The 72089-nt window shown below is 45.7% G+C and overlaps 1 long non-coding RNA gene across 1 annotated transcript; it reads left to right on the plus strand.

The window, feature by feature from the left end:
• Positions 1–2619: 2619 nt before the first annotated feature.
• Positions 2620–24249, plus strand: LOC109281532 (uncharacterized). Its single transcript, XR_002088204.2, has 3 exons — positions 2620–2822; positions 21668–21801; positions 24145–24249. It is a non-coding gene; the product is annotated as an uncharacterized LOC109281532 (long non-coding RNA).
• The last annotated feature ends 47840 nt before the right edge of the window (positions 24250–72089 follow it).

Consider the following 72089-nt stretch of genomic DNA (forward strand, 5'->3'; position numbering starts at 1 on the left):
TGCCTGAACATGCTACGTGGAACAGTCTAACAATGACATGTATAAACACAGACATTTCCTTTAGCATTTCTAAAAGCCATATGATTTTACATTTCTAAACATAATATTTATTGGTTTCTCCTTAATTTTCCTCTGCTTCAGATTTTACATGGAAGTGTTTATTATTTATAGTTAGCTATGCTGACTCCATAGTGGGCTTGTCTACATGTGACACTATAGCACTGTAGCAATATGCTCCCTTGTTGTAGTGTGTTGCTATGATGACGTAGCATCTAAAAATAACTGTGTGCCACCAGCACGGCACCATATAGGCCATTACTTTCAAAAAGAAATACTAAACGATGGCACAATAACAATGACGCTGTAAGGGCACGTGTAGATGCACCTACTGAGTGATAAAAAGAGAAGCATTAGTATATAACGTGATGTTAGTATATACAGACATGATAATATCACATGCATGAGACTGACATGTATGTGTGATATAAAGAGGAATTGACAACTGGAGTTGCACACCAAGGGGCACTTCTTTGGGATCTAATCACTTCTAAACAGGGAGGGGTTAAAATTTATACCCTGCTCCTTTGTGCATTTTTGTGGGCTTGTTTAGAATCCAACCATGACATGTATTTAATATCTAACATAGCAATGAAAAATAAATCTTTAAAATGTACTATGTTAAAAATGACAGACTAATTATCTGAAGGGAAGAATGGCTGTATCGCTCACTGCACAAAAAACCTAAGAGGGCTTACAAAACATTAGCCCTCTCCCTTCCTGTGAAGCTCCATGCCTGCACACCACTCATTCTCTAAACCTTTTCTTATTTTTTATCCCTTTCAGGAGTTCCACAAATATACCCTATGATTTATTCTATGCTGTAAGTACTCATGAAATCCTCCACAATTGAACTATAAGATACTTCTTGCATGTGGCACTAAAGGCACAGCAAGCAACATGCAGGCTGTAGCAGTACTTCAAATTCCCAGGTGCCAAGTAAGGGCCTGACATTTATAAAAAAAATATACAATTTTTTGCTGTTGTCTATCTTTACATATATGTCTTCAAGAAGGCAGATTACTTGGCCAACAATAGTCTGCCATCTGATTTAATCTTGGAACATCATTCAGTGATTGTGATATTAAATGTTACATTTACACAGCAGAGATTACTTAAGGTGATTATATTAAGCAGTTTGTGACAATGCCCACAATGAGAATAAACAGAGGGTTTTTTGCATTAAGATATAAGTGAGCATTTGATGATGAATACTGTCATAATGTACAGACTGTAAAAGAAAGATGCTATTCAGGTTTGATTTATGTATGCATTCAAAAAACTTTTCATTAAACAAAGATTTCAAATTAAATGATTTTTACAAATTACCCAAATTGAATAAATTTAAAACATTTCTTTTTTTTTTTAACTCTGTCACAAAATAAACAAGTACCAGAACTCCAACTCAGAATTTTGAAAAATTGACACAATATACTGTATTCTACTTTTTTCATCTGGTTTTCTTTGAAACAATGAACTACAAAAACATAAATATACTAGCAAACTATAAAAATACTATATTTTCTGTAGGTGAGTGTGAGAAAAATATCAGTAGTGAATAAAGGAACTAGAAACTAAACATCTTCATGTGCCAGCACATGAGCTTAGAAGACAAAGTGCCTTATTATCCATTTAATATCTGTTAATTTATTCACCAAAGCTCAGAGGATACATGTTCTGTTTCCCTTCAGATTTCAAGGTAGACATTTTGCAAATAGAGTGCCTAGGGTTGTGAATACATTTTCTAAATAAATGCATGAGCATGTACAATATATAAACTATACGAGTTCATATTTGGTCAGCTAATGTTCTTACACCTGTTCATTCAGGATTTAGACCAAAGCACTTGTGAAACTAATGAATGACATCTGAATAATGCTGGATAAAAATAGTTTGAACTGTTCTTGTAACAGTATCAAAAGAAGATGACCTAATAGATGACGGCATGTCATTGGATAAATTGTCTAAAGTGGATGTTTCCTCATGTTTTAGTCTTATTCAGTATGTGTGTAATAGGTGACCTCTATGATAGAGCACTGATCACAGCCAGTGACACTCACCAGTTGCCTTAGTCCCACACTGAGTTTATTTTTTGTATCTATGATACTTAAACACTGGCCTTGTAACTATTGCAATATTTTTAATCACAGATCAGTTTGGAAGGTACATTCAATGCAAATGAAGTTATATTTAGACCTGTGGATTATGTACATTTAATTTAAAATAGATGACAACTTTTAATCTACCTTACATTTTTTCCTGCATTCTTCCTCAGCTATGTGTGTAATTATAGATAAATACTGTTCTTTATTGTACCTTCTGTCAACTTGAAAGATTTAATAGTGAAAGTGAACACATAATGAGAATACTATTTCCTTTTAGCCTAGTAATAAAGACATGTAATTTATCTTAGTTCTGCTCTGCTTCCTAAGATGTAGCTAGCTTGCAGTCAGCTAAGCATAGCTTGATCTGTGTACATGAGAAATGTAAGCATACCAGGAAACTCACAAAGTGCAGCTCTGGCCAGGGGCCTTGCTGGAAGTACTCATTCAGTAGGGCTGTGCAAAGCTTCAGTAGCTGATTTGATTCGGAGGAGATTCAGCCCAATTCAGGGACCGAATCTCCGAATCTGAATCAAATCGGGAGACCAATTAAAAGCTCCAAATCTATTTGAAGCATTCAACTTGATTTAGAAAAAGATTCGGAAAAGATTTGGTGATTCGGCCACAGACTAAACAGGCAGCTGATACAGCTGCCTCCAGCTGGTAAGTCTGTTGGGGCTGGTGGAGGGGGAGGGGAAGGAGCATGGGGGAGGGAGGGATTGGGGCTGGGACTGGGAAAAGCTGCCCAGCTGCCGGGGGGGCGCATTACTCAAGGAGGGAAGAGCACGGGATGCAGGTGTGGCAGTGCTCAGAGTGGGGGTTCTGTCCTGCTGCTGCTTGCCCAGCTGGAGTAGGGGGGGCAGAATGTAAGTGTGGCTCACTCTGGGCAGTAGGGGGCAAGTGGCAGCACGGCATAGCCCCCACTCCCAGTACTGCCACGCCTGCATCCCAGGCCTGCCAGAGCACCAGAGGATGATTGCAATGGTAAATGCTGACAATAGTTATATGGGAAGAAAAGATGTGCCCTCCTTGAGGGTGAGTCAACTAAACTGCGTTAAGTCAGGGCACCAAAAGCACCAGCTGTTATGTGTTTGATCAGCTTTGGAAGGCCCTCATTCAGCTTAGAGCAATTGTTCAAAGCACAGGAATTAATGAGGCAACTGATGTAGGGTGTCTCATTTTGCAGAAACCCATGATGTTCAATGTGGATTCAGAACTTATATTTGGTCTCAACTTACTGCGTGTGAAATTTAGCAACCTTGGCTTGAACCTAAGAAGTTGCCTTTAAACAGATAAATTTGCACCAGTTTTATTTAGATAGCTTGTTCAGCTACTACTGACCTTTGTATGGAAACAGATTCTAGAGTGATTTATTTCAGGTCAAATTATACCAAGTCCTAAACAACTTAGGTTAAACCAAAAAAACAAAAACCAACAAAAAAATGAAAGGTCTTATTTAATGCATATACATTGAGCTAGGGCATATTGTAATTGGAAGGTTGTATTTAACAGTCAGTGGGCACGTCTATTCATGCAAATGCTGTGGGGTGGGTTTACTCTAAAGTAAACTACTCTAGAGTAAACCCACCCCAGGCAGGTGTCTACAGATGTGGGGATGCAGGAGAAGATTTGCTGCTCATGGCAGCAGTCTGCTCCCGCCCCTTCTGGCCCTACACTGGCTCCCTGCAGCAGCAGCCAGGGCCTCCTGCCCCACATTTCTGTTGCTCAGACCCTGTACTGCCACCCAGACCCCAACAGGGATGCCAGCGACATGCACCTGGATGCCACCTCTAGGGCCATCCATGTGCTCCTTGGCCTCCAGCTTCACCACCTGTAGGCATACCCAGCCAGCCAGGACTAGTAGCTGTATGTCATCCAGACCACCTGGGATGACAAGAAATGGCTGGAGTTCTTTTGCATGACCTGGGCCACCTTCCAGGCCCTCCTTGAGGAGCTCAGACTGCAGCTGGAGCAGCAGGCCACTACCATGGAAATGTCCTTCCCCACAGACACCTGACTGGCCTTCACCCTGCTCAAGCTGGCCATGCCCACCCACCTGTGATATATCAGCCACCTCTTCAACATGGGCAAGGTCACCACCAGGAAGGCCATCCTGGAGGTGTGTGACTCCCTCTAAGACATGCTGGGGCACACTCTGCTCCAGGTACATGGCCCCTTGGAGGTGGTGGTGGGGTTCCATGTCCTACATCCCTAACACCTGCCCACCCCACGCTGTCCACCCCTACTAACGCTGGCAGGGCTTCTACTCCATCATGCTCCAGGCCATCGTCAGTCAACACGGTGCCTTCATGAACATGAGCACCGGCTGGGCAGGAAGTATCCATGTCATCCACATCTTCCACAACTCCACCCTGCCAGCTCTCATGGAGAGCGGACATTTATGCTGGGGCTTCCAGACCCTCAGCTGGATGTGGCAGTGGTCCCACTCCTCCTCATTGGAGACCATGCCTATCCACTCCTCCCCTGGCTCAAGCAGCCCTACACTGGCCAGCTGGACCCCTGACAGGAACACTTCAACTGGTGCCTGAGCTGGACCCGTGTGCTTGTGGAATGCACCTTCGGCTACCTGAAGGGACACTGGTGTGCCCTCACCATCCAACTTGAGGTTGCCGAGGCCAACATCCCCTGGGTCATTGCCGCAGCCTGCATGCTGCATGACATCTTTGAGTCCCAGGGGGAGCTGTTTTGTGAGACCTGGATGGAGGAGGCATAGCAGGAGGAGGACGCCTGGCACTAGGAGCAGCAGATACAGTGGCAGTGATAGCAGTGGGCCCTCCCCTCTGAGGCCCCAAGAGGGCCGCTCACCCACCAGTGGGGGCCAGGGCACCAGGTGTGAGAGGCACTGGCCAACCACCTCCTCCTGCACTCCCCTCAGTAGCCTTCCTGGACAGCCACCTGCAGGCCCCCACCCCATCGCACTCAAAGTGGACAATTTTCAGAAAAGCACACCCCCAGCATCACACTCAATGTGGACAATTTTCAGAAAACCACTTTATTCCCCTCCACAAACATAGACCCCTTTCCTCTCCCTCACAGAGTCCATTCCCCCTCCCTTCTCTGCACCAGACTCTGTCCCCACTCCCCACAGAAGCCCTCCACCACCCACCCCACCTACCATCATTAAAGCACCCTCTTCCCCATGCAGTCTATTTATAGTGCATGCTCTGTGTGCGCCCTTCCAGAATGGGGGGCCATAGAGTGGGGGCACCTAAGGGGTGGAGCTCAGTCAGGCACCCAGCACCCGGGCCTCTGGTTGCACCCCTGCAGGTATGCATGCCACAATGAGGCTGACAGGAGGGGGGCTCACCTGGGGGCAACGGCAGGCACTGCTCTGCCCGTGTGGTCAACTCCACCTTCTGCAGCCAGCAGGCCAGGCCAGCAGGGCCCACACATGATCCTGCCCCTGCTGCAGGCAGCTCCTGCTCCCAGGCTGCATGGAGCCAGGATGAGTGGTGGAGCGAGATGGTGGGGGGGCTGAGTGGCAGGGGCCCTGGGCAAGGCAGAGCCACCTGGCTGGTGGAAGTGCCACTGCACCTCAACCCAGGCCCACAGGGGGACCTGCTGCTGGATGGTGAACAGCTGCCAACAGGCAGAAGGAGCAAGGGCTGGGGGCAGGGCAGCAGGTGGCACAAAGGTGACTGCCAGGACCAGGAAGGTGTCTAGCACCTCGTGATCCTCCTCCATGGCCTCCACTGTGCTGGCCATCAGGACAGCCTGACACTTCACAGCATCAACATGCCTCTGCTCCAGAGCCAGGAGCCTGGCCCAGAGCTCCTGGTTTGCCCAGTCCCTCACTTCCTCATGCCAGTCCCTCATCTCCTCACAAGCAGTGTCATACATGTGCCAGGCCCGTGAGTTTGCCAGGTGCTCCTCAGCCATGATAACCTGCCAGTCCAGCAGCCGGGTCCAGTCCTGTGCTCTGTGCTGCCAGATCCGGCACATCTGCAGAGCCCCAGCCAAGGCTGAAAGTGACCCTGATGGTACATCCCAGCTGCCAACTGGACCCTCTCCCCAATGTGCAGCTACAGGCCCTACCAAGCCAGAAGAGCTAGTTTGTGAGAGTTTGCAAAATTTCTGAGATATGATGCTCTGTACAAGAAACCTGAGCACTGCCTGGCCTTGAATTAGGGGTTGTGTGTGCATGGGTACCCAGGGACCATGGTAAGTTGGCCAGTCAGGCCCTAGCAAAAGCATCCACAAGTCGAGCCCCTCATCCCCATTCTCTCTACAGTGGCAGGTGGGCTGCTGGATGCTGGCCTCAGGCCCTTTCCCAGGTTGGGACAGGCCTAGCTCCTGGCACCTACTGCTCTGGCTCCAGAGCCACTCCCCCTACCTTCTCCTCCTGCAGGTCAGCCTGTCTCTTGTGCTGCCAGCAAGCCCACAGCACCTGGGTGAGGGGGGCAAGGCAATCCCAGCCAACTAGTATGCAGAGCTGCTGATACCCCCACCCTTCCACCAGAGGGCCTTACTAGAGAGGTGCCCCAGGGCCAGCCCTCTCCCCACATCAGCACATCATCCTGAGTGTGCCCTGAAAGTGTCCTGGGCACACTGTGAGGAGCTGTTTGTGCAGACCAATGGGTGCCCAATCCACTATGCCCTACTGCTGCTGATTGCCATGGTGCCCTGGGCACACCTGTGAACCTGGCACAGGACCCTGAGTTTCAAAGGGCAAGCCCACCCTGCCCTGCAATCTCTGCCACCACCTGGAGGGCTAGCTGTGGCAGCGCTACATGTCCCTGCTCCCCAGAGCTGAGGAGGACAATGCCACTGGCATTGATGTATTCCTCAGCATGTGAGAGGCCCATGCTCACCTAGCTGTGGGGGCATAGTTTGCTCAATAAAGTTTTGTATTTTTTCCTGTCTCCCTGCATGCTGTGGTGGAGGGGGAGCTCCGGGAACCAAGTGGACCATGTGTAGGCCAGGCAAGAAGTGGGGGCAGGGGTAGGGGATAGGGCAGTGTCAGTGTCACCCCCCAGTGTGAGGCTTACCAAGTGAGCATGGTAGGCATGCCCAGTGGCCTGAGTTGATCCCTGCTGGCAGCAAGGACATGCACCTCCTGGCAATGTCCTGGGGAACAGGGACTGCCTAGACAAGGGCCACCTCCAGGGAGCAACTGGAGCTGCTGGCAGCCAATGGTGCCATGGCCAGCCTGGCTTCCTGGATGGGGCTGAGCATGCAGAACTGGTGGGGTAGGCACTGGCCCAGGTTCTCAGACCTGCTGGAGGAGGCCAGGGGCAGGGATTGTGACAGGACAGGCTCCCGGAAGGCCAAAGAGCCCTCCCCAGTAACATGACGCAGGGGTAGCAGTGGATGTAGTCTTTCTGGACTTTAGGAAGGCCTTCGACACTGTCTCTCACCCCATTCTCATTAAAAAACTAGGGGACTGTGGCATCGACAGCTACACAGACAAGTGGGTCACTAACTTGCTGGAGGGCCTGATCATTTTTGACCTGGAGGGATGTGGGCAGTGGGGTTCTGCAGGGCTCAGTCCTCCAGCCTGCATTGTTCAACATCTTCATCAGCAACTTGGACAAGGGGGTAAAAAGCACCCTGTTCAAATTTGCAGACAACACAAAGTTGTGGGGGGAAGTGGGCACGCTAGAAGGGAGGAATAGGCTGCAAACGGACCTAGACAGGTTACAGGGGTGGGCAGATGAGAACAGGATGGGTTTCAACACTGACAAGTGCAAGGTACTGCACCTGGGGAGGAAGAACCAGCAGCATACCTACAGGTTGGGGCTGTAGGTAGGTGGGTGTAGATGATGATGTGGCTGACTGGGTACAAATTTGCTCCTGGTCAGTGTCTACATGTGTGTTACTAATCATGAGTAAATTTGCTATTTGAATATACAGGTAGCAAATTTACTTGCAATTAGAGCAAATCACTGTGCAGTAAGTGTCTGCATCTATAGACAATAATGTTTACAGTGCAGTAATTTGCTCTAATCACGAGTGAAGCATCTCATGTAGATGCGTCCAGTGGGCATGTCTACATGTGCAAATGCTGCTGGGTGCGTTTACTGAAGAATAATTTACCCTGAAGTAAACCCACCCTGGGCAGGCATCTACACATGCACACATTTGTGAACAGATTTGCTCACAATGAGAGCAGCCCAGAGATGGCTACTCCCACCCTGCTCTGCCCCCCTGCAGCAGCCAGGGGGAGCTTTAGGCTCCCCCAGATTGCTAAAGAGGCAGCTGTCTCCTGGCATGGGCAAGGAGATTGCTCCAGTGGCACAGCCTGGGCGGGGACAATGTCTCCCTGTCCCAGCAGCACAGATCTCCTAGCCCTTGTTCCCTGATCAGGGGCAGGGGGCTTGGAAAGAGCTGCAGGGGAGGGACAGGTCCCAGCCCCCGTGCCCCCATCTGGCGGTGGGGCAGCTAGCAATGAGCCCCTAGCTGGGCAGGGAGTCCCCACCCAGCTGGGGGCTCACTGCTAGCTGGCCCACTGGTGAATGGGGGCAGGTGGTTGGAACCTGCAACTCCAAGGCTTGGACCTGCCCCAAATTAGGAAGTCTGCACATGGAGAGCTGGCTGGGAACTGCTCAAAAACAGGACAGTCCCCAGCCAGCTCCAGGCTGCACATGCAGACTTCCCAGAGCAGCCCAGGGCTGGCCAGGAACTGTCCCAGTCTGGGGCAGGTCCCAGCCACTCCAGGCTGGGTGGGAAACTATTAATTGCAGAGCCAGGGCCAGGAACTCCCTGCTGCCAGGGCAGGGGGACATTGTCCCAGTCCGAGCTCTGGTGGTGGAGCCCACCCCTGCAGCAGGCAGTTCCCAAGGGCAGGGAGCAATCTCCCACCCCCTGCTGCCCAGCTGACCAGAAGCAAATTTGCTCCTTTTTGACTATCTACATGTGCCTTACTGAGCAGTAATTACTTGGCAGTTAATTTGCTACTTACATTTTCAGGCAGCAAATTAACTGCCGAGTAGAGCAAATTACTGCACAGTAAGGGTCTGCATGTGTAGACGGTGATGCTTACTATGCAGTAATTTGCTCTACTACACAGTAAAGCATCCCCTATAGATGCGCCCAGTGTCTGGAGAATTGATTCCTTTCCTGGTCTTAAAACAGTCCTTCCTGGTCATGAACTTTCATAGTCCACCTCTATGGTATTCTCTATTACAAGCATTCTGGGTTTCTACCATGATTTTATATTTTGATTGTTCAAAACAGGCCAATTGTTACATTGTTGCCCTGCTGAATTGTTAACATTTTTCCTGTTGTCTGCACTACCAGTTATTTAGTAAATCAAGCAAAGTTTTATAGCTGAAAATATTTGTATGAAGTCTCCCTGTTGTGACTAAAGTAATATTGTTGATGTCTGCAAGCAAATCCTGGACAGATCTGCATGGAGACACTTTTCCTCTGCTCCAATAGGCCAGTCATAGACAATAAATTAATTAATTGTTCTGTGCAAATACAAGTCTGATATTTCAGGTAACCAAGTGTAGTAGTTTTCTACCCCATTACCACATAAGCTGCATGAACACTGGCAAAGGGATTCCCAGACAGGGCAAGACAAGACATTTGAATAGAGCATGGTAATAGGAGAGGAAGAGAAAAATCTCTTTGAATAATCTTTAGATTTGGTAGGTGAGTTGAAAGCTACAGTAGTATAAGAGTGAAGCTGTAGTTGGTATGGTCCAGACATTGGGAGAGGCAAGGATTTCTTAGGGTGATATCCATGAATGACTGGTGCCTCCCGAGACTGGGGGGGCACCATGGTGGTGAGCAGTGACCAGGGACCTCTTGCAGCCACCAGCGGTGGTGTCGGTGGTGACAAGTGGTGAGCAGAGATAGTGGTGTTGGCCCATATCATATTGGCACTGATAAAAAGAAAATTGACATTATCAGCAATCAGCTTTTTTTTTTAGCTGAGGTGGCCAATAACATCAGCGATAAATGCTGCGTGCATGTGTGCAGCCACAGTACGCACATGGCTAGCATGGCAGCTTGGACAGCAGCATCTGGCTGGTAAGTCTGTTGGGAGGGAAGGGGTGGGGGGCGGGCAGATGGATGCCCCTGTGGTGAGGGAGGGAGTGGGGCTGGGGTAGGGACAGGGGCAGGTACTGCCCAGCTAGGGTAAGGTGGGGCATGGGATGAACCCATGAGCAGCTCAACCAGGGGGGTTCAGGGAGGGGCGGCGGGTAGCTCCTGCTGCTGCACACCCCCACCAGGGGAGGCACAGGGGCATGTGCCCACTGGACCTGTGCGCAGGGCAAGAGCAAGCTGCTGTTGCAGGGTGGGGCCAGAGGCAGCATCGGGCTCTTCCTGGTAGAAGGCTGGGCTGGGGCTGTGCTGAGGGCAGGCAGCAGAGGCACTGAGAGGGGGAGGCTATGGGGGGGGCTGCAGCAAATTCTAGGGTGACTGTAGGCCCCCTCTGTAACCCCCAGTGCACCACCACCCACTGCCCAGTCCAGCCCCCACTGAGAAGAGCCCAGTGCCACCCCTGCCACCAGCCCCAGCCTGCAGCAGCAGTCTACCCTCACCCCACACACAGATCCAGGAGACACCCCCCATGCCTCCCCCAGGGGGGCACGCAGCAGCAGGAGCCACCCCTTGCCCCTCCCCATGCCTCCCGGATGATCCGCTTACAGCTCTGTATCATCCCCTGCCCCACCCTGGCTGGGCAGCACCTGCCCCTGCCCCACTTCCTCCCTCACTGCGGGGGACTTGATCTGCCCCCCCACAGCCCTTCCCCTAATAGGACTTAGCAGCCCAATGCTGTTCTCCAAGCTGCCTGACTGCATATCAGCAATTAGATCAGTATCGGCTGAGATGGCTCATTAATAAATGGCCATTGGTATCAACCCAAAAAATCTTTAGCTGTGCACCCCTACCATAAACCCAATATCAATGTTTAATCCGTGGTTCTTTTTTTTTTTTAGTTACAGTCATGCAACTAAAAAATGAGTACCAGTCATTAGAATAAATAAAGAGTAATAGCACTTTGCATAGTAGCATTTTCTTCATACATGGGCTTCCCAGAACTTTCTGAATATGGATAATCACTGTTCTGGCCACTTCACAATACAGTAATTGAGGAAGTAAAAGGTTAAGATACTTAAGTCATACAGCAAGTCAGTGACAGTCAAAAATGCAACACAGGTCTTTCAACTTGATTTCCAGCCCTATGCTCAAACCAGGGAGACAAAGCTACTTGTCCTGGTAGTATTATTACACTTGTTTCACAAAGAAGGTTAAGTAATTTGCATAAGGCTCTAAGGCAGGGATCGGCAACCCCTGGCATGCATGCTGAGCATGCAAAGCCATTTTGCTTGGCACACCATGTCCAGCCCCAGCTATGCCTAGCTGCTGCTCCCAGCAGGGCTTGCAGCATCCCAGCTGCCTGATGGGAGCAGCCCAGGCTCCCAGCTGGCAGCAGCTACCCAGAGCCAGGATGGCTGCAGCCGGGAGGCTGCAAACAGCTGCGCCAGACTCTGGAGCCCTGGCATCAGCTCTGTACCAGCAAGTGCACACAGTGGAAGCAGTTGGAGGGGAGCCTGAGGCAGCGCAGCCCCGGTCTCTACCCTGCTCCCGTCAGAGCTGGTGACTGGGCTCCATAGCCCAGCACAGCTGTTTGTAGCCAGCCTGGGCTCTGGGCAGCTGCAGCAAGCAGTGGGCAGGCGGCAAACAGCTGCGTCGGGCTCCACAGCTCTGGCATCAGCTCCATACTGGTGGTGACTGTGCGCACACCTCAGGGCAGGCTGTGCTGCCCTGCTGTCCACTCTGACGTGCGCGCATAGTTGCCGCCAGCATGGACCTGATACCGGAGCTGTGCGCGCACCTCGGGTTGGGCTGTGCTGCCCTGCTGTCTGCTCTGAGGTGCATGTGCAGTTGCTACCAACATGGAGCTGATGCTGGAGCTATGGAGCCCAGTGCAGCTGTTTGCAGCCTCCCGGCTGCAGCTGGCCCTGGCTCTGGGTAGCTGCTCCCAGCCAGGAGCCCGGGCTGCTCCCAGCAGGCAGCTGGGACACTGCAAGCCCTGCTGGGAGCAGCCCGGGCTCCAGCAGCTACCTAGAGCTCGGGTAGCTGCTGACAGCCACAGAGCCTGAGATGGGGTGGCGGGAGCAGGGGCACAAGCAGTGCATCCTGCCATGTACCCCCTGCCCTCATTTTGTTTTTCTGACATTCCACCACTTTGGCACCTTCCAAGGTAGGCAGTGTGGTGTTTTTTGGCACTCCGGCCAAAAAACATTGCCCACCCCTGCTCTAAGGCAAATCAGCAGCAGGCACTGAAATAAAACAAGTCCTGATTCCCAGCCACCTACTCTAGTGTACCTATACACCAGTACGGAGGCTGCTCAGATGCACTGTAATTACTATGCCCCAGCTAGCCTCCATGTCTCATGTATTAGTGTCCCCAAGTTTCAAAATGGTGGTGGGCATTATATGAGCTTTAGATAAAGTGCCTCTGTCACCATTTTGAAGCATGGTGACACTGATACATGAGACACTCTGGGCGCTTTAATTAGAGCCACTCTCAGAGCAGCTCTAATTAAAGCACTGCCCCCCACCCCGCCATCCCCAGACCATATGTATAGACACCCCTAATGACTACAACAAAACCAACTTGTAGGTCTAGTGTTGTTGCCCTGTGGGGTCAGACCAACTCTCAGGCTCTCAATATTGCACTGTTAGACAGGAGGGTGTGACAATTGCACATATACAAATACACAGTTCAGTTAGGTGCATACACACATACTACCAACTCAGGCACATACACATCCAAACCAGCCTAGGCACATGCATACCTATCACCAATTCAAGCACATACACACCAAAAATTAGACAACAACCAGTTATCAATACCCACACACTCCGTACACATACATGGATCACTAATGCGTATATCATGCACACAATGACACACGTGTGTGTGTGTGTGTGTGTGTGTGTGTGTGTTCATTCACCAGTTCTCACACATACCACCCACCTACACATACATACAGGTGAATTCCTAAGTTGGATGGTACGGTATGTATGCGTGTGCTTGGGGTACTTGGGATACCTGAGGGTCAAGGTGAGAGAGAAAGTGTAAGGAGTGAAAGTTGCTAGAACCAGGATTAGAACCGGTAGATTAGAGAAAAGCTGGGCTAAGGAACTGAGGTTTGGGGTTAAGGTTAAGTGGTCCCAGGGTTACTTGAGGTCACTGATGTAAGGGAAAAAAAGCCTGGTGGCAAGGAGGAGACAGCCAGGAAAGAAACTGAGGCTGAAAGCTGAGAGCTTGGGGCTGGAAACTGAGGCAGACAGCTGTGAGTTTGGGGGGCAGATAAGTGGTGGCAAGGAGGAAAGAGACTGAAAACAGACAAAAACCCAACTCAGGGTTTTAAAATAACAGGTTTATTGAACAGACAACACACTACACAGCCCCATGAAGTTATTGGTTCCCACAAATACACAAGCACTCACAATGGCAGCAGGAGAAAGACTCAGTGGAAGGGTTGGAGTCCAGACAGGGAAGAGAAACAGCATCCAAGTCCTTGGTTGAAGAGAGGGTGGGGGTGATAGCTACCTATCCAGGCTGGAAAGGGGTCTTAGTCCAGCAGGTGTTGTCCAGAGGGGGGTTGCCAGCAGGGCCTGTGGGTGGATAGGTGGTGTGGCATGGTGCTGGTCCAGATGGAGAGGGTGTCCCAAGGAGTCAGTCTTCACTACCCCTTTTATGAGGCAGACTACCTCTGATCTCCTATGGGGAGGGCCTGTCCAGGCAATGCCAGTCCTGTTCCAGAGGGTTCCAGGTGTTCTTACTGAGCATGTGCAGCCTTGGCACAATGGTGGGTTGCCTCATCTTTTGTTTCTTGAAAGCTGAGCATGGTTCCAATGGCTGGGTCTTTGGTCCTGGTATTGGTTTTGATGGTTTGGTCATTCAGAGGGAGCTATTTTTAGACCTACTGCCATTGTCTCTCAAGCACCCTCATTCATCCCCATTCATTCAGGAACCAAGTTACATAGAAGGGGTAGGTATGAGTCATAGGTTACACAACAGGGCATGGGGACAAGATGGAGAGTTGACAAACAAAATAGAAACTTGACGTGACTTCTGCTAACTTACATATGTAGGCCTAAATCATATAGTATCAGTAAAACAGTAATATAGAACAGTAAAAATCAATATAAACATAATAATTATACAATATAAAGAAGGAGAAAAAACAAAACAAATACAACTTGCTACCAAAGTAAAATGCTGAAGCTTATCCTATGTCTTAGCTCGCTTATATTTATCTACAGGGAATAGAGAGGGAGACAAAAAGTCAGAAGTATTTGGGGAAGGGGAGGGAATGCATTTTAAAATTAAAAAAAGAAAAACTGGGGGTTTTGCTACAGTGTCCATCATACTAGTACAGCAATCCATCTCCTTTATGACAATACCTTTAACAACAAGACTTCCTACAAAACAGACTGGTCTTTATCCTTTAGGAATGAAAAGTAAAACACAGATTCCTTCTTTTAAAGTATGAGCTTCCAAAATTTGGGGGGGGGTTTATCCTCCAAAAAAATCTTCTTACAAATTGCAAAATGACTACATTTCTGGAATTTCAATGCCAAGGAATTAAAACAATGATCAGGCTGTGTTTGTATGTGTCTGTATCAAATTGACTATTGAGCAAACTTTACTTACACGAGGACTGCCACTGGTCTGAAAGACACCAGAAGAGTGGTGTTTCTACCTAGGAAACAAGGAGCAGTTCTGCATAGTGGTTGGGTATTTCCTTCTCTTTTAGCTCTATAATCAGAGGAGCATGATCCTTTCTGTACTGTATTTAACAGCTGCAGCGTTTCATATAAAAAACCTTATCATCAGTCTCATTGGCATTTTTAATGTTTTTAAAGACATTAACAGAGAATTGAGGTTCAAAATGACTGACATTTCTTGGATTCGGGTGATCTCTTGTTTTGATTTTGAAGTGTAGAAGATGTACTGGGTGCATTACCTAGTAATGCATCTGAATGTTTGCAACTAATATAGTGTATGGAAGTATTAAGTTTCCAACAGGTTGGACATTCTGCCAGTAAAACTCATCTGTCAGGCTGTCAGCACCTTACTCTCTTTCTCTAGTGACCTATGTGGAAAATGTTCCTGCAAACAGCTGTTCAGATTGTGGGCAGACAACAGGTTGTGTTATATCCACTTTCAGCAGCCTATAAAAGTTCTGTGGATTTGTAGTTTCATCTCCAGGCCCTTGCATAATGTCATTATTTGTGTTTTGAAGCAGATCAAGGTACATTCCATAGCTTAGCCTTGCAGAGTCCATTCCTGTGACCTTCCATTTCCATTGCCACAATTTAAAAAGGCTGATAGATCACTGGATGTTTCTATTCAAAGTACAAAAAGCTGATGCATGGATCTTGTAGATGATTCTCTTTATTGCACTGAAGTTCTTCCACTTTCTTTCCAGAAGGCTTTAGCAACTGATGTGATAGATTCAAAGCAGGCAACAAAATATCTCAGGAATGGTTAAGGAAGGCTGATAAAGACTGGTATTTTGCCAAATTAAAGCACTATCAGTTGTATACACCAATCTCTTTTCCAGGAGTACTATAGATACAAATTTTCAAAAGAACCTGAGTAACTTAGGGAGATTTAAGGCTCATCCATATAAAAGCAACAGTGTACCAAGGAGGACAGAATTTAGCACATTCTGCCCATCCACATATGCTGACATGCTGTAGAGCAGGGAGGGGCAAAATGGCGAATCCAGCCTGTGACCAGCAGTCCCTGCCCACATCACTCTGGCTGGTCTCCATGGAGACCCCAGGAGTAGTGGGGACATGGCAGAGCAGGGCTAGGGTCTCCATGGAGACCAGCCCAAGCAGCATTGGCATGGCACACAGCTAGGTGTGGAGCTGTTCTGGGGCTGGGGTTGGGATTTTGTGGTGGTGACAGCATGGGCTGGAGCTGGGACAGCCATGATCTGCTGCCTGCATGCCCCTGGGGGAGCGGATCACAGCTCTGCCCCAGCTCTGGCCCATGCTATCACTGCTGCAAGATCCCAGCCCAAGCCCCAAAGAATCTCCCTGCCCAGCTGCATGCCCTGCCAGTGGTGCTCAGCTGGTCTCCATGGAGAATCTAGGAGTGAAGGGCCATGACAGCCCCATGCTGTGGCTCCACCACCCCTGGGATCTCCATGGAGACCAGCCGGAGTGACGCAGGCAGGAGCTACTGGGAAATGAAGTTCACTGTGGGCCCAATCTGGCCCGCAGGCCAGACTTCACCCACCCCTGCCCTACAGCCAGAAGTTTGCCATTGAAGTTATTCCCTGTTTGTCCCCAAGACCCATTGTCATGCCTTTGGTCTCTGGTGGGACAGAGAGCAGGTGCTGGGGACAAGCTTTAAGCACCCTCCGTGGTGAACTTCAAGCTGTGAAGCATGTCAGTAAACTCAAGCAGGGGCATGGGGAAGACCTGCTCAGTCATGTCCTCTCCAAAACAGGCAGCTGCAGCAGTATCAATAAGTTCTAAGCTCTTTGACACTCATGAATATTTTACCTACATTTCTTTCAACACAGTCTGATTTGACTTAATAAATAAAACTATTACATAAGTGCTTTGTAATAATTGTTTACAATAATTATTATTGTAATAATTATTATTACAATACCTAGACCTTACATAGTGATTTCCACAAATAAAAAACTCAAAAGACATTTACAAAAGGAGGTATCATCCACAGTTTATGGAGGAATAGACGAGTGATAAAGTCTTTGGTAACAATTGATCTTGAGATTAGATTACACTATGTGCAAATATTTTCCAGCTATTGCAAATCTTCATTGATATTTGTCCTTTAAAATGTGACATACAAAGTAAATAAAGAGAGGTAGTTAGCTATGTTAGCCTGAAGTCAGGGTAGAGGAGGGTAGAAGAGATGGCAAGATAGAAGAGCACCTTACAAATTGAATCAGAGATGCATAACCTTCTGCGAGCAACCACTCACTTCATTAGATGCTCTAAAAGTTAATAAAATTAAGATTTGTATAATTTTTGCTGCTTTTTCTCAAAGACCACCTTACAGGCTTTTTAAAAACAGATGTGAATTTTTGAGTTAAAAACAGAAACATCTTGTTCACTGTCAAGCCATCTGCTCTTGATTCCCATCACTGGTCCTGAAAACAGTACCTTAGACCAGCAGTTCCCAAACTCTGACAGATTTTGCACCACCAATTTAAAACAATACAACCTTAAGTACCACCAGCAAATTTTTGTCATATAAAGTAATTATAATAAATCTGTTAACACAAATCACTGACAGGTTGTCTCCGTACCACTGATGGTATCCATACCACACACAGATCGGGAACCGTTGCCTTAAACATTACAGACTGTTGTTCGTAAGACTCCTGTAACGTTGAGTGCACCAGTTCTCCTCACTTTATAGACAGACTGTCAAGGCATAACAAGATCATGACTGCCAAATAGGGTTGAGGATCCATAGCCCAGGAAGGGAGAGAACAAGCAGGGCCAGGGGGCCTGTAGCCCAGGAGGGGAAGAGTCTGTTGAAGGTAATGAGGCCTGAGCCCAGGATGGGTAGAGAATGCAGGCCTGAGCTAAACAGACAGAGACCTGAGCTCCAGAGGGGTGGAAAGTGCAGGCTGGAGCCCAAGACAGGTTGAGGATTGTTCAAGGTAGCGAGGCCCAAACCCAGGAGGGGCCAGGATAGTCAAAGGCACTGGGGCCAGAGGCTCCAACAGTGGCAAAGACTGTTCCACATTTAGAGGCCCATATTGTCTGGAGTGGACACATGGGCTTAAGATCCATGGACCCATAGGTGGCCAGACTGGACAATGGGGCTTAATGCCCAATGACAAGCAGTGATTGGTAACATGTGCAAGGCTTAGATGTGGCTAAAAGGGGAGATGAGGAAGCCATGTAATTAGCCCTTAAGGTGATTGAGTAGTGACACCCATGTTCATGAGTGTGCGATCTGACTTGGGGAGTCCTGGGGCAGCCTCCCTTTTTCTAAACATATAATTACATCAGGGTGTGGCAGATGAGTTGAAGGAGAGATTGCCCAAAGCAAATAAAGGTGACAAGAGCTATGGGAGGCTCCAGGGGCATCACCCCTGGGGCGAGATCCCGTTACAGCCATTTTGATGATGAAAATTTAGGATAGTTTGAATATGAATTCTATGCCTGGACAAAAGTTAAGACTTGGAAAAAGCTTATAGTAATCCTGATTTCCCTGGATTCTGAAGAGATTGATTTTTTTTTTCTTCAAATTTACATTCTTAGATGGTATTATACACTGAAACTTCATACATGCCTACAACTTTGATTTCACTTTATCTCAAGTCTTTTTGTTTGTTTTGGGGCTGTGAGGAGGGAAGTTTAACATAGTACTACTTAGACTGTGTTTTTTGTTAATATTTTCCAGGGGTTATATTTTGCATTGACCAAAGTACAAGTCTGTGTTTACAATACATAATAATTTTTTCAGCTGTTTCTCTTTTTGTTAGCACAGTAAATTAGATACTTTTCAAGCCATCATTCTACTTTGTTTATTATTTGTCCTAACCTAAATGCAAAATCTAACAAACATGGAAAATTACAGACCTACTAAACGTTTAATTATGGGGACCTCTTCAAGTATCTAGCTATCATACTGTCAATTCAGCTACAGAAGAATCAACAATAGCCACCACAAGGCTGTATTAAAATAATCAAAATCCCCTTTTTGGATGTATTTAGCTACATAAACAGAACCAGATTATGCATCTTGCAAAATATATAATTAGTGTTTATGCTTAACATGGCTTTCACATATTGAAAACATTGAACATATTGTCTACTGGGTTATTTTTGTGCCAGCAGGACTGCAAAACAGGGATAAGAAATGTTCTTAGCAAAGATGACTCTCAACTGTTTCTACAGAATCCCATGAAAGCCAGCCTAATTTTATTATCTTAACTCACTAAAGAGGTGTATTTTCCCAGCACAGTTGTGTGCACTTAAAGATCCAGTTTTCAAATGTGACTGCCTTAAAGTGAAATCTGAATTTAGTCACCTAAAAATCGGTCTATAGAGTTGAGATAAAAATTGGGTTTGAGTCCCGTGAGACACGTGTTGCAGCAACCAACCTTCAAAAAAGTTTCAAAGTCAGACTTACTAATTCTGCCCTTGAAACCAGCTAGCTGAGGAGGCTGATGGGTGACATTGATTTCACCATGATACTACTGCTGCACTTGCAAACCTTGGGCAAGTTAACATGGATTTGTTAAATTGAGTTATCTTGCTTTTTCTAAGCTCTCCCTCTCTCTAACTGTATTGAAATGCTTTGCTTTGCCAACTAAAGTACTTCCCTAGTTAATAATTGCATCCACAAAGCTTATTGGTGCTTATCTAAACTAACTGCACAGCACTTTGGGCAGATATCCCATAGTGCAAAGTTCTGTCACTTAACCCTACATATTCTGGAATTCTTTTCCTGGTACTTTGTGAAATGTGCACTCAAACTTATAGGAATCCTGGGACTTTGGGTCAGAATAACGAACTACCTTGATTCCTCACCCTGATTCTTCATAATGCATCTGCATTTTGCAAGTTCTGTTTTCAACTTGCTGTTGGGCAGCACAGTACCATAGCAAAGGGAGGCGTGGGAGGAGGAGGGGGGCACCAACAGGCATTACCAGCTGGGGCAGGGCTCAGAACGGAGCCATAAGCAGCACATATGTTGGGGGGGGGGGGTACGGAAACAGGGGGAGGGCGGTTTCTGCCACTGCGTGCACTCCTAGACAAGCATGGGGGGGTGGGAAAAAATATGCCCCCCAGCTCTGTGCATAACGCAAAGGCAGGCTGCCACTGTGGGCTTTGCCCCAGGTGCCAAACTGTATTGCTATAGCGTGGGGGCAGCATGAAGAATACACTGCTGTGTCATTATTATCATAGTTGTTTATTACAGAATGGATTTGAGGCAGGATCTTTAGAGGGCTTAAAATTCTAGGGTGATGTCTCTGGTTGGAAGAGGAGCAGATAGATGAAACAGAGGTATCACCTCTGCAGAGTATTTGCCTGGAACAGCTTTACTCAATGGAGTGCTGCTTCTAGACTCAGTGATGAGCAATACAAGGTAGTAATACAGAAATGAGATAACCAGCACTGGCAACAGACCTTTGGGATGTTGGACAGCTACTTTCCTAAAGAACAGTGCACAGATCACTCCAAAGCTGCAGAAGGAAAACACCAACAAGACAGCTCTCCTCATCACCGAGAAGCACGTTGCCACCATCATTTTCTGGAATTTTGCGACCCACATGTGCAATTGGTCAATAGCTAATCAGTTTAAATTTGGTAGATAAACTGTCAGGACTCCTGTCATAGAGATTACAGTACAATTTAGGAGTGCTGCCTCCCGCCATAAAGCTTGGCAATGCTCTGGTGGTTACTGACTATGTTGTTTGGATAAGGTTCCCAAATTGTTTAGTAACTCATGACACCCCCAGATGCTACATGTCTATTCTTTGCCCTCCAAAACAGGCCAAGCACTTTAAATCAACAAGATTAAGATGATCACAGTAGAAAATTCACAATATTCACGTGGGGGAGATCTGGAAAGGCCTATGGTGCCAAGACCTTTTGAAAAATCAGGTTCTCTCTGGAACGAGCAAGAGATTTTTTTTTCCCCTCCAGACCACTATGGACTTTAACAGAATGAATGATTCCCCCTGTCACTCTGGAAGACCCAAACTAGCCCCGGCTTCCCTGACATATAAGACTTTTACTAGATTCTTGGAAAAGAGCCTATGCTCCAAGTGACTGCAGAATGACAATGAAGTGTTCATTTGTAAGACTGAAAGGAAACTGTGATCCTATACTGAGGTCAGAGGGTATTGTGAATAATGAATGTACAATAAAAGTAAGGAAATGACTGATGAGTTTGCATTGATTTAATTAAGACCTGATACTCTGGAGGGGAACTACTGAATGCAATTCTTCAGCTAAATTGTATCAGAATTAATCTGACAAATGTAGTTAAAATAACTATTCAAATAAAAAGAAAATAATTAATCAAAGTTGTCCTGCAAACTTAAATCCCACAGAACTGTAACATGCCCCAGCTAAGGAGTACTTGTAAACTCCAAGTATTCAAAATAGTTCTCCATTTCCAGGAGGGCGGTCCTATATAGCTGCTTCCCCAGCAGTTTCAGGGTGGCTGTATGTATAAGATTCATGTAACTTCCAAATCTAACATGGCATGTAATTCTTAGCTGTCCATAAAAATTTCCTCCTGTTCAGCTGCTGCGCTATATGTACTGCATGCAGGTCATGGGGTCTAGGTTGCTTTGTAGAAAATGGTTCACCACCTCATTTGAGTGAAATCATGACATCACTCGCAACTGCTCGTAAAATGGGCAGATGCTGAGACCATTACTAGTGGTCCTGTTCCTTTCCCTTTACCTCAGATACTTCTGTCAGAGATATTTTGCTTTGACTTGACACTAGGACCTGATATAGGAGCTCCACCAAACTTTCATTTGCTCTGACAGTGTCTTGTAGGTGTCTGGATTCTGATCATTTCTAGACAGTACTGGAGAGGCACCGCTCCAAAGAGGACAATCAAATCCAGAAACTCTACAGGATCCATGAAGAAACACAGGAGTGCGTATGACTACTATAATAGGTATACAATGCCAGATGTGTAAACTTACCATCCCTGCTATGAAATAGGGAAGACTAGGCTGCATGCCAGTTTTTAAATAGACAGGTGACATCCAGTCAAGATGACCCACAAGCAGTAGATGGCACAGATATCCAGACAGCCAAAGTAGATGTTAAGGCAGTGTGGGATAGCAGTTGAAGGACTGCCAAAAACAGACTTGTTAGGAATCTTTCCACACAAAATTAAAAGCAAACTCACTGAGAATTAGTGTTATTCCTACACCAAAGAAGATTAATTAGTGCAACTTGCAACACCAAATAAGTCTACTGAAAAAAAAAAAAAAAAAAAGTGGTGTATGGATACAAGGCACTTTAATATGAAAAGCCTAAAGTTAACTTAATATGATCCTTCCCAAACACACACAGAGTACCTAACAAGCTATAGCTTGAATACTGAAATTGAGGTTTTGCCTCTTTCCTCACCTCACAACGGACCTATCACTGATTTTACTAAAACTTTATTTGTTCAATATTCAATCCACAGAGATATTTTTATCTACTAGGTTTTTTTTAAACTAAACACCATAATATTACATTATGTTACACACATTGTACGTTAGTATTCAAGTCAATATACAGTAGTTACTCTATGAAATTCCAGGTCTGTACTACTTGGTTGGCAACCATCAATCCTCTGGATCATGGTGCATGTGCAAGAGGTCTATGGGCACCTATACACATGCAGTGAGGCTGCTCGGATATGCTGTAATTATAGCGTGCTGGAGCAGATTCAATAAATTGAGTCTGCTGGAGCATGGCAATTACCACGCTCCAGTAGACTCCAGCATCTCATGTATTAGCATCCCCACACTGAAAAATGGCAGCAGGGCACTTTAACTAAAGTTCATTCAACCCCTGCTGCCATTTCCAGCATGGGGACTGATATACAAGATGCTCTGGGCACTTTAATTAGAGTGGCTCTCAGAGTCACTCTAATTAAAGCACCCCCCACTCCAGGAGCATGTGTATAAATGCCCATTTGTGACGATCACACCAAGACCTTCAGCGCATATGTCTAGGCAAGAGTATGGAAGAGTGGAGGCTACCGTAGACCTGCCATCCCCCTTTAGACCATTGAGGCAGAGTCCAAAGGCCAGACATTCAGTGTATCAATGGTTGTAGCTTCTGCCAGAGAACAACAGATTAGAGCTGCTTCTGACCGCCTAACACCTCTACAGAAATGTGCCCTTGCTAAGGTGATGTTCCTTATGCTTTCTCCAAACAAGCGCACACAGCCTTCATACAGCACATACTGCAAAAAACACAACAGTTATCATGGGGGTTTTTTAGATCAGATGTTACTTACAATGGAAATTTAAAATTAGAGTGAACAGAACACTAGAAAACATAACATTATAGAAGCCCATTTTGTAATTGCAGGGAGGTGGACTCAGTGACTTCATAACCTAACAGAACATAGCGATAGAAAGGATCTATGATTAATGCTGACATAAGAGCTAATGGAAATAGTGTCTAACTGCAAACAAACTACCAACCTCTCACAAAGATTTCTCAGGCCAGGAGGAAGCACCATTGTAGGCAATGCAATCAATCCAAACAATAAGTGAAACCATAGGGTATGTAACCACATGAGTAGTGTAATCATTTCGGGTCTCTCAAGGAACAATCAAAAATAGTAGATACTGTTAGTCAAGCACAAGATAATAACTGGGGAACGAAAAGGTGTTGAAGACTAATGGCACTCGTTTAACTACAGGTACAGTTTCAAGCCTACTTATTTAAACTGGTGCAAGCTTCTATTTGAATAACCTTAGATCAGTCTAAATAAAGCTGATTGAAGGCAGAAGGATTTAAACTGATGTAGGACCTTTGCAACCCTTCCCTCCATCCCCCTTCCCCTCAATCCCCTGCACTGTTTTAATTGTTTTTAAATTGCACATTTCCTTAAGTCAGTAAGAGTTTTGTTCTTGGACCAGGCCTAAAGAAGGATTAAGAAAAAAAATCAGCTCCTAGCTCTCAGATTTCATTTCAAGAAGTATCTCATTGCATTTATATGCTAACAATGGACGCGTGTGCATCACAGTTCATTTCGCAATGCATATACTCCTGCCTTTGAAACCGTAAATTCCTTGATACCAAAGAGTATCAATATTTGTGAGTGCATCTGCACTTCCTACGTGTCCATGTATATTAAGGAACTATAGACCTGGGCCAAAGCCTAATAAAACCGATCTGAGCCTTTCTAGTAACTTCAATGAACTTTAGATCAGGACTCTTATAAAAGACAACATCAAAACTTGTAAAAAATATTAATTGATAAATGAAGCCCTTTGTTTTTTCACAGAGCAGACTGTGCCTCAACTATGAAGCCACGAAGGGAGTTCAGTTTATTGTCCATTCAGTCCTTGGCAGCTTGAGTCCACCAATAAAGATGCCTACTGTCAAGAAGTTGGGGTTGTGTGTATGTGTTTATGTGGACCCTCACTTTGGGAACTAGTTTGAAGCCACCTGCATCTTTTCAAAGATCACCAAAAGCCATTGACTGTTAATGAGTTCATTACTATTAACTTGGGCTGAAACTGAAATTGCAGATAGTGGCTTTCCATTCCACTACCTATCTGCTAAGGTAGGGGGAATGGTTCAGCCTTCCACTACTTGCAAATACCATGAAGAAATGCGAGTTTAAATTATTGTCTTGTCCGTTGTTATTGCAGTCCTTCAAACTATTTAAGAGGATTTTTAGTTTGAGCAGTGACAGAAAAAAGATCTTAATAAAAGCCCTTGAACAAGGAAGACAACTTGTGTCTGAGTGCACAGGCATGAAAGGAAGGAGATTCATATGCCGAGTGCGTGTAACCAAAATCTAAACAAGAGTACTGTAGTCACTGGTCCTTGATGATAGCTGGAATTTTGCTATTCGATTTATAAGTGATCAGATTTCTAGGATCAGAGAATGAGACATGATAGGATTAAGAGTGTGGAAGCACTTCACATTTGGAAGTCAGCTTCAAGTCCATCATAGTGCAACTTGTTCTACTCAATTAAATTCTATCTGTACTTTAAAAGAGCTTTGGGGCATGATGACCTTCACACTTCAGTGGCCCATCTTTTCTCTGTTAGGGTCTTTGTAGAAGCCTTCAGATTTTTATTTATTTTTTTTTTTTTTATTATTAATATAAATGAAGAGTAATGAGAAGATAAAGCCCGAGACAGAGACTAGAAATTAGGCGTTTAAAGTATAATCTGAATCTTTGTACCAGCTTGTGGTGTTTGGTTTTCCCCAAACTGTATAATGTAAGTATGCCAAACTAGCGGTCAGTATAAGTCAGCTGACACCAATAAGAACCTGTCCCAATATTTATCTTACAGAAGTGCTATGGGAACCTATTAGATTTTTGTAACATTGCTGAATATAAATTGTACAAATGCTAAACTTTCTTATATTAAAATTCTACAAACAAAGGTATGTCTTTGTTACAAAGTGTGGAAGAGAGAGAACAGATAAGGAAAATTGTTAGAAAAGAAGCAAAAGAAACACTGAGCATATAGATAGTAAGCAATCTAACAGTCATCACTCTCTGAGATCCAGCTCTACATAAAGAGAGGAATTCAGATTAGCTATCAGACTCATGTGGTATTTTTCCTTTCAGTGTTTCACTGATTTTAGTGCTGATTTATGTAGAGGCTGGAGGAAAAGATCTAATGCTGATCTCATTTTAAGTGTCTGCATGGTTCAAGTATCACATTTCCATTTTTGTCCTGATCTGCCTCAATCCAGTCTCCCTCATTCCCCTATGACCCCAAGGAATAAATGTTTCTGCAGTCAGTTTGCCTTCTGTTGAGCACTCCTGTGAATATTTTAATTAAATTTGCAAACATTGCTAAACATGACCCTCAAGGCTCATGAGATTTTAGCTTGCTAAAGTACTAGCACTCACTCATCTGACTTGTTCTCCAGTGTAAGTAAGAGTATCCCCATAATAGCAACCAATTTGAAAGAAACTCTCTCAACCAACCTCTCAGAGCCAGCACAAAACTTACATTTGCAGCCACCAAGGAAAAAAAGAAAGTGTGCTATTGAAAACATAAATCTGGCAATTAGAATAGTACCTGTGTATGAGACATGGAAAATAGGGTAACCTACTAGGAAGAAAGGGCATGTGTATTTGTGGCAAACCTTTGCAGTAAGAGTATTTGTTCTAATTGGCCCTAATAGGGGCAGAGGTCCTAATTTTCTCGCAGTATATTTGCCATTTTTCCACTCTTCTACTCTGCAAGCAATACTATTGGAAAGGTATGTCTGTTTTTCTCCTCTAATGTATCTATTTATAGCTTTCCAGAGTTGGCAAGCATGAAGGAGAGAGGAAGGAGCCTGAGCTAGATACCAAAACACTTTAAAAACTACTATTTTTCCCACTGGATGAAAAATACAAGAAAGACTTAAAAAACAAGAATATGGTTTCAAACACCCCCATCCCCCTTTATTAACCACAAAGTACTAAAGTCCCCTCTCAAGAAATCCAAAGTGTAATTTTAGCTCTTATTTCAATAAGGTGTGTTCATTCCCTTTGATAGGAGCATACCTGCAGCCAAAAGAGTTCAACCAAGAGCATATCTGATCCACTTATTTAATTTGTGTAAAAGGGTCGCATATTATGAATAAACAAAATGTCAGTACTTTTATTGCAAAAGCTTCCATTTTGGTCTGGAAGAGATTTGCAAGATTCATACAAAAATTGCAGTACTCCTGCTTTGACTAGTTGTAATGATGTTTTCCCAAAGGGCAAAGTTTAGACAGACAAAGAGATAAGAAAATAAGCAATGAAGCAATCTGCAGCAGAATGTACATTTTGAATTAACAAATCTGTAGACTTTGAACAAGGCTTTCCTCTCTGTAAGTTCTCTCTTTTTGGAAAGAGAGAACTCTTTTGGAAAGAGAGAACTGGTCTCGTGATTAACGCACAGGGCAGAGTCTCAAAAGCTGGCTTTCATTCCTGGCTTGAATGCAAGCTTGCTAGGTGACCTTGAGAAAGTAATTTAACCTGAGCATTTCCTCATTTGTAAATAGGAATAAAAGCCAACTCACCTCTCAATGGTTTAATTCATAAATGCTTGTTAAAGAGGTTGGAGATTCTTGGATGGGACCTTCTAGAGAAATACAAAGTAGCTGCAATTCAATAGTATTAATCTATCCATCGATGACCCCTATTACAGAATTTGAGGCACTCACAACCTCTAATATAGCAATCTTCACAACAGCCCTGAACAATTTCACCTTTTTTAAAGATGGGAAATGAGGAACTGCAAGACCAGATTAAACCCTTTATTCTACTCCATTTAACTCAAAGACAAAATTCCCATTGACTTATCCTGTTGACCATGAGGGAAAGTTTTGGGGGCTTAAGATCAGATCCAGATTGTTCTCACAGGCCCCTACTTTTGGGCTTCAGGGCTCCTAAAAATTAAGCATTTGACTCCAGGAGGAGGATGTATAAAGTCAAACCCTCTCTTGCCTGTTTTCCTTCTGTCCCCAGGACTCATGAACTCTGTTGTACTTCACCTAGTTTCTACAACAGAAGAAATAGAAGGTACACTTTACCCAGACTATTTACCAAATAGGCTGGAGGGGAGATCATTCTCTTGGAAGTGGGAGATGTGAGTTTCATTTCCCTGAGGCTGATGAGGACCTAGACTGAGGTCTCCCACTCCCATGTGTAATTGTTCTAAATACCAGGATGTTACTGAAAAGCAAGCACCAGCACCTGCTTCACATTTTCAGTGAGAGTGCCTCCGGATATTGAACTTTATGTTGTCATTGTGAGTTACGTAGGCTATGTGGGTGCCTAACAGATCAGGCTTCTGGAGATTTAGGTGGAGATTAAGTATCTCTCTAGCTCAAAACTGAATCACAGTTAACTTTAAGAGGGAATAAGGGACTCAGCTGCGTAAACTCGGTTTTTTTCTGAGCACGCTCAGAAACCTAAGCTGAGATGCTTAGGGAATTTTTCAGGCTAAATTTAAGATATCTATTGAACATATATGCTTCTGTGATTTTGAGGCTGCTGAGCCAAGGACAGATTGGATCGCTTTTTGTGATCAAGACACCTGAGTTTCACCTTACTCCTATTTTGGTGCCTAGTTGACCAGTTTGGATCAGACTCTAAGTGACTAGCCCAATGACTTGCAGAAGAAAGCTAAGTCTAAGTCTCTCAAGTCCTACATTAACAGTCTGAATACTGAACCATCCTTCCTCATGTATAGAATTCCCACTGACATCACTAGGAGACATTCACATTTAGACAAAGCATAGAAGATCATCGGGTTCTATGAAGAGAATTAATTTTGCCCAAAGATTAAATGCAAGCATCTCCGTCTGCCATGTGTGCACCAAAAGTTCCATTCATTAGCTGTAATTACTGTTTATAAATATGTATTAAGTTGATTAGAAATAATTATTAAATCCTTTGTTCTTGCTGTTCTTCAAAATTTGATACTAAACATTTGCACTATAAAAAGTTTTACTTAATCCTTGCTAACTTAACACATGCATTTTGATATCACATTTGCTTCTATAAGTTGACATTTGTCATGAGATTTCTATTAATAAGTTTGTTTACTGAAGCGTTTTGTGCTTCCCTTCCCTTGCTGTCAACATTGTATGTAATCAGATTTAATTTTAACACTGCCTGTGAAATGGTGAAGTAGCAAAGTTCTAAACCTGCTTTAGGACCTAGGAATTTGGCACCAAGTTCAATAAACCTACAACAAACTTAACCTTAATTATATAATCACTACTATAGTATTCATGTAGAAAGTGAGCTAGCATAATCTTTATTGGCATATCTTCATTCACTAGCTGCCATCCACTTGTTGCCAAGGTACATATAACTGCCTCTGCAGCTGCACGATTCAAGCCTGAAGGACAATTTATGTCTCTTAGCTTATTCCATGTATTTCAAGTATATTTGAGGGTTGACAAACAGGTTACTAATTAGGTCCAGCATAAAGTTTAGCTTTATGCTAAAGCTAAACTTTAGCATAAATTAGGCTTTAATGTTTAGCTTTAGTACAGACACATGTATTTTCCCCACTCCTGGAAAAACCTACTCTTTTCAACATACTATCTTCAGAAAATGGAGTGCATATTTACAGAAATGTTTGCCTACTATTATTTAATTCATGATAATCAACTGAACAATAACACTTGTTACATAAAGCTTTCATAACTATTTTCTCTACAAGCAAGCTTCAAAAGAGGGCTTGACCTAATGCTCCTTTCTTCAAGATTACACCAAAAAAAATCTTGGCAACTATTCCTGGATTCTAGTATAAGCAGCTGGGTTCCACCTTCCCTGTGGGCCCACAGATTTCTTTTTCACTACAGAAAAGAGTCCATTCCAAAGATCCTTTCCATAAATCGCCATCAAAATACTCACACAGGTTCTGAGTATCCTGTTACATCAAGGCCAGATACATTTTATGAGCCTGAAAAACAAAACAAAAAACATCTTGTTTTGCAAGCCTCCCCCCGGTGTTCCAAGACCCGCTTTTCCTATTTTGTCCACCTGCCAATTCAAAGGTTTGCATAAATCTATGACCTTCAGTATCTTTGCTAAGGAGCCCTCTAATTGCCATGTTAGTAGCAGAGCAACTGCTTACATAACAATGCTGGACATGTTATTTGAAGGCAGCATGGTACATATTGAAGTCAATATAAGTTACTTTTGCTAGGCAACATCTCTTTGTTTCCTTTTGCAGCATGAATTAAGTTGAAATGCATACCTGGCTAAAGAGCATTATACATGACATTTTTTACTTTAAGAAGCTATTAATGAGACAGTGTCCTTCTTCTTCCAATCTCCCTGTGAAAAGGAAGTGGAAATAGTTGATTCTCTCTTGTATGCACATATGATAAGACAGAGCTCCAGCCTTCACTAAAAAAAAAAAAATTGTATCTTCCTGTTAAGACACCCCCCTAAGATGCTTCTTTTGCTCCAGCCATAGTGGAAAACCTGAAGTCCAGACATTTTAGTTTGGTCTCCAGTGCTACCATGGCTTCCATTTAGATTTCACTTCCAGTTAAAACTCTTCTTTCAGCCACCACAGAGGGATGGTGTGGAGAATAAGCAATGCTCACCAAGCTAGGAAATAGGAATAGAGAGGAAATGCCTTATTTTCATGAGTAAAGGAACACATTTTCTCCAATAACTTGCTTTCCAGACCACCTTTAACAATAATGTGAGTCCTTTACATCTACATAGATGTTTTTGTATTACTTCTCACAGAAAGGTGCTCATTCTACAATAGAAGTGAATGATTGATGTTAGCAGTGAGCCCGAGGAAGGCAAGGATCAGTACCCAATTTGTGCTAATAGAAGTCTAAAGTGTATCAGTAAGAGTCTGCTGGAGCTAGTTCAGAAACCAAGATGAACTTCAAAGGTAAGAATATTCATATAAAGCAAGAAGCTAAGTACTACTTGTAGGAATGAAGGGCCATGTTGTTACTGAAAACCTGATTCTTCACTGCCTTTTAGGATGAATTTCCAGAATTCTACATAGACCATACTAAATCTATGGAACATTAAGAGGTATGGAAGTTAGACCATCCTATGAGAAGTCACACATTAAGGATTAATATTGTTTCTTGTCTGCACAGTTCTGACTTGCCCTAGAGGGCTGGTGAGTACGGGTGTGGCTACCTAAGGACACCTGGGCTCTATCCCTGCTCTGAGTGGGGAGGGGGATGGAGCTGGGAACAGTGCATTCTGGGAGGCTGCAAATTGCTTGATTTATCTCTGTGGAGCAGACTGAAGTTACCCTAACACAAGCCAGAAAGCACAAGCCAAAGTTAAGCCTCTCCTGAAGTGGTGTAACTTTGAGATGCTCAGAGGGCACTTAGTTAAACTTAACATGTGGAGGCTCACATTTTAAGCATCCTTGGTATGTTTTAAGTGTTACACTTTATCAATCCTTCATGCCAGTGCAATGTGGGTGCACAAGGCTCCCTTGGTGATAAGGGAGCATGTTAAACCCCCTTTGCTGTGGTCTGTAGAACTGCACAAAGTACAAGGGAGGAAAGAATCAGACTTTCAGACTTTGTATTTATGCAAAGTATCTCTGGAGACCTCTCAACAATCTCTATGACTGCACTATAGAGTTGACCTGCAACATTATTAAAAATCTCCCTCAGGCTAGGATTTTTTTTTTCTGCTAGAACTTAATGAGGGAAAAATAATAATCTCTGCCTCTGTTTCCTTTTCATTTTTAGTGATGACCAAGTTTGACCCACTGGTGAGTATGGCACATATCCTTCACTTTGTCAGTCCACAGATGATATAAGTTGTTTCAGCCTCTAGTTGCAGAGCTTTAGGTTTTTAACCTCAAGCTGAACGAGTCATACTTTTAGCTCTGGATTTCCCAGATCAATTCTTGGTGTGTGGGCCAAGAGGATTGCTACCACATAAGTATGACTGAGTTCATTAGTTAGTTTTCCCACGTAGCCTACTCTATCTTATTGCCTAATTATTTCATAACTAAGGGCTATGTACTGTCCTAGATGCTAGTTAACATTTCTCACTGATGTCATGGGAACTATCAGGCAGGGGTCTGCTACAGTTTATGGTTCTAAGAACTTTAGTTGCCTGACCTACAGTTTTTTTGGAAAGCATATTATTGCAATTGTACATTTGTACAATTGATTCTAATATGTACTGGCTGTGTCTACATGGATGCTATTCCGCAGTAGCAACAAGCTACTGCAAGTACCTCATTGGTACTGCACAGTAGCATCACAGAAAAATCCTGCGGGGATTACCTGGTTATGCAAATACTAAATGACTACCACTCATTTAGACACAGCCACTGTGTAGTGATAGAAGTTATAATATAGGGATACCAGAGGCTGGGAACTTAGAGATGGTCCCCGAGTCAGGTGAGTCAGTGTGGGAAAGACACACAAAGGGCATGCAGAGGCTTGCTTACTGCTCCACAAATAAAACATTTTTTAGTTCTTTTCATTCACATATGCCTATGTTAGTTGAACCTGGTGATCACTACATAGTGAAGCTGTACTTACACATGTATCTCTTGCAGAATTCATTCATGAGGAAAACTATACAAGCTTACAAGTTAATCATTCTCTAAATGTCAAGAGTCAGGGTAGATTTGGATGTAGACCAGCCTTGTCTGTAGACCACTGGCTGGTCTACAGACTAGGCTGCTTTAGTATTAATAGTAAACTTCATAGCCTTTGAGAAAAATTTAATAATTTTGTAGCAAGTTAACTCTGCAGTGCAATCATAAAGATTCTGTCTTGAGTGACAGTATGGAAAACCATAAGTAGTGTTCCCTCTAAGCTGCACGGCGTGTATGGCCATGCAGACGCGCTCATACCACACGCTCAGGCATGGCTGCGCACACCACACAGCTTAGAGGGAACGCTGACCATAAGTATTAAAAAAAAGGAAATAAAGCAAAGGAATGAAGGAAGACTATGGGTACTGCTTCATAGTTAACTGGATTTGAATAAAGCTGATATTCTGCCTTTCTAAGAAGAAGCAAGGGTTTCTATAAAGCCACTGGTAGGCTTCTTATGCTTCTCTCCCATTTGTGCCCAGTCTACACAGGGTGAAAGTCTGTTATAGACCTCAGCTACAGAATATGGCTCTTTAACTCAAGTTGTACAGATGCATTCTTTAGTTCCAGTGGTCCAGTTCCTGGCATTGGTCAAGATAGTAGGTGTTAAATTTCAGGTCTTAAAACTGACATTTTCTGTCATTCTCATTTGTCTATAGTTTCCCCAACTGTGTTTTATGTTGTATACTGGTTGAACATGATAAAAGACAATGAATCAGAAATAACATATGACATAATCCTCCTCTGCTCATCTCCCACCACAAAACATATTCTTTTTATAACTCCTCAACTCAAATGAGTATGTATGTGTTGCAGGGCACCTCGGTGCTCTGCTCCTAAAGAGGGGAAACTGCCAGGGGGAGAGACCTGGCAGGGAGTAAGGAGCACAGCTGTGGGTTGCCTGGGGCAACCAGGAAGTCAGCTGACTGGAAGGGGCAGGGCCTGGCCCTCATAAGGCCCAGGGGCTGAGGCCAGGCTAGTAGTCCCCTGCCAGCAGCCAGAGAAGCAGGAGCTCCCTAAGGCAGGATGCGAGGAGAAGCCGAGCTGCAGATAGAGCTTGACCCGAGTTGAGCAGTGTTGTTTTAGCCGAGCGGCTCTGCGTTATGTTATAGCCTAGGGGCTTGTGTGTTTTGCATTGCTGTTGTTATGACTGGTGGCTTGGGTGAGGCTATTAGGGGTTGGAGGAGGCCTCATGGGGAACCCACAGCAGCGTGAGGACCCTGGCGCCAGTGAGGGCGCAGCGTACTCATAGGGGACCCACAGTGGTGTGGGGCCCCAGCGCCAGTAAGGGTGCAGCTTATGGGGGTATAGACCCCAGCCCCGAAGAGGGGTGTTTGAGAAGCCCAAGTGTGGGCACAGAGAGCCCCAGAAGGGGGGTAACAGTATTGGAGAGCCCAAGTTGGGCCCGGCGAGCCCCGGAGAGGGGGTGTTACTGAGAAGCCCCAGTGTGGGCGTGGCAAGCCCCAGAGAAGGGCTACTACTAAGAAGCCCCAGTGCAGGCACGGTGAGCCCCTGCGGAAGGGCAGAGTACTGCGGTAAGCCCCGGAGAGAGGGGGTAGTAGTGCGGTGAGCCCTGGAGAAAAGGGGCAGCAGTGCGGTGGGCTTGAGAGACAGGTGGCTTGGCCGAGAAGACCTAGAGTGGGCACAGAAGTCCCCAGGAGAGGGGCGGCTTTATTGAGAAGGACCCTGAGAGGGGCGACGCTACAGAGAAGGCCCAGAGTGGGCACAGAGAGCCCTAGGGGAAGGGCAGCATTGGAGAGAGAGCCCCAAGAGAGGGGCAGTATTCTAGAGGAGGCCCCAGAGAGCGGGCGGCAGTATTCTAGAGGAGGCCCCAGAGAGCGGGCGGCAGTATTCTAGAGGAGGCCCCAGAGAGCGGGCGGCAGTATTCTAGAGGAGGCCCCAGAGAGCGGGCGGCAGTATTCTAGAGGAGGCCCCAGAGAGCGGGCGGCAGTATTCTAGAGGAGGCCCCAGAGAGCGGGCGGCAGTATTCTAGAGGAGGCCCCAGAGAGCGGGCGGCAGTATTCTAGAGGAGGCCCCAGAGAGCGGGCGAGTGTATTTGACAGACCAACATCCATTCCAACTGCGAGGCTTGGGATGTGGTATAAGGGGTGGTCGGAGCCACGCATAGCCCATAAGGCTAGGGTGCCTGGGAAGTGCCCATCATGCAGGGAGACCCCCAGCGAGTCCGGGAAACCATGGGGACGGAGGTCCCAACTAACCATGCCCAAGGACACATAAGGCAGCCTCCCAACCTTATCTAACAGCAAAGATGTGGCGGGCGAGAATCCGAGGGTGCCCTTGGGCTGACTTGGCACGGAGGAAGGGGGCCTCAAGGAGATCACGGCCCTCCTGGAGGACCCCGCCATGACAGTATGTATATGGAAGTGGGTAAGTAAATGGATTCTGAAAGATTACTAGATTTAAGTATGAAGAGACTATTGCTCCTCTGTACTGTGGTAACTAGTTCCCATTCCATTGGTGATGTATAGGGGGAGCATGTCGGGCATCACAGAATATGGATGCGGGCCCCTGCGTCCCGATGACATCCACTTGCCTTGCTTGTACCAGGGTAGGCATCAGTCAGCAAAATTGGGTCAGAATTCTTCTCTGCCATCTCGCCTGCCACAACTTTGATGATTTAATTAAATTTGGGAGGATGGTAGTTTCCTTGACCCAAAAACGACTGCTGCTTATTCAGATGGAAGGTGTGGCCAGATTAAAAAAAGCTCAAAAATCCAGATGGCGTCTTCTCTCTCTCTCCCCCCTTCTCATTCTCTCTGCCAGCAGGTAAGGTTCTCTGGGGCTTCTCTCCTTCCCCGTTTACCTTCTGGGTACTCTTGATTGTGGCTCAGCTCCAGCAATCAAGCGTTTGGGGATTTTTTTTTCCCCCTGCTCCCTACTAATTGCTATCCTGCTGAACACCTGCCGCAGTCAATTAGTGCAGAGCCATGTTTCCTTTTTTTTTTTTTCCCCCCCCCTCCACCAAGCTCCTCCAAGCTCTGTAGACCAAATAGGTCTGCTGCCCTGTCCCAGGGACTTCCATCCTGGATGGCAGATGGGTGTTTCCCCTTACTGCCAACCCCTCTTCCTCTCTCTCACTTTTTTCCTCTCACTGGCACCTGGGGCCGGAAATGGCTCTCAGCGGTGGAATTAAACCAATTTCAGTTCACCCAGCGGGCTGCTAAGGCTACACCGGAGCAGATCAGGAGATCCCTCCAGAACATAGCCATGTTGCAAGATCTCTTCAGTTAGCACTCTCCTTGAAGCAGGTAAACCAGACTTTTCCACATACCTTCCGCTTCAACTCGTTTGTGACTGGGGGGGCCTGCTGGGGCCAAACTCTGTGGCCTGCCCGCCTGTCACTGTGACAGGGGCCTACTCAGGGCCGAGCTCTTCGTGGCCCGCCCACCTGTCTCTGGGCAACTGCCCGCTTATCTCTCCTGCCACGTCTTTTGATAATTGATTTATATCAATGTCAATTAAGCGGGAGGCTGCCCATTGTAGTGCCCCGATGCCAGGGGGCACTCTGCAGCTCCGACCTCCCCTAATACCGCAGCCCAAGCCTAGCAGATGGCATCTCGCTGTTCTCCTAGTCACCAGCCCCACACTGGGCCCCAGAATCGTCCTAACAGGACCCCTCTATGAACCTTCCAATCAGGCGGCCACTCCGCCTTCATCTGGGCTACCTCGCCCCCCCCGAAGCTATCTTCCCCTCTCAGGTTCTGGGGGAACCACACCCTCGGCTACCTGGCCCACCTCAAGGCTAGTTGGGACCCCAGGCCCCCGGTTCTTGGGTGTCCCTCACGGTGGGCCCCCGGCCCTTCTGACTACCGTAGTCCTGGCCCCAGCTTGGGCCAGTCGAGGGTACTCTCCCCTTCGGGCTGGGTCTCTCTAGCTGCTCACTCTGTCACTGGGCCTAACCGTGCCACTACTCCCCGTCCTCCCGGGGGCAACCGCAGCACCACGCCCACATCACTCCCACTCTCGGGGTCTGCCCTCTCTGGGCCCCTCACAACACTGGCCCTCTAGGCCCTCCAACAAACACATGGATAACCCACCTAGTGGTGGTGGGAGCTAGGGGTTAAGGTGCCCTGACCCGCCTTTCACCGGGGTGATAACTGGCCTGGTATTTCCTGGGGGCTCCCGCGCCACTGAGAGCCCCACCAGACCACCCACTCCCGGCAGGGTGCAGTTTCAGGTCATGCCCAGGACCAGGAGCCTCCTGCCAACCCCTTGCAGCTCCCCCTTACCTCCGGGTTGTTCACAGCAGCCCTACGGCCAGGCGCTGTTGCTGCCTGACTCCTGCAGCCAAACTGCCTTGTTTATATAAGCAGCCTAAGCCTCAAAATGGCTGCCCTAATCAGGCACCTGGAGGCTGCCAGCTCCAGGCCCTTAAAGTGGCAGAGACACCCTGTGCTCTGCCACATCATTGTTAGGCGGATCTTCCCTGCCAGTTTCCAATGATGACTCTGCCTCTAAGTGACCTTGTTCCCCCAACTCTTCTACTTCACAACATCTCAAAAAAACCCTGCAACCAGATTAATATTGAGTACAAACTAGGGAAAACTAAAGTGAAAAGGCTGCAACATCAGTGCCCATCGGGTGATGCGCACATTGCCCGTCTGTTTGGTTTTAAGCCACCTCAGCGGGGTGTGGTCAGTTATAAGGGTGAACTCATGCCCTAGCAAGTAGTACCAGAAATAGTTAATGCCCCATTTTATAGCTAGGCATTCATGCTATACTGTAGCACACCTTCTTTCTGTTGGGTTCAACTTCTGGCTGGCATAGGCTACTGGTTGGGAGATTCCATCGGTCTCCTGTGAAAGGACCACTCCCAATGCTCTATCAGAGGCATCCATCTGTAGAATAAAAGGTGACTCAAAGTCTGGAGTTTCCAGCCCTGTGTCTTGACAGAGGGCACTCTTCAATTTCTCAAATGCCTATCTATTTACTGCATCCCACTTAAGGGGGGCCTTACCTTTCCCTTGCAGCAAATCAATTAAGGGGCCGTTATTTCTGTAAAGTGGGGTATAAATTGCTGATAATACCCTGCAAGGCCTAAAAATGCCCTAGTTGTGTCAATATATACCACCCCAGAGTCGCAAACAAGGCCTCGGCTTTATCAGCTAATGGCCGAATCTGTCCCTGACCCACCACAAACTACAGGTACTTTGTGCCCGCCTTACCCAGTACACACTTCTTTGGGTTGGCTGTCAGTGCAGCTTGATGTAATTCCTGTAGTACAGCCCTTACCGCTCCTAAGCATTCTTCCCAATTTTGCATATAAATAATAGTATCAACTATGTAAGCAGCTGTGTACTACTGGTGTGGGGCCAACACCCATTCAGTTAACCTCTGAAAGGCTGCTGCCACCCCATGGAGCCCAAAAGGCATCCTCCTAAATTTGTACAAGCCCCATGACATGCCAAATGCAGTTTTGGCCATATCTTCCTTTCTCAATGGTACCTGCCAACACCCCTTCGCTAAGTCCAGGGTTGAAATAAACCTATCCTGTCCCACTTCCTCCAACAACTCACTAATCTGGGGCACAGGGAAGGCATCAAAAAGTGAGATATGATACAGCCACAACAACCCATCAGGCTTAGTCACAGCCATGATGGGGCTACACCAAGGACTCCGAGACTCCTGAATGATGCCTTGTTTCAACATTTTCATAATTTCCTCACAGATTGCCTGGTATCTGTAGTATGAGATTCTTCTCCATTTCTCCCTCATGATCTGGCCAACAGGGGTTATTATCTGATGAGTTATCCTTTTGGCACATCCTACAATTTCACTAAAAACACCTTGAAATTCCCTAACCAAATCCTGCAGCTGACCCTCTTGCAGGGCACTAAGTTGGATCCCAACTGGGACATCTACACCCCCTTTATTCTGATCTATGTCTGCACCCAATCTTGACCTAGCTCCTTATCCAGAGGGGATGGATCAATCAACAAACCCTCCTGGTTGCTCCATTCCTTAAGCAGATTAACATGGTATATTTGGGAGGTTTTCCACTCCCTACTAATTGCTATCCCACCAGCTTAATTGAACACCTGCCGCAGTCAATTAGCTGAGAGCTGGGGTTTCCTCTCTTTCCCCCCCCCCCCCCCCCCGAGCTCCTCTGGGCTCTGTAGACCAAATAGATCTCCTGCCCCATTCCCGGGGACTTCAGTCCTGGCCAGCAGGTGGGTGTTTCCCCTTACTGCCGACACCTCTTCCTCTTTTACTCCCCCCGCCAGTGCCCAGGGCTGGAAATGGCTCCCAGCAGCAGAATTAAACCAATTCAGTTCACCTGGCAGGCTGCTAAGGCTACGTCCGAGTGGATCAGGAGATCCCTCTAGAGCATAGCTGTGTTGCAATGGCCAGGCAGATCTTTTCAGGTGGGACTCTCCTTGAAGCAAGTATCCCTGACTTTTCCACAGTGCACTCAGGTGCATGTGCACCCTCTGAGCATGGTGGTGCACTCCCTATGAAAAAGTCCCTATGGGTGGTCACCACTCACCACCACCACCCCCGTTGCCACTGACACTGCCGGCAGTGTCTGCAGATGGTCAGCGATTGCTGCTGGCTGCCACCGCTGCTGCTGCCAGCAGTGTCTGCAGGTGGTCGCTGACCCCTGGTTGGCACTCAGCAGCCCCCTCGGCCACCCACCACCACCAACAGCACCACAGCTGCCTGCAGGAGCTCCCTACTTACCACTAGTACACTCCTGCTGCTGCCACCAGCACCGCTGTGCCCCACCAGCCACCGGGGGGCATGCATCATTCATGTGTCATTCTAAACTCCTGCAAGCTTATTGTCATGGTGCAGGGTCCTGCAGGAGGGCTGTGATCTCCTCAGGCCCCCTTCCCGTGCCAAATTGGCCCAAGGGCACCCTCAAATTCTCACCCGCCACGTCTTTGACCCAATATATTTGGGAGGCTGCCTTATATGCCCTCTTGGTCACATCTTGATGGACACTCAGACCCCATGGTTTCCTGAACCCCTCATGGATCCTGTTCTGCAATGGGTGCTTCAGGGGCACCCTAGCCTTATGGGCTATGCATGGCTCCAACCACCCCTTTACCACACCCCAAGCCTCACAGCTGGAATTGATGTTGTTCAGTTTTGGCCTTGTTATAAGCGGGCCCCTTGTCCTCTCTGGGCCCTACCTGTTTCGATCTGCACCCTCTCCGGCGGTAGGGCCCTCCATGGCCCTGTCTCACTCTGCCCCCTCCTCTGGGGCTTCTCCACAATAACGCTGCCCTCCCTCTCTGGGGCTTACTATACCCGAATTAGGGCTTCTCAAGCGCTGCCCCCTTCTCTGGGGCTTCTCAAGCGCTGCCCCCTTCTCTGGGGGCTCATTGAACCCACACTGGGGCTTCTCATCAACATCCCTTCTCTGGGGCTGGGGTTAGTGCACCCTGAATGCTGCAACCTTGCTGGCGCTGGGGTCCCCATGCTGCTGTGGGTCTCCTATGAGGCCTCCTCCTACCCCTAATAGTCTCACCCAAACCACCAGTATTAAACAGTAACACAACACAAGCCCCAGGGCTATAACATAAATGGAAGCTGCCCGGCTGTAACCACATTCAAGCCTACCAGGGATACTTCATCCTGCAGCAGTATCAGATGCTACTCCTGCATTCAGGCTTCTCCTCTCTTCCATGAGAGAGAACTCCTTCCTCCTTGGCTGCTGGCAGGGAACTACCCTCTGGCCTCAGCCCCTAGGGTTTATAAGGGAGCCGGGCCCTGCCCCTTCTGGTCAGCTGACCTCCTCTGGTTGCCCTGGCAACCCGCAGCTGGGCTCATCACTCACTGCTTTTTTCCTTCTTAGGAGCAGGGCACCAAGGTGCTCTGCGACACTTATTTAGCCTAAAAATGTACCAGATTTACAGAATGAGAAAGTTGCTGTAGAAATTCAATCTAGTTAAATCAGGACCCTAGCTGCAGAAGACAACTTTCAAGGCTGGGTCTGAATCTTTTACAGTTGGTTTCACTGTTTCCCCTATGATCAAAATATTGCCAAATGCCTAAAGTAAGCAAGTCTTTTTTCTAATCTCAGTCAGTCATCTAAATTGTTGATTGTAACAACATCAGATAAAAATGTTCTGACTGAAGCATGATTTATATGACAGTAACACTCTATGCTTTGGCAGATACTCCAGCAATACTAGCAGTATCAGCGGGTGGGACAAATAATGAATTGTAAAGCAATTTCTGCTCTCTGAAGCTCTCACTGTCTCACAGGATGACAGTTTTAATAGTTCAATATCAAATCACCTTTCAAAATGGTCTGTTGTCTCTAGGTATGTGTCTTATGGTGATAAGCATAGTAGACTACTAATCCCAGTAACACTTTAGTTCCAATAACAACAAAACCCTGTTAGGATTTAATGATTTAGTAAACTGGTATCTACTGCCTCTTATCAGCTCAAAAATACAAGCAGTATAAAATCTCAGAAGAAGATATGCTCAAAATGGCCGTAAATACATCAAGGCAGAAACTTAAACACCACTGAAGCCAATGATAGTTAAGCCATTGGCTGAAATGAGGCCAAGGTCTAACCTAAAATGTGTAACAACTTGGTTCTCATTCCATTTATCTCAAATGGAAATCAAGAAGAGACACAACCTAGGGTTGGAGTAGAAGCCAATATTTCAGTAGGACCCTTTCAGTGTTCCTTGTTCCACTGTCAGTTTTTATCAGGTTTCTATTGCTTTTCTTTTGTAATAAATTAAATTACACATTTTTAATTCCTGTCTAGAAACGTTGTGGTTATTTGCTGCCAGGAAAGGTTTTGGGGTCTGTTGTATCTGAATACTATGGCACTTTGGAATAAAACTTTTTTTCATGTCAGCTCTCAAAAAAATAATTGTCTCTCTTTTAGGAACAAACCCACCAATTCTAAGCCTTAGGCTGTCTGTTCATAATTCGCCGGCCCAAATGCGCATGTGCCGCCAAGAGGGTGCATACCAATTGGCTATGAGGGCCGGGAGCATTATGGACAGTGGGGACGAGGGAGCAAGGGAGTTGCCACACTGCCCCCCTCAGCCCTGGAACAACAGCTAGCGGGGATGGGGAGGTGGTGGAGAAGAGGGGAAGAAGGGAGGAAGGGGAGCAGGAAGGGAAAGGGGGTTTCCAGTAGCAGTGCTGCCCCCACCGCTGCGCCCCCTCCCCCACTGCTGCCACCACCACCTGGCCCCAACAACAGCTGGCAGAGATGGGAAGGGGAGGCAGGGAGGAGGGATGTTGCCTGCCACCGGGTGTCAACAGCTGCCACCACATGCAAGCCCTTCTCTCCCCTCTTCCTGGGAGCCGGCAGCGGGGTTGGGTGGAGTGGAGTGGCAGGGGGTGGGGTGTCACACAGGGCCAGACGCAGGAGAGCGGGGGGGCACTGGCAGGTGGATGGACGGTGGGCGCACAGGGCCGGAGGTGGAGCAGCAGCACCACGGGGCACTAGGTGGTGGCACTCCATCCCTGCCTGCCCCCCCATCATTCATGATTGGCAATTTGCTACTGTTAGACAATGTACCGACCTCTAGCAATGTACAAAGCTTTAAAAAAAATGAACTGAGGGAAGTTGGACAACTGGGGGGAAGTTGAAACCTGTAAGTCAGAATTCTCCTTTTGAGAATTTTAAATAAATGAATCTAAAAGATTAGACAGCTATGTTTAAATATGAGAATATATCTTATTAAACTGTAATTAATATCTTATTCAGGCCTCAATTGCTGGATAATTAAAATGAATAGTGAGGGATAAGAACAACCAAACCTTTCAAGGCCAGTACAACAAAGTGCTTTCTTACCAAGCATGCAACTGTGGTGGACTTTTCAATATCTAAACCAAGGCTTTGTAACTTTTAAAGCAACCAGATGCTGTGAGGGCTCCAGCAGCATAAGCCATGGTCCCCTTGGACCTCATGCTGTCTGGACATCCAACTGCTGCACAAGCATCCCCCCCCACCTCACTGCACCACACCACACCACACTGGCACTCCAACCCTTGGCCTCCCCTGACACTGCAAGCTGCACCACCCCACCACTTGGACAGAAGCACAAAGCAGAAGTCAGAGAAAGGAGGAGGAACCCGAGTCCTCTGACTGGTACTTCAGCCAGAGCAATAGGGAGAGCAGCAGCAGCTAGACAAGAGTTCAGGGCCCCAACTCCTCATGTACTGTATACTGCCCAGAGGCCACCAGTGTCAGGCTTTGGCCTTGAACCTGGGTCCCAGGCATGGCAAGCACCCTCTGCCCATCCCCGGTCATCAGAGTGGCTGGCTGAAATAGGAAATGTTGGCAATAGAGTTTTATCTGACTTGTGAGTGCTCTGTTATTCCCTCTGGCTTGCTCCTAACCTGTGCTTTTGTCTTGATCTCCTAGCTTCCTGACTCAGTTTGCTGGTAACCTTGATCTCCATCTACTTTTCTGGTGCCCTTCACTTGGCATGCTTTTGGACTCCACTCTCACACCCAGTTTGTCCCTTGGATTCAAATCGCCCAACCTGGCCTAAGTCAGTGCCTTGATTCCTGAGCACTGCAGCCCTAGATCAGGCAGCCCCTACCCTTATGTGACACCAGTTGGACAGCTCTAATCTACATCTTGGCTCAATTTGTCCCCAATCTAAGAGGGACATTGTCTCTTAGGTTCTAAAACATGCTTAATTTTTTTCCTCCAAGAGCACTGACAGAATCACTGTCAAGTATTCGACAGGTACTTGGATATCAGTAATGGCAGTAATAACCTGAGATTATTTAACAGGATAAATCCCAACCCCTTTTGCACTGCTCCATTGCAGCAAATGGAAAAGAGATGTCTGGGGAATCCCCAGTCAGCATGAGGGGAACTTCTTAGTAACCTTGGGAGGAGTAGTCAGAGAAGCAGTTGTTTTGGCAATCCCTAGACAGTAAAGTAGCCCTTAGGGAACTACTCTGCCTTGCATAACTTAAAGCAGCCCTAACTGGGATCAAAGATCACAGGAAGGTCAAACTCCACTATTCCATGCCTTAAGCAAAGGTATAATATATGTTGGGGGGGGGGGGGTCAAGGGGGAGGGGATTCACACTCACAATTGAGTTTAGCAATACATATCTTGGAGGTAAATTTTAAAAAGTTATAGTTGTAATGTCTTGCTAAAAAACATATGGTATTTCAATTACTGGCAGAGAGCACCCAAGTTCCCAACTTGGTTACTGTTATTGTTTGCTGTAAAATGTTTATTGTGATTATTGCCCTCCTGTGCAAAATATTTTTTGTCCTTCTCACTTTCACATGGCTAGCTATCCTGTGACCAGTCAGGAGCCACTGATCACTTATCCAGTCTAGAAATGCCAATTTACCATCCTGCACAAGTGAACAGGGTGCCTGTGTGACTACTGCCACGAAACATATAAGTTTAATGTTTAGTTGTTTCTGAATCTTGCCTATGGAGCTGCAATGGAACACAGCTTCCTGAAAATGTCACAGTTAAACATATTCTTCAAATATCAGGTAAACAGATCCAAGAAAACCAGAGGTAATTAGTACACTGTTGCCATTCTAAGAGAAACACCTTGAATACCCTAATAGTCTGATTTTTGTTACAGAATGTAACAGGTTGCCCTCCCCAGTGGCATTCTAGTGGCCCTTGAAGTCCCTTAATACTTCACTTCTGTATTTTTTTTCTTGTATCCCACCTTTACTTTCCTGCCACATCTTGATGTAAATATTGTTTAGATGTTCTTACAAGCAGGAGACTGCCTGCTATACTTCTATGTTGGGGTTCTCAGCCACCAGCGCTTTTCCCCCCTCTTTCTCAAGCTAGGTCGTCCAGCCTAAACCAACCAGGTAGGGTTTGATTCTGAGGCTCTAGCTCCTTAATACTCTCTGGGCCCATGGCCCTCCTTTGCACTCACTATGGCACCAGGCCTTCTGGCCCCCTTTCACCCTGTGCCCCTGGGCACCAAATTGTTGGGTCTTCTGCCACCTGAGGCTTGCCCCCTTTCTTATGGCTCAGGCTACTAGCCAAGATCCACCCACTGGGACCTGATTTCAAAGTCCTGCAGCCAGCTCTGGGTCACTGGCCCTATGTAACTGCACCTACTAGTGCACTGGGCCCTTTGGCCTTTTATGACTGTGCCCCAAGGCACTAATGAGGCCTCCTCCTCCCCTACAGTCTTGACCACAAACCACTGGTTTACCTGTCAAACACTGACAGTAAGTCCATGGGCTATAACCAAAAAATAAAATTAAAGAAGGCAGTATGCCAGCTCACACTTTTCCAATGCTCTGGGCTTCTGCTTCCCACCGTCTGCTATACTCCTTGTGGGGCTGCCGCAGCTTCTCTGGCAGTCATCAGGAGTTCGCCAGCTTAGCCCAGGATTTTTATAGTTCTGGTCTGCCCCCTTCCAGTCACCTGACTAGCCGGCAAGGCTCACCTTTTAACCCCTACCCTGCCATCAGGCTGTGCCCGGAAAGTTCTGGTCTTAAAGGGATCAGCCTGCTTTCTGGTAACAGGGTTAGGGTTCCCTGTTACACAGCATCATAGAAATTAATTAATAAAACAATTGTGAATTGGACACTTTATACTATAGTCATAAGCAAATTAGAACTCTATTCCATTCTCAAGAACACTTGGTATTAGGCCTACTATACTCTCATTTTTCTTTAACAAGTATCCTGCTCTCAGAGTAAGTTTAAATGCACTAAAAAACCACTAGTGATGAAGTATAAAATACAGTGTATTCTGATATTTATGTCAATCATTTGACAAGCTAAATCAGAAAATGTACCAGATATCCAGCAATGATAAAGTAAACCAAAAATATAGTTAAATGTAGACGTTAATGAAAGATTTTTGAGTCTCATAAGAAAATCCTGGCCAACTCAAGACATTTTTTACTGTGGTGGCGAGATGCCCCCACAGGCTCCCGAAGGGGAGAGGATAATCCCCGCAGGCCCCAAACCCCAGAAACAGACCCCCTGCGGGGATAACTTACTTCCTGCCAGGCAACAAGAGCATGAGCCAGGACCGCAGCCACAGTCGCGCTAGCTGGCGTTACGCTGGCTGTTTAATCAGCTGTTTCCTGCATGAGGAACAGCTGGACCAATCACGGAGGCCGTACTGGCCACTGTGGGAAAGGTTAAAAGACCCACCAGGACCAGGGCAGGAGAGAGGCCAGAGGGAGAGAGAGCTGGAGGGCAGCACGCCAGAGGTGCTGAGGCTCCTACATGGGAGAGGAGCAGTATAGCCAGCGCAGCACGGGCAGGTAGAGCAGGGGAGACCTTTGAGGCCCCTGCCAGAGGCAGAGCAGGGGAAGCACTTCAGCCCCCTGTAGGAGGCAAAACAGGGGAAGCCCTGCAGCTTGCCATGGAAGGCAGACAGGGAGAAGCATGTAAGCTCCCTGTAGGAGGCAGGACAGGGGAGGCATTTGAGTCCCCTGTAGGAGTCTGGGGAAAAGGAAGCAGCTCCACATCCCTATCCTCTCCTGGAGAATATTTCTTTTGAAGGAAGAAAAAAAAAAATCAAAGAGATAGAAAGGGAAGGCTGTGCATCGATGCCGGAGGGACAAGAGTCAACTGAGCCCACGCAGACATGGGACCCCACCCGAAGCCAGCTGCAGGCAAGCCCACAGGGCCACAGCCACCATTGTATGGATACCCTTCTGGTTGGCAAGTGGACGGGGTGTAGGGGAGGCGGAGCCCCGTGGAACATCGCACCAAACAAATCATGAGTACTACCACTTGCCAGGAGACCCTCTCAGGAAGATCTCCATTGAACCCCTCTCTTGATAGCAGAACATCAAAGTCGTGGCAGGCAAGTTGAGGGGAGGGGCTACTGACCCAGCAGGCAGTGCAACACGTAAGGCCCCCAGCTATCACATTTACATTTTCAGTTATGCATTTCAACCAGTCATTAAGGTTCTGGCTGGTAGGTTTTGAGTAGTATTTAGTTAGTACTTGCTTCCTGGAGACAAGTATTATCACTTTTACAAGACAATACACATTATATGGATTTAGAGGTTCTCCTTACAAGCTTATTTTTATTTCTATTGATTATCCTAATGTAGCACTGGCACCAAGCACCCTCACACAGGAGGTAACAAATCAAATGTGTGGGTGGGCAAGGGCAAATAATCTCTGGGCACGAAGAGAGGACTGAGTTGGCTAAGGTCCCCATGCACAGCCCATGAAGATGGAACCCTGTCAGCCAGAAGCTGGGACAGGATGAGGCACCCTGGCACAGGGGTGGAGGGTGTTAGGTCCAGGGGCACAGCATTAGTTGGGTGGTGACAGGAGCAGCAGCCTGATGGCCAGGTGGGTACATGAGTCTTGGATGCCTCCTCATAACAGGAAACCCTCATCTGTTACTGGGAGAAAGCTGGAGGACAGACAGGGCTGGTGAGGGCCCTTTAAGGCTAGAGTAGTTGTGGCCCAGAGAGGGGGAACTGCAAGCAGAGACAATATATGGAGTGAAGACAACATTTCCATGGTCACCGGAGGCCCTAAGGCAACTGCACCAGTGAGAAAACCATGGGTGTGCGTGGTCTGATAGAGTGAATTGGAGAAAAGGAGAGGGGCTTAGCAGTATAAGATGGCTGACCTCAGACCAACAAGTAGTCTAACCCTGACTGAGGAAGGGTGAAGATCTCCCAGACATGTTGCTGTGGAGTTGGGGACGGGATAATCAGAAGAGCCCTAGTATGCAGGCAGAGAAGCCTCCTTTTCTTTCTCATTGCCTTAAATTTGCTCCAGAGTGGGGATGATTTTGAGTTCCATTTGATTTCAGTTTTGTGGATACATAGAGAAACTACATTTTTTTCACAATGGTAGAGATGACTAAACCATTTAGAAGGGAGAGATAGGAGATGTGGCCCAGAAACTGAGGTCCAAGGCAGTGGACCTAGGCTGAAGAGACACAGCCAAAGAAAAGGGACTGAAGCTAAGAAGGCTGAAGCCCCAATAAAGGTCTGAGACAAAAAAAAGGGCCAAGTGTTGCTTTGAGAGAGAGCCCCCCCCCACCCCTGCTACCCAGCCAAAGTGATCAGATACTATTTGCAAGGCATGAGTACAGCTACAGGAGAAGAAAGAGGCCACAAATAGCCCACAAGGCGACTGGTGCTCTGAGGCAGTAATAGTGGCCCTGCTGCCATTTTGAAGGGCGGGGACGCTGATACACTTCAAAAAAGAAGTAAACAATAATACATAACAAATGTTGTTATGTGGCAGAACATAAGGGGGTGCTCTGCACATGATCTATACCAGGCACCAAAATGCTTGGCTGCAACTCTGTTGATTACCATTAGAAATGGGGAAAAGTTCAAAGAGTTTTCCCAAGGCTGTATCTTTGGTAGCTTTGCTGATTTTTGCAACGATAGCCAATCCTGCACAAACTTTCAGATATGTGCATATAACTTAATTTGAATGTATTTAATTTTATGCCATAGCAACTAACTTAAAGACAAATTTTGTGCTCCCTACAAAATTACAAGTATAAAAATATTGAAAAACTAGTTAAGTCTGATCAATCCAAGTACCTTAATATTCTGAGTTACAGTAATACCTACATGTCCTACCTAAATAATGGCTGCCTTTCACAAGGTGGTTTATTTGCACATAGGGTAAGTCTACAGTGTAGTCAAGGTATTAGTGCAGCCTGTAGCATAACCAATGTAACTTTGAACTAGCAGTGATAATATTGTAGCAATGGCAACACAGAGCTCAGTAGAGGCTGCAAAACCTGCTCCCAAAACCTGACCCAGTAACATCATCAAAATCCAGAAATAGCAATGGGATCAATAATATTTATGGCTAAGTATTGCCTTCTTTTGAGGCCAGGGGTTGAAAAGCAGTATGTAAAACCTAGTATTGTCTTCTCAATCCCTTCATATTGCCTTATTTTCCTAAAGCCAAATCTCCTCCCCACATCACTTCACAATGGATTGCACAGAAACTTTGCAAAATGGCACTGGATCATCAAGCTTTTCTAACAGTGGAAGATGCAGGCTTTCAGAGATGGGTGACCATGACACTTAAACACTGAAGCAATATGTTTACATTATACTTTTGTATTTCCACTATAAGTTCCTCTGAATTTCAGTATTTGTAAATAAGCTATCTAAATACAATTAGCATCTGTATACAGAGACTACACAGTTACCAACACTTACTTAGGAAATGAAAATACTAACAAATATACAGGATATTTGTGAATGTCAATTCATACCTGCTTGTTGCAGTCAGACAGAAATGCAACTTTTAAAGGGTATTCATTGACTCTTCATTTCTCTGTTGAGTCTTTCAACTCACTTGAATTTGGAAAGAGACATCCAATGACTAATACTTTTATGAAACAGAAGAGCAGGTCAAATCAAAAGAGGAAAGAAAAGCTTTTAAAGAACATTTTAAAAGGAAGTTACAAAGGGAGGAAAGATATGTTGCTACAGAAGGAAAAAAGTGGAAGAAAAAGAAAAGGGGATGTAGAATAGGGAGTTTACATTGTATGATGTTTTAATCTAATACAGAAAATTAAATTTTTCCAGCTTTGCATTGAGACACTTTGAGTGCATTAGACTAAATCTACTGCGCATTAGAACAGCAGGCAAAAACCATGCTAATGGGAGGTAAATTTAGTTTAATGAGCATTATTGTTAGTAAAAAGGCATTTATCTGCACTAATGTGCAGTAGCACTGATTATGGCACATTGTTAGTACCTGTCATTACAGCTACTAAACTTAATGAGCCGCAATTACAGCACATTAATGAATGTGTAGATGCACCCAGTTATGCCTGTTCCCCAGAACTCACTTCCCCTTTGCTTGTCCACTTGATTTATTTCCCTGCTTTTCCCTTTAAAGGGCTATCAGATAAAGCTTTCTGCACATATTTTAATGCCTCTGTATTTAGCCATTTTTTTTGTTGATACAGAAGTCCAGGAAGAGCAAACAAAGATGTATCAGAATCTTCTATCAGATAGCACTTGGGGAGTTTATATAAGTATGTTGCTATGCCAATACACCAAGTACTAGGGAGGCTATGGTCCATTTATTTATTGCTAAAGAATAAGATAAACTCTGGAACAAATTTGAAAAATGCATATGTAATTCCTAAATGCAGTGTTTAAAGCTGATGTCTAAAAAGCAGATGTAAACCTCCCATACAGGGGAACCTAAAATTAGGAGCTCATACTGTGGGCAGGACTCAAATATTGTTTTCAAACCCACAAGGCAAAGTCCTTGAAAGTCTGTTATGCAATCAGTTTGTGGAGATTTTCTTGGATTGTGATGATAACTCAGTGGGGCACTAGGTGGGAAAGCCTCATTTGGTTCTAAGCCTGCTCCAATAAAAGCCACTGCAAGACTTCCGTTGACTTCCACTAGAAGCTGTGTCAGGTCCAAATCCTGTAAAAAGAGAAAATATTTTCTTCTTTTATCACAGGAGTGTCTACAGGTCCCAAGTGAGATCAGGAATCTATTGTACTAGACATTGTACAAACACTTAGGCTTTGTCTTCACTAGTACTGCCCATTTTTCCAAAGATTTTTCTCCCCAGCTCTTCATGGGGAGAAAAAGGGAGACCTATCCTGATAGGGCAAAATCCCAGCACTTCGGGCCTTTGCAAAGGATTTGGAAGGCCCAGGTATCAGGTGGAGCAGAGACTTACATCTGGGTCCCTCACATCCTAGGCAGATGTCCTAACTGCATACCCATATTCCACCTTGGACCTCGAAAAGCTTTCACAAATCAGTATCTGTCAGAATATTCAGGGCAAAATGTGGTTAGTTCTACATCCCTACCAAGGGACTGATCTTGCCAAATTTACCATGCAATAAAACTAAAGTGCTTTTTCTCCACTGTGTTTCTTCAGCAGGATACTTGGCATGCATTAGTCACCAAGGTTAAAACACATTTTCTCTTAACAATAAAAACAAGGCCTAGTAAGGGGAGAGGATCTTGGTGAACCTTGTCCAGATAAACAAAATGAGTGGTGCTCAACCTCTGGCCTGCAGGCCAAATTCAGGCTCCTCGTGGGTCTGCAACAGGGATAGACAACCCCCGGCACGTGCCAGAATGTGGCACACAAAGGCATTTTGCTTGGCACGTGTGCATTGGGTCAGATGGCAGGGGAGCCACAAGGGGGCCAATCCTTGTTGTGGCAGTACAGCCCCAGCCCCTTCCCCACTGTCTGCCTCAAGGCGTACCTACATGCAGCACTGGCAACAAGCCAGATCAGGGCTCTGAGGACCCTGGTCCAGCTGCTTGCAGCCTCCCTGATGCCAGCTGCAAGCAGCCTGGGCTCCATGGTGGGCACACATACCTCAGTGGAGGCAGCAAAGGAAGGGACTGGGGCTGCACTGCTACAGTAAAGATTGGGCCCCTCATGGCTCCCCCACTGTTGGCGTGCCAACACCTTACAAGTCAAGGTTGAGGGTGTTTTTGGTACTCTGCCCAAAACTGTTGCCAACCCTGGTCTGGAAGTTTGACAGCAAGGGAGTAGTGGCAACATTAATTGCTGCAGTTCTGAGAATAAAGCCAATTAACTCTGTGACTGCTTCACCACTGCCAGTTTCTGGCCCCTTGGGGAGCTCTAGTAGCTTAACTGAGGGGGAGCTACCAGGACAGCAGCCTTTATGGGAAGGGCAAAAATAGCAGCAGCTGACCATACATCCAGCATAGCAGCAACCAGTGCTGCCCCAGGCAGAGAGCTGCCCTGCTATGTCTCTCGGGATCCCCATGGACCAGATAACATAGCTGGTCTGCAACTGAACCCAGCACATGGGGGCAAGTCAGTGGCATTAGTCCATGGCCTGATTCAGCATGCAGGGTTGGTCCATAGAACTGGCCATACATGCTGGCCTGCAGATTGGCTGTGCCCTGTGCACCAGTCATCCAGCCCATAGGACCAGATGGTTTTGAGCATCACTGGACAAACCCAAAGGTAGGGATTGAGACAGACCTGCTTAGAGTCACTCTATAGGTTAGTGACAGAGAAACTAAATGCACTAGGTATACCCACTGCAGAAAAGTATGTGACACACACCCTCTCCTTCCATCACCACACTTTACTATCCTGTTGGTATCTACTTCAATGCTGTTTTATGCTCAGTCCCTCAACTTTACTGGTGCAGTAATGGAAACTGGTACAGTAATGAATCTGAATCCCAGAAGCTTGCTTAACTTACCTGGCTTGTTAACTCCAAAAACCTTTCCTCCCTGTCCTCAGTCTCCCCCACATGGCCTGTGCCCCCGCGCCCATAGACTTACCTGGAGGGAGCTGCTCTCCACTGTTGCCTGGCTGCCACGTGCATGTGCATGTGCACGTGCACATTCACATGGTGCCCCCCGCCTCTGATTGCCCTCCTCCTGCTCCCTGCAGCCCCTTGCAGGCTGGAACTCAGCCAGCCTACCAAGGGAAACCTGTGTTTCCCCCCTTTAAAGGAGAAAAGAGAGAATCCACATTTTTTCATTAAAGGAAAAAATCTGCCCTTGTATCTGTTTTCTGCAGTGAACAGAAACCCTGGATTCCTGCTGTCCCTGATTGTGAAAATGGTCTGTCTGTTTTCATTTACCTGAGCATGGCTCTCAGCTATCCTACACTGGTAGTCATTTTGATAACTCTTCATTGGGTGTCATGATAGACAACAAAATGAACATGAGCCACCAGTGAGATGCTGTAGCTGGCAGAGCTAATCAAACACTGTCATGCATCTACTGAAGCATTTTGAGTAAGACTAAGGATGTCATCCTCCCTCTCTACTCAGCCTTGATGAGACCGCAGCTGGAGTTCTGTATCCAGTTCTGGGCACCGCACTTCAGGAAGGATGTGGAGAAGCTCAAGAGAGTTGAAAGGAGGGCCATGTGCATGATTAGAGGCCTAGGGACCAGGTCATACGAGGAGAGGCTGAAAGACTTGGGACTGTTCAGCCTGGAGAAGAGAAGACTCGGAGAGGACTTGGTGGCAGCCTATAAGTATATCAAGGGCATACATCAGGGCCTGGGGGAGCATCTGTTCATCAAGGGCCCCCAGGGGAGGACAAGAAATAATGGGCACAAGATGATTGAGGATCTCTTCAGACTAGGCATAAGAAAAAGTTTCTTTACAAGTCAAGTACTGAGGATTTGGAACAGGGTCCCCCCCAGAGGTGGTACAGTCACCCACCCTGCTGATCTTCAAAAAGCGTTTTGACTCCCCTCTTGCTGGGGTCATCTGATCCCAACAGTCTTTTCTGCCCAAGTGCAGGGGAGGAGGTGGGGGCTGGACTCGATGATCTGTAAGGTCTCTTCCAGCCCTAACAACTATAAAACTATGAAGAGGTGAAAAGCTAAGAGCAAACAGTCAATATTTCTTTAGTAAAAAGAACAGAAAAAGAAAAGTACAAGACTCCCTCAGGAAGAGAAATCTAATGTCTCAAAATAACTGGGACACAATATTACTATTCAAGTCTTAGAAACAGACAGATCTGATCATCTAGCAAAGTGTTTTCCAAAAATATCCACAGAGAACAATATTTGACAGTGTCAAGTCTACCACAGTAATGAACACTCCTAAAATTCAAACCAGAATGAAAGGTGAAAAATGTTTAACAGTTAAGACACAGGATAAATTTTACAATTTATTCTAGACCACATTGAAACAATCATTAGGCCTGATCTACATACCAGTAACCAGAGACATACCAGTAAAAATGGCCTTTTAGCAACACAGGCTTGCATGCATCAAAGGTGTCAGTGGACACCTTGTGAACTGCACTGAAGGACCCCAGGATGAAGACCCAAATCACTTAATTCAATAGGGCTGGCCCATTAAGGCAAGCCATTTTGTTTATTTTCTGCAAGGCCCCTAAAACATTAACCCTTCCTGTCTCCCAAAATGGCAGCCATCTGCATTCATGAATAAAGATATTCTGTTTTGAACTAGCCAGTTTATATTAAGATCATGGAACAGAAGCAACTATTCAAAAACATGGAAAAATCAACATTTTCCAAAAAAGCAACATTGGCAAAGTACTTCAACTTGAAAGTGCAAATTTTCATAGTTTTACAAAATATTGTTTGCAGATAAGGTGCAATATAATAGGAAGAAAGAAAAAAGGACTTAGATTAATTTTACTCTACAGTTACTTGCTTTAGATTCAGGATAAAAAAAGAAACGGTGAGCACATCTACATGGGATGCTACATCATCAGTCACAAGCCACAGCAACATAGCGTCGACAGGCACAAACCATGATGCTGACACTACTGTGGAGTGGTAATAAGCAACAAGCTCATTGCTACTACACAGTAGGGTCGGAAATGACCCATGCACCATCAGGGCTACGCAGTAACAGGAGTTACTGCACAGTCATTTAGTACTTGCTTTAGCAAATAACTGCACTGTAACAATTGCACATTTGGGCGCACATGTAGACATGCCCTGTGTATATGAAACTCAAAACTAAAGCGGCCAGGAGACAAAATTTCTGTTCTGAAACTTTCAAGTTTTGTTGGGTTTTTTTAAATGCAAAGACATGGTATTTTCAAAATTAAAGATACTTCCTAAGATCACCAAGATCTGGTGACTGAAACAGATATGATTCTTGTCATCTTTACTGCTGCTCACAACTGAGAAGCAGCGCTGAAAATCACAGGAATCATACAATTTCAGTCATCAAGTACAGGGACTCCAAGGGTCTGCAGCTCTGAGGCGACTGTCCAATGTCCTGGGCTACAAGACATTTGGGTAAGCAAGCTCCTGGGTCAGTCTGCAGGCAAGAAAAACCCTGGAAAACTCTTCCTGGTCTTTTGGACTGCCAGCACCAGGCTTAGGGGATCTGGAAGCCATTAAAGCCCCAGGGCAATCAATGTGGTGAGATGGAGGAACATCCTTTCTATACCTCCTGAGCAAGTCAGTACAGATGAGAACAAAGAAAAGGACAAAAGAAGACATGCTTTCCAAACCATCAAGTCTATCTCCATTATTCTCACTTCCAGATATTCACAAATACCTGTACAACCACAGAAAAGAAACATTTTCTGTTTATAGGCAGACAAGGTACTTTGGGTAAATCTGATATCTTTTATTAAACCAACTCAAATAGTTGGAAAAATTCTTCTTAGCAAGCTTTTGGGCACAAACACCCTTTGTCAGGCTGAGGAAGTGTCTGTACTCTCTGTTTATGTTGTTTATGAACCAGAAATGAGATATGCACTCCCTCCATTAGGGAAGTCCATTGGATCCACACACCTATTGTTTCCTGGATACTGCCCAGTATGATAACCCTTTGAAGCAGGACATGCTTACATGTTGCCTTGCATATCTGGCTGATGACTGCACCACCTAGATTTCCCACTCCCAAATGTATTGCTATTGACTTATTGATCAAGTAGTCCTCAGTCTTTTTACACTCAAGGCATCCCACATTAGACTAAGAACCCCTCATCAGTTTTGTAAATTAAGTGGTACCCTGTTTTGTAAATTAAGTGGTACCCTGTTTCAAAAATGAGTTCATTACATTGCTTGCCTCCTCACAGAGGGGCAGGCAGTAAGGGTGGAGGAAAGGCCAGGCAGGATGAGTCTGAGCCTGCACTCACCTGCCTATGTCCTCACAACTGATAGCAGCTTTCAAAGGATCTTGTAGCACGCTGATTGAGAATCACTGTTCCAAACAGTGATGTTACCTGTTTCTTGACTATCAGCTTCTTTTGTCTCTATACCTGTGCTGAACAGAGATTGGTTGAGATCAGCATATCTAACAGGAAACCCTTACAATTACTAGGGGAAAGGTACAGGACAAGCAGGGTCTGAGGAGGAGCCTTTAAGAATAGAGTCTTTGTGGTTTGAAGGGACAGGAAACACAGGCAAAAATAATATAGGAAGAGGAAACGAGGTTTCAGCAATCCCCAACAGCCCTGCTACAAGTGCCCTGAAAACAAGCAGGGCCAAGCAAACCAAAGAAAGGACACTAGGCTCACAATGCGTGATAGCTTAGACTGGCCAGAAGGTGAAGGACTTACCAGTGAAAAAGACTTACCCTCAGGCCAGTAGACTCACTCTAGCCCTGGCTGGGGGAAGGATGTGGATCTCCCAAGCATGCTATTGTGGAGCCTGGAGAGGCAGGAAGGGGAGCCCTGGCATACAGGCAGAGAAGCCTCCTTTTTGTTTCAAGTTTACCCAGGATAGGGATGATTTTGAGTTTGGCTTATTCTTTGTTTTGTGAATGCCCAAATGGGTGGTGTCTTTTGTTTGCTATGGTAGAGACAGTAAATGCCAGAGGACCAAGTAGTGGCTATAGGGGTGGTTAGGAGGCCATGCTCGAACATTGGAGAGATATTCCAGGTTTGGCCCTGGCAGGGGCAGAGTGCTATAGGCTAAGAAGCAGAGAAATTGAATTAGGGAGAATGGGGCAGGCAGCAACCAAAGAGGTCAAAACCTGAAACCCAAGAAAGATAAAGGCTGAGGCCAAGAAGCTGGGCCAGAGCAAGTGGGCCCAGGCTAGAAGTTTACAACCAGAGTAGCCTGCAGGCTGAAGCCAAGAGGGCTGGATCCTGTACAGGAGCATGACGGATAATCAAGTGACACCTGCAAAGCATAGGTATGGTTGTGGTGGAGGATAGAGGCCATGATTGGAATCTTTAAGGCTTAATGAGAACCACTAAGGTCACGAGTTGCAACTGCCAAGTTTTGAGTCATGCCGCTAAGGCAGGGGTTCCCAAAGTTTTTTTGCCATGGCCCACATAAAACTGCTCTAGGGCATGGGTAGTTTCAGCTGAGTGTGCGAGCCACCCATAGAAAACAGACAAGTTCCCATTAATGGACAAAGACCAGAGACTGAGTCCATTAGGCACCAAAAAGATTACTCCAGGAGTTAGGGACAACTTCTCAATCAACATAAAAAGAAGATCAAGTCATGCCTAGCAAGATAGAAAGAGGGGCTTACATGGAGAACTTGGAGTAGGGGCAGAACTGAAGTGGGGCATGAGGAGCATCATGGAAGCCCTCAGGGCTCATCCTGCCACAGTATACAACTCTTGAATGTGGCATACTACATCCAAAAGCTTGGAGGTGCTGCTAATGTTGCATCATAATTCATCAATTTTTCTTGTACAGCCCTCCACTAATGCTTCACTCTATGCAGGTGGTCAGTGAAAACCTTTAAAAATGCCAGCTGGTCAGCTTCATTCTCTGTCTTTCACATATCCTCACTATCCTTGCTATGATTCTGCAAATACAAAGAAAATCATTTGCCCTGTTCCTAAAATAGAGCACATAGTTCCATTAATCAGTATAGTATCCATACCATTAGTGGCTAGAAGGAAAAAGGAAAAAGATCATGGGGTGGTGAAACAGATGGATTTCAGTGAATTTGAACCCATCTCTCCCACAATAAACAGTGGCAGCTCCACACAATGGTACAGCAGAGGGTAAATTGGAAACATCAGGATCTATCCACAAAGCAGCACCAGCACCCATATTTGAACTCACTCTGCCAAAAGAGCTATGTTAATTGGAGTATGCCCACAAAACCTTCTAGTATAGATGGAGTATTACACAAAGGAGCTGAAAGACACCAACAATCAAAATTCAAACTAAGACATTTTTAAACTTGGTGAATTATTGTTTTGTAACCACTTAAGAGAGTCCAAAGGAGAGCCACATGCATGATTAGAGGTCAAGAGAGCAGGCCTTATGAGGAGAGGCTAAGAGGCATGGGACTGATTCTTCAGCCTGGAGAAGCAAAAGCTCAGGGGTGACTTGGTGGCAGCCTATAAGTATATAAAAGGGGGTACATCGGGAACTAGGAGAACATCTGTTTACCAGGGCACCCCAAGGGAAGACAACGTGTAACGGTCACAAACTGCATGAAGACTATTTTAGACCAAACATAAGGAAAAACGTCTTTACTGTCCAAGTCTCCAGAGTCTGGAATAGACTCCACCCAGAAGTGGTGCAAGCACCTACGCTGGATACCTTTAAGAAACACTTGGATGCTTGTCTTGCTGCAGCCATATTCTGAACCAGTAACCTGAATTTTTTTTGCAGTTCTGTTCCAGTTCAGGTTCAACAGAAACTTTCAAATAATGGTCCAGGTTCTGTTCCAGTTCAGGAAAAAAATAAAAGTTTGTTCCTGTTTTTGGTTCAGGTTTCGTTTGACTCCCTGCATGTGACTTCCAGCCCTAATGTCTATGAAATCTATTCATAGAATCATAGAAGTAGGGTTGGAAGGGAGCTTGCAGATCTTCAGGTCCAAACCCCTGCCTGGGCAGGAGGAAAACTAGGCTCAAATGACCCCAGCCAGGTAGGCATCGAGCCTCTTCTTAAAGACCCCCAGGGTAGGAGCCAGCACCACTTCCCTTGGAAGTTGTTTCCAGATCCTAGCAGCCCTAACTGTGAAGTAGTTCTTATAGATGTCTAATCTAAACCTACTCTCCAACAACTTGTGGCCGTTATTCCTTGTTATCCCGGGCGGCCCTAGTGGAAACAAGGTCTCCCCCAAACCCTTCTGGTCCCCCCTAGTGAGTTTATAGATGGTCACCAGGTCCCCCCTCAGCCTTCTCTTGTGAAGGCTGAACAGGTTCAGGTCCCGTAGCCTCTCATTGTAGGGTCTGCCCTAATGTCCCCAGATTATGCGGGTGGCCCTCCTCTGGACCCTCTCAATGTTGTCCACATCCCTCTTGAAGTGGGGTGCCCAGAACTGGACACAGTACTCCAGCAGTGGCCTGACCAGTGTCACGTAGAGGGGGAGGATCACCTCCTTGGCCCTACTTAAGATGCACCTGTGGATGCACGATAAGGTCCGGTTAGCCCTGCCAACCGTGACCTCGCATTGTCGGCCCATGTTCATCTTGGAGTCAATAATGACTCCAAGATCCCTTTCTGCCTCCGTGCTCTATGCTATTAAATTAAGGTGACACTGATCATGTGTGTCACTCGGGGGCACAACCAGCCAACCTGTCAATTAGTTTATACACCCATTCATTTTCAAGTGCTTAACACAAAAGCTGTAAATATCCATGAGTATCTATGAGTCACTAGGAAAATTCATGAAAGCTATGGGCTTAACTGAGGAATTTGAGAGATTTTGTGGAGGTGCTTTTGTTTGTATTGATGTTTTGTCTGGGCTTGTTACAACCACAAGTACATCCAGGGTAGACCATACTGACGTACCTTTACTGCACTTGCATGCATGCAGATCACAAGTATAGATGTGCTATGCTGATGTAAAAAGTTATTTCATTAGCAAAAGCTGTTACACTGGTGCACTGCTTGTTCACTTAGGATTCACACTGGTGCAGCTATATCAGTGCTAAAAACTTGGTGTACAGGAGAGCTGGCAAGGAGTTTCTTGACAACATATTTTTGTGTAGAAACTTGCTGATTCATCAAAAAGGGATTTTGGTGGAGAGGTATTGACTTTGATGAAACTATCAACATGTAATGTCTCTCAGATCCACCCTGGAATTTCTAGGCAAAACCAGAAACAAAGAAAGAGACCAAGCACAGAACACCCATGGGTCCCAAACTTGTGTGGAGACCTAGGTCCAAGCACTGCTCTGACAGTCTCCCACATTTTAGCTGCCTGTCTTAGTCACTGGGCTACAGAGTCAGCTTCTTTGGTTAAGTGAGCATTTTGTTTGTACAGAATGGAACGGCTCCAACATAAGATACTAAGCAAGATCTACCCAGAAAAAGCCAACAGCCTAGTGGTCAGAGTATTCACCTAGGTTGTTGGAGACCTAGATTTAAGCTCTGGGTTGGCTTGTTTCAGGGCAGGGACCTGAATCTGTCTCCCACATACCACTCAATAATTCTGCGCTCAACATTTCTTTGATTTTGACCAGAGACTCCAGGATGGGTCTTAAACCATTCCCAACAAAATTTTAATTGAAACTGATAGGTTTCAATAAAGAGATCCAGTTCTGAGGAACTGATATTTTCCAACCAAGAAAACAAAGAAAATTCCAAGCCAGCTTTAACTATCAAAGAGTTTTTCAGCATCAATGGGAAGAAATCTGGTTGGTCTGTGAGATAACTTCTCTTGAAGAGCATACAGTTTATTTATTACTATAATACTAAAAGATACCTTGAACTACATCATTCTGCCTTACTTGCTCCCCTAGAAATGGGTGCCAAGTGTCTTCAGTTAAAACTGTGAGAGCTCAGGAGGGATGGAGTAATAGAAAGTATTGCTATTTCTGTTGTATTAAAGGAGACTCTCTTTAAAAAAGAAAGAGCAATGAAAGCTTCTATCAATTCAGCAAGTTGCCCTTAACCTAAATCTGTCACAAAACCTACTGTATGGAAATAATGAAACACAAATGACACTGTAAGGACTTTGAACTTGCACGGTTTAATATAAACACATTGAAATATCTATATTTAAAAAACAACCAAACAAAAACCCCTACCAACAAAACATTTCCCTGCATATCCATCTCCCCAGGGGGAACAGATGAGAGAATAAACACATACCAGAGGTGTAGCTGTATTGCTTAATGCACTATTCAAAGTGCATTCTCAATAGAACAAAATTGCACAAAGGCTCTTGTTGAAATAAAAAGAAATCCAATGACTGCCATAAAACAGCTATGGGTTATATACTGAAGCCTGAAAAAAACACATCCCGATAGGTCTCATCTCTTATGCATGTTATAAGGTATAGTCCAATATGCTAAAAATTCTAAGACACCAACCAAAATTAAGTGCTCCATCCATAAAACTAAACTCAAAAAATGATCTTATCTATAAGAAGGACAAAAACACAAATAATCTTAAATTCCATATCTGGCAAGCTCCTTATCACATTTACAATTAATCCAAAATTCTCAGAAATGTCCTAACGCCAGCACTATGAAATCAAGGTATCCAACAGAAAAGTGTTTTCAGATGAGTTACTGTTTAATGACCCAATTCTACAAAGGGCTTTACATGAATACATCTTGCCACCAAACAGAGCTCTCCTGAAGGTAACAGAGCTGTTTCTGGACAGTAGGGTATGCTCATTCAGATATTATCAGCAATTAAATCAAGTTAATTGAAACTATTAGGGAAAAAATGTGAGTTGATAACAGATTAAGGTCTACCTCTATTGCCCGGATGCTTCAGAAATCAATTTCCCTATACAGCCAGATAAAACTGTCCCACATCTATCATGGACTGTGAGTGAAAAGAGACATGGAAAAACTAAACTCCAGAATGCACTGGGCTTGAACGACTATAAGCTAAACATAAGCAGGGTCAACTGAGATGGCAAACCAGTGAAAAAAAGACAAAAAGCTTAGAGACTGGATCTGAGGACAGGTTGGGCATTGAGAAAATATTGTGCACCTTACCAAACTGTCTGTGACCGCAATGAAATACCACCAGGCAACACTATGCCCAACAATCCTGGAAGATCACAGTATATTCTGAAAATTATTTTATGATTATAAAAAAAGAAGAATTAAAATTTAAGAAAGAGATTTATAAAGTACAAATTGTCTGAGGTTTCTTGAAACTCAAAAAATCTTAGTTTCTACTGAAAGTTAGTGCAAGAGACCAAACAGCTTTGGAGCCTCTCCATTCAGGTTTCTACTGGTATAAATCTGGCAGTTCCCAGGAAGCTCTTGGTTCCCAAGACACAAGATAATTATTTCTTTTAAATATTTATAACGGATTATTAGCCTACACCACAGATATGCAACATTTGCAAAGACTGTGTGTCATTAGTACACAATGCTGTGGAAATAAAAGTCTTAAAATGTAAATGAATTTACGTTTATATTAAAGCTTTTGACACAGCCTTTTTAAGAGCCTGATCAAGTCATTGAACGTTTTGCTTTTCACTTCCATGGCAGCAGGAGCAGACCTTAAATCTGGAACGTCAGCTCAGATTTTCACCATTAAGCCTCTAAATCCTTCTATACCATACACACATAATCAGTGCTGATCTCATGCAGAGCCCTATTGACTTCATTTTTCTTTCATGAGTTTCATATGAATGGTTATTTTTAAAAAAACTCCTGCAAAGTAAACACAGTTAAACTTTTAATACAGACAGATCAAGACAAAGCTCTGAATGCAGACCCCTAACTCTGGGGAAGTTCTGACTTAGATTGGACAGTGAAGACCTTACTCTTATTTAACACATTCTTAATGTATACAGACTGATGTTTTTCTCACTTATATCTATTCTATTGAAGCCAGTTAGGAGTACTTCTAAATTACATTGGTATAAGAAAGAATTTGGCCTGGAGATCTTTTTTTTTTTAACTCAATAGTTTGTGATATACCTTCAACTAATTTTGGCCATTATTTAAAACTCTTCTTCCAATACTTACTTCTTGGTCATGCATCTATTTATATCTCATCCATAGGTCACCTCCTAAAAATACTCCTCTAATCAATGGTTTTTTTGGGAACCTTCTCAGATTTCAGGATAGTTGATAGTAAATCCATGAAGGCCATAGCCCTGTCAAGATGAGCTATTTGCTGATGGAGTCACACATGGAATTTCCTCTCAAATGGGTTCAACCAGGAGTATTTAGCTATGTGTATTTAGCTATCCCTGTTTAAGTTGTGACATGTAAATTAAAGAGTTAAAAGAATGAACCATTAAGGACGCATTAAGTCAGATCTGATAGAAATGGAGTCTTTCCACAGTACTCTACATATTTCACATAAGAAAAAAAAGCCACATTCCATTACTTAAATGCTATTGATAGTAACAGTACAACATCAGGGTAGAGTAAATTCCTAGTTATTTCTTTGGCAGAAGGAAATCGTTTTCTTGTATCACCTTGTTAAACTTTAACTTGATAGTAAATATGACATGGATAGGAGAATAATGTTCCTGGAGACTCATGTATGGTTTCTATGACTTTAAGGCCCCTCTTCCTCAACCAGGAATATTATTTAGAATCACCATTAATGTATTTTCAGGTTGACATGGGTTTGAGAGGCCAACCTACCTGGGGGCAGGACTATAATAGATGCTTGAGCAAGCTTTCTTTGAATGAATGGTATGTTTCTGAACTGTAAATCTTATTAGCTTGTATGCCTTGAGTAGACAGCCCTCATTTTTGTGAGGTGTGACAATAAAAAACAAGCTTACTTCTTGTATAACTGTTTTTCCTGCTTCTTTACTTAAGGTATCTTGGGGAAGAGGATGCATTACCATGTGCCTGCCTCCTGATTTACGTCTAAGTGTCTGCCTATTGAGGCATGTTAGAGACTGATTTCACTTACAATGCAAATTTCAGATGCTGTACTGTGGAAAGAATTTAAGACTTGTCAGGATCTTTTCCCTTCCTGTTTTAGATTCTTCAGGAATATGCATGTCACAATATATTTTGCAGTGCTGTCACACACGTGTCTGATAGCCTGTTCGGACCTCGAGACATACAGTTTCATATTTGCCAAATAGTCTTCACCACGCATGACCCAGTGTAAGTATTTCAGCTTTGAGATGGATTTGTTCCTGTGCTCTTATTCTTCTTGAGACGTATATTTTAGACTGGATTCCCTTGCAACATTTAGTACTTCAGCTCTACGGACCTGCTACACTGATGGCTATTGGCTAGTCCATGTGCCTGAGCACTATTATTATATATTTGTTTATTTCTTTTCAGAGTGGATCTGCCTTGAGCTTCACTGACAAGGCATTTTTTAAAGTACAAACCAAGAATCTATTAAGAAGCCACTCTTTTTAAAATTTAAAGAGCTAAGTCCTGTAACCTTGTTCAAGTGACAGAGACTTTCCTTTTTAAAACAGCATACCATATACACTACAGCTGTGCTGCTTTAATTTGGCTGCAGGAAGAACAGAGTTGTTAACACCTGTTCTCGCCTTGAAGCATGGAATTTGAAACTGGCTGCCTTGTGTTAAATTTAAATATGACTGACAAAACTCCCCAGTGGAATCTCACTTGCCCAACGCTGCTTTCTGAGTACAACAATGAATCCTTCGCTCTACTCTTTTGTTTCATGTAGAACTGAAACTATTGTTGAAATCTAGACAGTGTCATAGATACTTTTTATTGAAAAGAAAAAGCACTTACTAATTGCAAAGGTCTAAGGTGTAAACAAATTAAGAACAACCATTTTGTGGGACTCATGGAAGAGGTCACTTATTACAACACATCTTTGACAGAAGAGTACATTCACAAAGCAATAAAGTCCTTGTTCAGAGATCCCTTAAAACCCTACCTATTTCATTTATACTATTGATTTTGTATTTGAACTATGTTTCATATATTTTCCAAGACAACCAAGATTTATGTTACATGTAAACTATTATTACAACTTTAAACTGAGCTGGATAATTTTGCTCTTCCTCTAGAGAAGGGTTAAATTACATTTATAAATACGATTTTTAGTCAGGTCTATAAGGTTAAGACACATGTTATCTTTGATCCACAAAAACTTCCACAAAAGGGTGGACTATAGATCTTAGCCAAGAACTAAACTTTAAGAAAGTTACTCTCTCATTCAGTGCTAATCAAAAAGGAAAGTGATGTAGTCCTGGCCATTAGCGTATGCAGTTAATCAATTTGCAATTACTCCCCTTAACCTCAAGCCTTACCAGACTGAATCTCAGCTGTCAAGTATGTTCATACATTTTTTCTTCATATAAACTGAATATTCAAAAATGACATTTCCAAAAGTCAGCCTTATAGCCAGGAATAGCATCTTGCCTCAGTGCAATAGGGCAGCACTGATAGCATATGGAAGATATTTGGGAAAAGCATATCAATATTTTCTTTTTTCATCCCATTCAAGACTGGAAAGAGCCCAATATCAGGAACTCTGACCAACTTTTATTATATGTTACAAGTCACCCATGTTATCAGCACCACAGGAATATGGCTAGGTACCTGGTGTTCAGCGGCAACAGTGACTCCAGTTGCTGCTGCAATCACAATAGTGACTACATGGCTGTCAGTATCAGCTGCTTTTTATTGCACCCCCTTCCCCCACCCCAAGTTTGCACCTAGGGAAGTATGAAGGTGCCCAGAGCTGGTGTACCCCTGGCACTACCCCTCCTATGGTACTGCATGCTATAACTGTACAATTCTATAAATGGATTTTATTAATTATGTAGTTTATAACAAGCATTTTAGAGATAAGAAATGTTGGCATGAAAGATACCATGTACAATAACATGGTTTGTTTTGACAACCTTTTCCTGGTGTTGGAGTGAATGTGTTGTTCAGTCCTTGCTAGAACAATATAAGGACTCCTACTTTCACCGTCAGTTCATTGCACAACAGAGTAGCCCTGAGTCAAACACGTCACCCCTACAAGAGAATTTTTCTACTATAACCAGTGCCAAACAACCAGATATATACCTGAAGAAAGGATTCACCTCTCACAGCAAAGTAAAAAGTCATAAGATGAGGTAGAATATAAGCTGTAGTTTCCATAGTGTTTATCTCCCCTTTGTACTTCCTCTTTTTCCGCTCATTCTACTAAATCTAAATACTGGAAAGAGTAATTTATTGGGCATGTCTACATGTACATTAATGTGCCATAGTTACAGGACATTAAATTTAATACCTGTAATAACAGGCGCCAGCACGTGCCTTTTTAGTGCAGTAGCATGGTGCAGTAGCATTAGTGCAGTAGCATTAGCGCAGTAACATAGCTTTTGCCAGGACGTGCTAATATGCAATAGAATTAGTCTACTGAGCATTTAGAGTCTTGTGTAGATGTGCCCATTGAGGCAAATAAATGGACCATTTATTGAAACAATCCATAGCAAAGATCACTAGTGCACAAAGCAGAATAGACAGGTTACTCTGTCTCATTTACATGCTCCAACTGCTACCTATACCCTAACCTCTAGACCATACTTTGCACTTTAATTATGTGCATTTGCCTCACAGATAAACCACACCCTACACCCTGAAGTACTTCAACTTTGGTTCACTTAACCATTATCCTTCCTCCTTATTGCACAATGAGGGTCAGACTTATGCTTTATGTGTCTCTTAATTATTTCATGTGGATGTTACTGCTCTTTCAACAGAAAAACAACTTTTCCAACATTGTTTTGTGCTGTAATAGCCCAGGAGATCATTGAGATACATGCCAAACAGGGATTTATCAGTCACTAAAGGGCAAGAAAAAACAATATGAGTCAAGCTTCATTTAGAAATGTGTTCGTATGCAGGCCTCCAGAATATTTGGAATCACTGATGCAACATGATTGTATACATGAGTTGCAAACAGCAAATGAGATGACCTTTGTACTATAAAGCAACAAGAAATTTTATGGGGCACAAAATCTATAAAATAAACATGCCTAGCTGCTAGAAACTGGAATGAGAATGTGATATGATGCATAGAATATAGCGGTTGAACACTTCACAACCTCTTTTATCATATATGCTATTTCACAAAATCAGGTAATACATATCTCACTCAGATTTTATGAAATATATACACTGACTAGGTGCTGATTTATTTAGTATTTCTAATAAGCAAGCAGTGACAGTTTATAAGATTGAAAATGAAAGCCAGTGAGTGGGGCCAATTTTCATTTTGCCAAAGACACCTCATAGTTTTCTGGATGCAGGTATAATTTAGTTGTACTTTAAAATCCATTTCTATTGGCAGAGAGATGCACAGGGAGAAATGAAAAATCTAATTAAGTTTGGCTGACCAAATTACTTGTTTCCATAAATTTTGTTTTTAGTTCAAAGATGAAGGGAGAGATAAGACAGGTTTTCCCTGTATCACATGATAACAAAATACAAAGTGACCCAAGAAGGTTTTAAAAAAACACCCGAGAGCTTTAATTCATTTCCCAGAATCATAGCACTGGTATTTGTGAACACAAATAACTCAGTTTACATGCTAAAGTCAGTTTTAGCAGTGTACACATACACATAGGCGTTTTCCACGTTCAAGGGATACCACTGGTATGAAAGAGCGTACTTAAGTATTATATGCAAGTGTTTGTGCATGCATAAATGAAGTTGGGAAAGTGTGATCTCCCCTATGTTTAGCTATTTCCTTAAAAAAGCTACATAGAAACACAGGACTCAAAGGGACCTCCTGGTCACTGAGGCACTCCCCTGCTATCTTAGGCAACCACATTTTATTAGCCATCAAATGGATCAAACTCCAAGTTAAAACTACCACAACTACTGGGTCTGATTGTTAAAATCCATGTTCAGATTTCCAGCCTCAATTTATAACAAATTGTGCTTCTGCCAACATTGTCCTTTAACTTAAATCATTCTTTTCCTTCCCATATGTACATAGAGACAACAATCATGTACCTTTTCAGCCTGCATACTGCCAATCTAAACAAGGCAAACTAATTCTCTTCTTGAAAGAAAAGTCCTCCATTTCCTGATCATCCTATTATCCTTTCTGTTTCAGTTTGAATTCATGAATGACCAGAATCAAACTATGAGATCTTACCAGAGTTTATATGATGATATTAATCCTTCCCTATCTCTACACAGGTAGAAGATTCAGTTGATTTTGATATTAGGCTTATCATACAAAGATAAATTATGGAAATTAATAAAAAAGAGCCACATTCTCAGCTGCACCATGCCTACTTAAGCACAGTGGGAGAGAGCAGGATGGAAAGTGGCGCTAAGCTACCCTTTGTCTCTCCTGAGCCCGAGGCCAGAAGAGTTCCTGTCACTGCCTGAGAGCTGCTCTAGTCATGCTGGATGCAGCAATCTTATTAGCAGGAATCCTGGTTTTCTCTGTTAAAAAATCCAGAATTCTCCGATTAAAAACCACAAAATCAGTGTTTTTCTATGATTAAGATGAAATGCTGCTATATATATGGGTATCAGTCGAACACAATGTTTTACTGCTATATTTACAATTTTAAAGCAATTTGAAAGCCTACCAGTGCTTCAATCATTATAATAAAATAAATTCTAAATACTTATATATTTTGGCATTTGATTTTGGGTTTTTTAACATGGAAAATCAGAGCTCCTTCTGGCCCCTTTGCTCACTAGGACATGGGTCCAGGTGCAGCTGTCCCCACAGCTGCTTTGTGGTATGAGCAGCCCTGATATGCCCATGCCCTGCCCCTGTCCAGGCCATTGCCCCTCATTCCCAACCCACAGCCCTCCATCCCCCTAGTCCTGTGGGTGGCCCTCACTCCCAACCCACAGCCCCCCGTCCGCTGGTGTCTCTCACTGCAGACCTACTGACTCCTGCCTACAGCCCCTCAACCCCAATTTATAGGGCAAGGGTAGGATGTGGAGGACAGGGAGTGTGTGGGCATGGGCAACACCGGAAGTGACATGTTGGGGAGGCATGAAAGGGCAGATGCCCCCTAGATTTCTACACTCACAGCAGGGCACAGGGTTGCAGCCTGGCCAGACCAGCACTGGTCCTGGCCTCCATGGTCCTGGCCTCCATGGTCCTGGCCAGTGAAGCTACCTCCACGGCCTAGTGGGAGGGGCTAGGCATTGGAGGGCAAAGTGAGGCAGGGCAGCTCAGTGCTGCTGCTGCTGCCACCACCAGAAGTACCGCCATGGCCACCAAGGTGTGGCATGCCTGCCTGCTTTCACAGTAGGGGTCACAACTTAATGCCATCTCTGTGGTGCCTCACCTTTGCAGCCATGGCAGCATGGCACTCACAGCAGCAACAGACACAAAAGCACTGAGACTCCCCACCTCACTCTGCCCTCCTTCACTGGGTCCCACCCACTGGGCTGAAGAAGTGGCTCCTGCCCAGTACCAGTCTAGCCAAGCTGCAGCCCCATGCCCCACTGTGGATGCAGAAATCTGGGGGGGCACATGCCCTCCTGTGGCAGGGCACTGTTTGTGCCTGTCACTTTAAGGGCCTGAGACAGCAGCTGGCAGGTGCCTGATGAGAGCAGCCATTTTAGATTCAGGGCTGCCCATATAAACAGGCCATGTTGCTGCTGGGAGGCTAGGCAACAACATCGCCTGGCTGCAGGTATCATCTGGAGGTAAGGGAGAAGCTGTAGGGGATGGTCAGGAGGCTCCTGGTCCTGGGTATGACCTAAAACTGCACCCAGCCGGGAGTGGGTGGCCTGGTGGGGCTCCCAGTGGCACAGGAGCCCCCAAGAAATGCCAGGCCAGGTACCACCCTGGTGAAAGGTGGGCTGGGGTGCCTTAACCCCAGCCCTCACAACCGGGTGGGTTCCCCACTTTGTAGGGTCTGGAAGGTCGACCCCAGAGAGAGAGAGTGGGACTGAGACTCACACCTGTCTGGACATCCCCTGACTGGTCCATGCTGGGCCCAGGACCGGAAGGGTCGAAGGGCCGGGGGCCCACCACGAGGAATGCCCAAGAGCTGAGGGCCTGGGGTTCCGACTGGCCTGGAGGTGGGCCAGGGCTAGTAGCCAAACGTCCTGGGGGGGACCACACCTGGAAGGGGAAGCATTTCAGGGAGCTGTGCTGCCCAGGATGAAGGCAGATTAGGCCGCTGGAATGGAGGGATCTTAGAGGAGTCCTGATCGGAGAAGTCTGGGGCCCAGCGTGGGGCCGGTGACTGTTGAGAACATCTGGATGCCATCTGCGAGGCTTGGGCTGTGGTGTAGGGGATAAACGGAGCCACAGATGGCACCCCCTGGCATCAGGGCAAGAAATAGGCAGCCTCAAGCTTGATTAACATCTATTAATTAATTACCAACAAGGAGTGGTGGGCGAGAAGGTGGGCGGTTAGCCCAGAAACACGTGGGCAGGCCACAGTGAGATCGGCCCAGAGCAGGCCCCCTGTTACACACCCCAACCCCTATGACACATCACCTATGGTTTTGACCCCTCCCTACATGTGTACACAGTGGCAGGGAGCCTTCCCACACCTCTAGAACAAGCTGCCCATGGCTCTATCCCACTCCCCAGCCGAGCCGCATGGTCATGTATTCCTGCCTGCCCTGGCCCTGGCCCTGGCCCTGGCCCTGAGATACTGCACATCACCCCAGCTGGGCAGCACTCCCAGCCTCAGCCCCAGGCCCAGCCACCAACTGCCATCCCTGTCCCACTTCCTCCCTCACTGTTTGGGCTTGGTGCAAGCCACTGCTGCCACTTCAATCTCCCAACAAGTTGTGCTCCCCACTGTGCCCCTGCCATGCATTGCCCATGCCCCACCTCCCCCATGCATCGCCTATGTTCCCTTCCCATAGACTTACCTGCAGGAAGCTGTGGGAGCTACTCTCCACCATGCCACCTGGCTGTATTGCCGACCACATAAATGTTTGCATGCGCACATGCAGGTAGTGCTCCCTACCTCAAATCATCCTCCTCCTGCTCCCCCCAACCCCAAGCATCCACTGTGGTCTCCCAGGTTTTTTCCTTTAAAGGAGAAAATCAATGATTTCCTCCTTTAAAGGGAAAAAATCTGCATTTTCCCACAGGAAATGGGAAGCCTAGATCCCTGCTTATCAGGACCACACTGCCAGCCAAATATCTCCTTATACTCTGGCCTCACCTCTCCCCACCTTTCTCTCATTGCTTCAAGCTTCTAACTTCAGAGGCTTGCCCCCCCTGAGGGAGTCCCCAGCAGCTTCATTAGAGTTATTCTAGGCTGGTGGTTTTCAACCTTTTGGGTAGGACATAGACACCACTCAGATCTACAAACAGCAGCTTAGAATGGTGTCAATGAGGAGAGCTGCTAGGGCCTCTGCCCAGGGGGACAAGGCTAACCGGGGCTGGTCTGAGGCCTCCACCCAGACCGAGCCCATGGGGGAGCTGATGTCCCCCTACCTCCTGGCCTGTGGGAGATCCCCAGCAGGACCGGGGGGGCAGAGATTGGGGGCCCCCACACCTGTCTTAGGGCTCTGGAGGCACAGGTGAGAGAGCTCCGGGAGGAGGTTAGCAGGCTGAGGGGTATCAGGGAGGCAGAGGATGAAATTGACAGTTATTTCCTTTCCCTGCAGGACCAGGCACCTAAGGAAGAAGCAGCCCGGGGAATGCCCTCCACAGCAGAGTGGCAGACGGTCACATCCAGGACCAGAGCTGCTCACAGCGAACAGGTACCAGTTCCTCCAGTCCAACTGGAGAACAGGTACGAGGCCCTGGCAACCCTCCAGGAGATGGAAGGGGAGGAGGAAACCCTTGGGCAGGAAGAAACACCACATACTTCACACTCCGAACAGGTCAAGAGATCCAATCGGACCCAGAGGAGGAGGCGACGAGTGCTCGTCATAGGCAACTCCATCCTGAGAGGTACGGAAGGGCCCATCTGTCGCCAGGACCCCTCAACACAAGAGGTATACTGCCTGCCTGGAGCAAAGATTCGGGATGTGACGGAGGTAATCCAGGCCAGGATCAAGCCCACCGATTATTACCCCATGGTCCTAGTCCATGTGGGTACTAATGATGCGGCCAGGAGAACCCCCGATCACCTGATGGCGGACTACAGTGCTCTAGGCGGCATGCTGAGGGAGTTCGGTGCACAGGTGGTATTCTCTTCCATCCTACCAGTGAACAGACGCGGAAGATGGCATGAGAATTGCATCCGAGAGACCAACTGGCAGCTTCGGCAGTGGTGTCTTGAGGCAGGCTTCAGCTTCCTGGACAATGACCTGCACATCACGACGAGGGACATGCTGAGTTGGGATGGGCTTCACCTGTCCCCCAAAGGTAAGCGTGTGTTTTCTTCTAGGTTGGCGGATCTCCTCCAGTGGGCTTTAAACTAGGCTCGCCGGGGGGAGGGGAAGATGAGGGCGGGGGAAGCTGTGGACCACCAAACCATGTGGCACCCACAAGGACAGCCCAGCCTGAAGAAAGAGAACATTGGGAACCTGCAAGCCGCGGGGCAGCCAGCACTATGGCACAGGTAAGAAACAAGAAGGTAAGAAATAAGGGGCCCCTTGAGACTCGGAGCTGGGGGGGCAGCAAAGGCACCTGTCACAGGGCTCAAGTGCCTATATACTAATGCTAGGAGCATGGGAAACAAGCAGGATGAACTAGCGCTCCTGCTTGCACAAAACACCTATGACTTAGTAGGGCTAATGGAAACCTGGTGGGATTCATCCCACCACTGGGCGGTACATATTGAGGGTTATAGATTGTACAGAAAGGACAGGGTGGGAAAGGGGGAGGGGTTGCGCCTTATGTAAATGAGCAATATACATCAACCCTCATCAAGACGGAATCCAAAGATGAGGAAGTAGAAGGATTGTGGGTTAGGCTACATGGGGGGCAAGGAGAAAGGGATTTGGTGGTAGGGGTCTGCTACAGACCCCCACATCAAGGGGAAGAAATAGATTCGGGGCTCCTGAGGCAGCTCTCGGAGACCATAAAAGCTAAAGAGGCGGTAGTCATGGGGGACCTAAACTACCCGGACATCTGCTGGGAGAGACAGACAGCAAAGTCCCACCACTCACGCAGGTTTCTAACCTGTGTACAGGACCTCCACCTGACACAGGAGGTACGCGGTCCCACTAGGGGGAATGCCATACTGGATCTGGTATTGGCAACGGGGGATGACATAGTAGGGGACCTACAGATCGGTAGCCATCTGGGGGACAGTGATCACCTAATAATAGAATTCACCATAAGACGTCGAGTGGGTAAGGTAACTAGTAGGGTGAAAGTGCTAGACTTTAGGAAAGCTGATTTAAATGAACTCAGGCGATTAGTCAAGGAAGCACTGCAGAGCAGGAGTTTTGAAGTGATGGGAGCCCAAGAAGGGTGGCTGTGCCTTAAGGAAACGATCCTTCGGGCACAAAGCAAGACGATCCCCGTGCAAGGTAAAAGAGGGAAAGGGGCCAGGAGGCTTCCCTGGCTGACCACAGAAATCCAGGGCAGCTTAAGGGCCAAAAGGGGAGCACATAAAAAGTGGAAACAGGGAGAGATCACCAAAGACGAATATACCCCCTCTGCTCGTGCTTGTAGGGAGGCAGTTAGATGGGCCAAAGCTACCATGGAGCTGAGGATGGCATCCCAAGTAAAGGACAACAAGAAATTGTTTTTTAGATATATAGGGAGTAAAAGGAAGGCCCAGGGAGGAATAGGACCCCTGCTAAATGGGCAGAAACAATTGGTGACGGACAGGGGGGACAAGGCTGAACTCCTCAACGAGTTCTTTGCCTCAGTGTTCCTAAGCGAGGGGCACAACAAGTCTCTCACTGGGGTTGTGGAGAGGCAGCAGCAAGGCACCAGACTTCCATGCATAGACCCTGAGATGGTGCAGAGTCACTTGGAAGAACTGGATGCCTTTAAATCGGCAGGCCCGGATGAGCTCCATCCAAGGGTGCTGAAGGCACTGGCCGAC

This window comes from Alligator mississippiensis, chromosome 4 (assembly GCF_030867095.1).
Source record: "Alligator mississippiensis isolate rAllMis1 chromosome 4, rAllMis1, whole genome shotgun sequence".
NCBI lineage: Eukaryota > Metazoa > Chordata > Crocodylia > Alligatoridae > Alligator > Alligator mississippiensis.